The 72,089-nt window shown below is 39.8% G+C and overlaps 1 long non-coding RNA gene across 1 annotated transcript; it reads left to right on the top strand.

The window, feature by feature from the left end:
* Positions 1-18,669: 18,669 nt before the first annotated feature.
* Positions 18,670-44,191, top strand: LOC104106891 (uncharacterized). The gene is made up of 3 exons (XR_011410258.1): positions 18,670-18,962; positions 40,999-41,059; positions 43,912-44,191. It is a non-coding gene; the product is annotated as an uncharacterized lncRNA (long non-coding RNA).
* The last annotated feature ends 27,898 nt before the right edge of the window (positions 44,192-72,089 follow it).

The following is a 72,089-nucleotide window of genomic DNA, read 5'->3' as shown; positions in this document are numbered from 1 at the left end:
TTAAGGTGCGTTAGGGCACCTATTATGCAGATAACTCTATTTGACTAGTCAACGCCACCAAAGATCGGGTAAGGGCTCAAGTTACCTCAAAGAGGAGGTTCTAGGCACTCCTCGAGGTCCACAACTGTGGGTCCTGACCGAGCTTAAGATTATGTGGATTACGATTAAAATAGGTGATCAAGTAAACAAAGGGAATTCAGAACTCAAAGAACTTTATTACAATATGATTAATACAGATCTTAGTGCGAATATAGGGATACGACTATTTAGATCTAATAACAACATATAAAGAGGAGTGGGGTCCTATGTTTTTTAGCCTAAAGGATCACCCTATGCAACATAAATAATACTTCGTAACTCCCTCAAGATGGGGTGTTACTCATATTATTCAGCGGGCACAGACTATCATCTCATGCTACCCGATTGCTATGTTAAAGTTGTTACCTAAATGCGTTCTAATTCAATTATAGGTCGTACCCTATGCGTGCACTACCCGTCTCATACCTATGGTCCAGGGGGTATTGGACCATTACTTTGGATGGTTCTAGACCTCACTTAGGCTGCTTAGAAATGTCAAAACTAGGAGACATACAAAACACATTGGACTTCACATATAGGCAGTCAAGGCTCAAGTTTGCCTCCACATTTAAGCAACAAATGCACGCAAGACAAATTGTATGTTAAGCAGTTCAGAATTAAGAACTTAGATCCCTATAGACATGATTTCTATGTGACAAGGCATTAAGGCATGCAAGCAGTTTTAGAAACCAAGTGTCGCCTATAAACATGATTGTACAGTTGTCGCATATTGATTGTTGAAATTGCAGATTTCCAGTTATTAACCTTGTTGTGTCTAGGTGACTTATGCAGTAAAGATTAATGAAAACCATTGGGAGGAGCCCAGAATTACTCACGCTTTTGATAGTGGTCTAAGTGAACAATAAACAATATTGAGAGGGGCATTATTAACAGTTATTAAGGCGAATTATGGTATCCTATAGGTAGGATCTTTAATGATTAACACTTGAGAACCTGATTTTATTGTTAAACCTTATAGGCAAGTTTCCTAGGTGAATCATGCGATGCAATGACAAATGAGGTGATCAAAGTCCTATAGGCATGATCTCTAGTGGATATGCTGCAGCAATGCAAATTAACGAAAAATTCAACGATATTTATCTCCTATGGGCAGGTTTTCTAACAACATATAGCAACAAAGATATTGAGGCATTTGAGCTCATGCTTTGCTAATAATCAAGTAATGCAAGTGTGTGCTTTTTTCTAATAGCATGATTTCTACAGTGTGCATAGAGAATGAACAACATAAAGCAAAAGCATCATTCAATCCTATAGGCATGTTATCCACCCATCGCATATTAACATTAGGATTTACCCCATCCCCTTTTACTAAGAAGCCCAATCGTTTATATAAAGGATATTATTACAGGCCCAATAATGAATAAAGTAACAATACCACATAAAAGTAGAGAGGCCTATAGTAGACCCAAATAAAATAACTAGATACCCAGCCTTACTGGGACTTCATTACTTCTGGCATAACATACTTTAGGCCTTAAATAAAGAACCATACGATCATAGATCTATAGGGGAGTTCAGACCTCTTTCAATGAGCCACAGTACCAAGTGTTGCACCACTTGGAACAACCAATATAGAACACAATACATGGTAGGGAAGTAGAGTATTAGGGATAGTTTTGGAGGTTAAAGGAATTACTAGGACCAAGCCCTATAGTGTCAGAGTTCACAAGGGCCTCAATTGGACCCCGAGCAGCACTCACACTAGGGATGCCAACAATAGAACCTATGTAGCCTTGGCTTTCAGCCGACTAAGTATAGGAATTTAGAATATCAGAGTAACAAGTAAGGAGAGTGGACATAAATCACCAGACTGAGCATACAACACAACTGGTCAAGTAGCCCAGTAAATTTAGCCAGCTTCACATAGCCAAAGTATCACATAGAAAACCATCATAGGAATTAGGAAAAGAAACAGGTTTTCAGACATACATAGGTTGGATGAAGTTGAATTGGTTGAAACCTAAGGGTCTAAATTAAGTTAAGTCTAACCTAATGCCATATTAATCAATACTTAGCCATGACGGAGGGATACACACATTGATAATCACAGAAAGGATAGAATAGCAAATGAACCAAGACATACTGGAAAAGTATTAGCGTGGGAGTAAAGTCCTAGTCAATAGAAAATAGAGTGTTTGTCTTTTAGAAAATCAGGATAGCATGAAATAAGTTTAGAGCATATTTTAGGGCAGCATTTTGTAGAGTTAGGGCTAATACACAAAGAGCATTCCAATATACACAGAACTCAGTACCAAAAGGCTCATTCAAGTAAAGGGTGATTTCCATAGAGTTAGGGTAATATCTAAACACAATATGCAGAAATTGGTAACTTAACAGCATACAATCACAATAGTCAAGCTCATGTTGAAGTGGACTGGTATTGAAGTCCAAAACTAAACATGTTAAGATGCTACATGGTACATAACCCATCTCAGAAGACAAGAGATCACAGAGTGCAAATCATAGAGAAGCATAACACAAACAGTAGGTTATCTCATGCGTTTAATTAACACAGACTGACATTAAAATATTGAACATTATCATAGTTGAATCATGCTCATGCAAGTCCAAATACATATTGCAAAGGAAGGAGGTAAATTGAATATTGCAAGAGTTTAGACACTAACCAGTAGCAGAATAAAAGAATGAAGAGTGTAATTCAACCCCAAATCCCCAATGCTTCAGAGTTCACAAGAGCCTCGAGAATGGGCTCCGAGTAGTGCTTGCACCGGAGGAGGTTGTTCAATAATTTAGAGAGTGTTCGAGTGTAATAATGAGTGTGTGAGTGAGAGAAGAGAGTAGTGAAAACAGTAGCAGGGATCAGGATATTCAAAAGGTCTGTTCAAGGGGTTTTAGGGGAGGGGTTTATGTAGTAGAAACTTTAACACATAAAATAGGGAAACACGGTAAATTGAACACAGAATAAGGAAAATATGGCATGCCATAATCAATTAGAGTCAATTTAGGGCAAATAATACATCGAATAGGAAGTTCAGTAAATTAAACGGAGAATAAGGAAAAAGAACATGCAAATAACACTTAAAATAAGAGAATACAATAGATTGAACAAAGAATAAGGAAAATAGCATATGAAAATCAATTAAAGTCAGTCCTAGGGCAAATAAAAGTAAAAATAGGGAAATACGGTGGGTTAAAGGGAAATAAGGAAAATATCGGTCAAACACGAAAAAGGGAAGAGTATCAATCGAAAATCAGTAAAGAATAAAGGAAAATCTCGAACCCTAGTTCAAAAGGAAAGCACAGATGGTCGAAAATCTCACTGAATCGGACCATATAGCCTGATAGTGAGTGCATATAGACGAAATATCGTCTAAATCTCAAAGGTTGGAGGCTGTGGAATTCGATTTGAGGTCTTGTACTTGCCCAAATTGGGGCAAGGACTATGTAACACCATAGTCTTGCAAATAATACTAAGGTAACACATAAAAGGCAAGAGAATCATGGAAGGAATCCATGATTGAGATGGATTCCGAGAAGATTGAAAGGGCGGCTAGGGTTTCGATGGGAGAGAGGGGAGAGGATTTTAGGGCGGCGGTTCAAGAGAGAATTGAGTTTAGGGTTGGGGGTTAAGATAATAAAAAGGGGGGATTGATTGTGCGCCATTGATCTTAGAGATCAACGGCCAGGATTTTAAAAGAGCTGGGTCGGGTTAATGGATGGGTATAGGGTATTGGGTCTCTAGTGTTGAGCTTGGGGTAATTGGGGTGTTGGGCTAATGGTTTGGGCCAAAATTCGGTCCGTTAATTTTCCTGTTTTGGACCAGCTCTTGAAACCCTTGAAAATTAATTAAAAATAAATTATTAAAACTTCTAATAAATGGTAAAAATTCTATTTATTCTGTAAAACTATTTTAAAAATAATAACTCAACCTCATAAAAATATAAAATGATACTTTGGTATAAATAATATAATAAACACAATTATTTGTAGAATATAGGCCATTATTATAAAATTAGATAAATAGCTTAAAAAATGCTAATGTAGTTATATGGAATGAAATAAAATATTTGAAACATATATTATAGGTTCAAAACAATTATTTTAGGCAACTAAGTCATCACAAAAATAATTTAAAGGATTTTATCTATAATTAGAATATAAGAAAAAAAATTAATTTAAAGCTCTAAAAATTATGAAAAAATTATAGAAAATGCTTGTATAGGTTTATAAATTAAATAATGATGCAAATATGCTATTTTGAAAATATATATGTATTTGAAAACTATGAGGGTAAAATTGGGTGTCAACATAGCCGTTGCTTGGATGCTGGGTGCGGTTCCCCATCTCGAGAACTGGGTGAGGAGCCTGGTTTCGACGTCAACATACGCCGAGCGTGCATGGCACGATTTGTCAATGGGTCGGTGGGAGGCTCGTACTCATGGTAGGCCTTCTTCTTGGATTACCGATTTTCCTATCGTGCGAGCATTTTCTCAAGCATGAATTTACTTACTTTCTCCTTTTGTAGTTCTCGGAAAGGATGCGGCTATGAGACCCCCGTCCAATGATGAAGAAGCTTTATCGCCTATCTCAAAATCGGCGAAGGTGATTAAATGAAAAAGGGCCTCGAACACCGATGGTCAAAAATTCAAGAAAAGAGCAGCCCGTAAACCCAATGGGAACACAATCCCACTAACTATGGAGTCAGTCTAAAGACTAAGGGATGAAGAAAAAGAAGAAGAAGAAGAAGGTGATTCAGGGCTGGTGGCCCGTGCACGAGCTAGCACCGATATTCAGAAGACTTTGGAACCAGTGGGATTCGATACTGCTCCGTCTAGGCTCGACGAGGTCGAAGAGGAGTCTCCGGCCCAAGTTCCCGAGCTGAGGGGAACCGAAGATACTTTACCTCGGGGTGAAGAGACCATTGAATAGGTGGTGGATACTGATGCAGAAACCAGACTTGAAGCTCGTCGAGAGGGAGGCGGTGCCTTAATAAAGCTACTTGGGGTAATACAGATCGGGGATTCCCCCTCGTTTCCTTAATTTTCCCAGTCGATGATACGTGACGCTCAAGCCGTGGAGACTTGTCACGGGGAGGGGGACCACAAAGAGGAAGATCCTTTCCGCGGTTATTTTGTCGGGGTAGAAGATGTCACCGGTCGGAGTGATTTGGAGGCTCCGAAGAAGAGCTCGGGCGAGGCGGGAGTTTCTTGTCTTTTCAACGAAGCTCAACAGGCCCTGAATCGAGTAAGTTTATTTTCTCTTTGTCAATTTTCATATTTGTATTTTTCTTTCCTTGTATAATTCCTTCTTTCTATTTTTGTAGGCCTCTATGCTTCATCACGAGGTATTTCTCCGATCCCGAGGGGAACTGAGCCGGTACGAAGCCAAATTTCGAGGGCTTACTGAGGAGAGAGATGCCTTTAAGCTTCTCAGTGAGCAGAGAGAAGGAGAATAAGAAGGACTTCGGGCTGAGCTAGAAGCAACTCGGAAAGAACAAGTCGATTTGTCCGAGCGGGTAAAAAGAATTTTTTAAGTTAACGACACTGAATCGGGCGTGATGGCTAACAGTTCGATCCCACAGGTCCAGTAAAAGCTCAATGTGATCAGGCAGCTTCGTGTTGAAGTGGACGTAGTGAAAGCGGAGGCCGAGGAGTGGAAAAAGAACATGGACCGCCTTGCCTCAGAAAAGGAGGCTGCCCAGCCTCAACTAGCCTCGGCTGAGACCCAACTCCGAGTCTTGAAAGAGAAAGCCTTGGTGCAAGCCAAAACAATCGAGGAGATCCAATCTCGGTTGGGCTCAGCAACTTCTGATCGAGAGAGACTGGCCACAGAACTTGCAAAGGCCAAATCGGAGGTCGAAATAGCCACGGCTAATGCTGATGCAATAATGGCTGTCTACTGGTCTGATTCTAAAGCTAGAGGTTGCCGAGGCTATTCAAGCTCGAGCAAACTGGGTTGCTGAGCATGCTAAATGCCAGCCTCAGAGGGAGACTCTCAAGGAGATCCATGCTCGTGGCTTCGATCTTACAGCCGAGATCGAGAATGCTAAGGAGCTTGAAGCCGAAGTCAGAGTGTTGGCCTTTTCTAATGATGATGATACCGGGAGTATGAGTGGATCCGAAGGCAAAGGAGGCCTCGAAGGCGAAGATGCTGCTCCCGAAGAGGACTAAGTCCTTTAGTATTTTTTGTGTTTCTTTTAAGATCATTTCGGTCTTTTGTAGAAAAACTTGATCGGGCCATGCTGCCCTTGTAAATGATTTTTGACACATATATAAAACACTTTCTTCCTTTCCGCCTTATAAAATTATGAAGTTGTATTCTAAGATCCGAGATTCAAACAATTTGATGGGAACTGAATTAGTATAGCCCTTAGACTTTATGGTCGAGTGAGTGCTTGCTCAAACTTGAAGTAAGGTAACCCTTAGGTTTTTTATCTGAGTGAGGAAGGTATCTCGAACTCGAGACAAAAGACAACCCTTAGGCTTTTGTAAAAAGATTGTTTAAGGCTTTGTCCCCTTTTCGGCTTGAAAGAGTTTCTTTTCATTTGTATTTGCGAAACTTGTAATGCCTTGGCATGAAATAAGGAATTGTTCGAGAGTTCGAACAATTTTGTACTCATTAGAGTTTTTGAGGCTTCGGTATTTATTGAAGCCTTTTATGATTTTGTCGGGGGTAGCCTTTTTAACCGGTTCATGAAAGATTTCGAAGGCCTGTTTTGTTACGAAATTTGAACGTCTCCGATCCGTGTTAATTCTGTCGTAGCATCTTTAATTCGGGATTTGCCTCTTAGGCTTATTTTCCCATTTTACTTCGGGCTTGTCCGAAGTGACAGTCCTCGAGTGGGGTGGCCATGGCCTATAAAATCGAGGGTTGCCTAAGAGGTCTTATGATCTTCGGAGTTTATATAATTCGATCTTGTTGATTTTTCGGACGGCAGTCCCCGAGCGTGGGGGTAATTATCTGAACCCTGATTATAGTTGGCCCTTAAGCCTGTTTACATAATAGGTCGAGAGTATGGGACTGTAAAGGAAAATACTTCTCTTTATAAATGATTACACATGTGTATATGTTTTGTGCCAGGGCTCGAGCAAACTATACGGGCACAGTTCGTTTGACCGTTTGGCCCTTACAATTTTTTCCTATCGAGACCCTTATGCCGTGAAGTAACTTTCCTCATATCAAAGTTGACATTCGAGGGCAATGCCCCCCAGTGTTCGAGGTTGATTGTAAAGAAACCTCATATGCTATTGAATTATTCTATGTTAGCACGATCAATGGTTGCCTTATTAAAAACCTCGTCAGAAAACCCATTTGGGACAAAATCGGTCTAAGGGAAAAAGAGTGCAACACGTGCTTTCAGACCTAAAGGCTTCGTGTCGAAGAATCCCTTACTGTTCCTGGTCGAACACCTGCAAGGAATAGTTTTAAAATATAAATGAAAACGAAAAGGTCCGTACCTTAGCAGTAGTATCGTTTTAGGTGCGATACGTTCCAATTGTTTGGCAGTTGTTCACCATTTATCGTGCCGAGCTTGTAGGATCCTTTTCCGACAATTTCGAGAACTTGGTACGGTCCTTCCCAGCTCGGACCCAGTTTTCCTTCATCCGAATTTCGGGTGTTGAGGATGACTTTTCTTAGCACCAAGTCCCCGATGTTAAAATGTCGAAGATTAGCTCTTCGATTGTAGTATCTTTCGATCCGCTGTTTTTGGGCGGCCAATCGGACGAGAGCGGCTTCGCGTCTTCTGTCCAACAGTTCTAAGCTCGTATGCATGGCTTCGTTATTTGACTCCTCTGTTGCATATCGAAACCTGATGCTAGGTTCTCTGACCTCGACCGAGATCAGAGCTTCGGCGCCGTAAACTAACGAGAATGATGTTGCTCCGGTACTGGATTTCGATGTTGTGCGGTATGCCCATAGAACCTCGAGTAGTATTTCTCTCCATTTTCCTTTGCCGTTGGTCAATCTCTTCTTAAGATTTTGGATGATGGTTTTGTTGGTCGATTCGGTTTGTCTGTTCCCGCTGGGATGATAAGGTGTTGATAGGATCCTTTTGATCTTGTGATCCTCGAGAAATTTAGTTACTTTGCTGCCGATGAATTGTTTTCCATTATCACATACAATCTCGGAGGGCATCCCGAATCAACATATGATGTGGTCCCAAATGAAGTCTATGACTTATTCTTCTCTGACTTTCTCAAAAGCCTGTGCTTCAACCCATTTAGAGAAATAATCAGTCATAAATAAAATAAACTGAACTTTACCTGGGGCCGACGGGAGAGGGCCAACGATGTCCATTCCCTATTTCATGAAGGGCCATAGGGAGAGGACCAAGTGGAGTAGTTCCCAGGTTGATGAATCATGGGCGCATGCCTTTGGCATTTGTCGCATTTCCGAAAGAACTCCCTTGCATCCTTCTCCATATCGATCCAATAGTACCCTGCTCTGATTACTTTGTGGACCAGTGATTCAGCATCGAAATGATTTCCATAAGTGCCCTCGTGAATTTCTCGTAGGATGTAGTCAGTATCTCTTGGTCCTAAACATATTGCCAACGGTCCATCGAACGTCCTTCTAAACAACATTCCGTCTTCGGACAAAGTGAACCGTGCTGCCGTTGTGTGCAGAGTTCTCGATTCTTTTGGATCCGATGGAAGTTTCCCATTCTTTAAGTACTCTATGTACTTGTTTCTCCAATCCCAGGTTAAACTCGTGGAGTTTATCTCGGCATGCCCTTCTTCGATTACCAATCTCATGAGTTGTACGACTATTCCCGAGTTGAGTTCGTTGTCCTCGATCGACGAACCTAAGTTTGCAAGAGTGTCAGCCTCGCTGTTCTACTCTCGAGGTACATGTTGCAAGGTCCATTCCTTAAATTGATGTAGAGTCACCTGTAGTTTATCTAGGTACCTCTGCATTCGGTCTTCTCGGACTTCAAAAGTCCCGTTAACTTGGTTTACCACAAGGAGGGAATCACACTTAGCTTTTATAACCTCTGCTCCCAAGCTTTTAGCTAGTTTGAGACCTGCAATCATGGCCTCATACTCGGCCTCATTGTTAGTCAATTTTGTAGTTTTGATAGACTGTCTTACTACATTACCTATGGGTGATTTTAGCACGATGCCTAGTCCGGACCCCTTCGTGTTTGAAGCACCGTCCGTAAAGAGGGTCCACACTCCCGAAGATGTACCCGATTTTATCAGTAGTTCTTTTTCAACCTCGGGTACAAGGGCGGTGTAAAGTCAGCCACAAAGTCTGCTAAGATTTGAGACTTGATGGTGATTCGGGGTCGATACTCAATATCATACCTGCTGATTTCTACGACCCATTGGGCCAATCGACCGAAAAGCTCGGGTTTATGCAAAACATTTCGAAGAGGATAAGTTGTTATAATACATATTGGATGACATTGGAAATACAGTTTTAGTTTCCTAGAGGCGCTTATTAAAGCAAGCGCTAATTTTTCTAAGTGTGGATATCTAGTTTCGGCCTCACCCAAGGTTCGACTAACATAATAGACAGGGAATTGCATACCTTATTCTTCTTGGACCAATACTCCACTTACTGCTATCTCTGAGACTGCCAAGTACAGGTAAAGTTGTTCGTCCACTTTCGGGGTGTGAAGCAGCGGCGGGCTCGATAAATACCGCTTTAGTTCCTCTAAGGCCTACTGGCATTCTGGAGTCCATGCAAAATTGCTCTTCTTCTTAAGTAGCGAGAATAATCGGTGGCTCCTATATAAGGATCTTGAAATGAATCGTCCTAGGGCGGCTTTCTGCCCCGTCAGCCTCTGCACAACCTTTATATTATCCACTATCGTGTTATCATCGATAACTTTGATTTTATCGAGGTTGATCTCGATTCCCTAGCTGAACACCATGAAACCAAGAAACTTGACTGAGCCAACTGCGAATGCACAATTTTTGGGGTTGAGCTTCATATTGTACTTCCTTAATAGATCAAAAGTTTCTTGCAAATGCCTTAAATGGTCATCTGCTCGCACGGACTTAATTAACATGTCATCAATATAAACTTCCATTGATTTTCCTATTTGTTCATCGAACATTTGGTTTACTAGGCGTTGATAAGTTGCACCAACATTTTTTAGACCGAATGTCATTACATTATAACAGTAGGTACCGTAATTAGTGGTAAACGAGGTCTTTTCCTGATCCTCCGGGTTCATCTGTATCTGGTTGTACCCGGAGTAGGCATCGAAAAAACTGAGAGTCTCGTGGCCGGCCGTGGCATCGATCATACGATCGATATTTGACAAAGGAAAAGAATCCTTGGAGCATGCTTTATTCAGGTCTTTATAATCTATACACATTCTAAGTTTGTTTCCCTTCTTAGGGACTATCACTACGTTTGCTAACCATTCGGGATACTTTACTTCCCGAATGGATCCTATTTTGAGAAGTTTTGTTACCTCGTCCTTGATGAAGGCACGTTTGACCTCGGACTAGGGCCTTTTTTTTTGCTTTACCGAGCAGAAATTAGGGTCCAGGCTTAGTTTGTGAGTGGTAATTTTTGGTGGAATCCCTATCATATCGAGATGGGACCAAGCAAAGTAATCCATGTTAGCTTTAAGGAAATGAATAAGTTTTTTCCTGAGCTCGGGGGTTAGCCCCTTGCCCAGGTATACCTTTCGTTCGAGTTGTTGCTTGGCCAATGCAATTTGTTCCAGCTCTTCGACCGTTGACTTGGTGACGTCGGAGTTATCGGGAACTACGAAGGATCGATGGATCCAGTAGTCATCATCTTCGCCGATCCCTTGCTCCTGCAATTGGGTTGAGGCCGGTATCTGTGGTTGCTATTTGGCCTCATATTTTCCCTTCGATCCTTTCGTTGATGAGAGTGCCGATACTGGTATCACTTCATCGACTGAAAACATTTCCTTGGCGGCGGGTTGCTCCACGTACACTGTTTTGATTCCCTCCGACGTTGGGAACTTCAGAACTTAGTGAAGGGTCGAGGGCATTACCTTCATGTTATGGATCCAAGGCCTTCCGAGCAGGGCGTTGTACCTCATGTCACGATCGATCACATGGAACTTTGTTTCTTGGATGGTCTCGGCCACGTTCATTGGCAAAAGTAATTTCATCCTTGGTGGTTTTGCTTGCCATGTTGAAGCCGTTAAGTACTCGGGCTGCAGTCACAATTTGATCTTGTACGCCGAGCTGTTCTATGACCCTCGACCGAATAATATTGGCCGATCTACCTGGATCAATCAAAACATGTTTAACTTGAATTTTATTCATAAGGACAGATATTACCAGTGCGTCGTTGTGGGGTTTTAATATCCCCTTTGCATCCTCGTCAATGAAATATAAGGTCCCCTCCGATACGTAATCTCGAGTCCGCTTTTCCCTCGTGATCGATACCTTGGTGCGTTTGAATACGGGCCCCTGAGGAATATCAGCCCCTCCAACTATCATGTGGATCATGTTCTACATCTCTTCTTGCTCATTCTGTCTGTTTGAATATCTGTTCTTGAAATGGTTTTTAGCCCAATCACTTAAGAATTCTCGAAGATGCCCTTCGTTGAACAAAAGGGCTACCTCCTCCCTCAGCTGTCTGCAATCTTGTGTTCTATGACCATGGGTTCCATGATATTTGCACATTTGATTAGGATTTCTCTGGTCCGGATTTGTCTGTAGAAGTCAGGGCCACCTGGTGTCTTTGATGCGCCCAATGGTCGATACAATAGCTGATGCATTAATGTTGAAGTTGTATTCCGATAGTCGTGGGTGCTTCTTTGGGTTCGAAATTTCTATCGAAATCTCTTTTACTCATGAGCCCTCGAGAGCTCTGTCCTCGACCATTTATTCTATCAGTTCGACAGGGGTTGTGTCCAGGGCCGCTATTTCTCTGATCTCCACCGTAAGGCTGATATCTATCTCTGTTTGACCATGGTTCCCGATCAATATCCATTTTAACTATGTGGATGATCCTGTTTGGATAAACAGACCTGGAAGGAGTCCCCAACTGGTCATCCTCGACCCTAATCTTTGACTGGTACTGATTATGCACGTCGGCCCAGGTTACGATTCGATATTCGATCAAGTTCTACTTTAACTGTTGTGAGGCTACCGAACTTCATATGTTTAGGCCTTGAGTGAAAGCCTGAACGGACCAATCATCGGCGACTGGGGGCAGATCCATGCACTCCATTTGGAACTGAGATACAAAATCTCTGAGCATCTTGTTGTCTTACTGTTTTACTTTGAATAGGTCATTCTTTCTACTCTCGACCTTTATCGCTCCGGCGTGCACTTTGACGAAGGAATCTACGAGCATGGCAAAAGAATCAATGGAGTTAGGCGGTAAATTATGGTACCATATCATCGTCCCCTTTGATAAAGTTTCTCCGAATTTCTTCAGCAGTATAGACTCAATCTCATCGTCCTCTAGGTCGTTCCCCTTTATTACGCATGTGTAAGAAGTGGCATGCTCGTTGGGGTTGGTAGTTCCATTATACTTGGGAATTTCTAGCATGCAAATTTTTTTCGGAATAGGCTTAGGAGCTGCGCTCGGGGGGAATGGATTTTGTACGATCTTCTTTGAATTCAAACCCTTCAAAATCAGTGGTGCTCCTGGAATTTGATCAAATCGGGAGTTATATGTTTCCACTTTTTTGTCATTCGCTTCAATCTTCTTCTCCACCGATTCGATTCGCTTTGTCAGCTTCTCGAACATTTTCAAGATAGCGGGGTCGGTTCTTGACTCATTCCTATTTGACCTCCCCAGTGCTGGTTCGACCCTGTGAACAATTTCCTGTGATGGCTCGGGTTCGACCCTACTCGGCGCGTGGTTTTGATTTTGAAGTTGTGTCTATAGCAGCTTGTTGAGCCTGAAGCTTTTCGAATATTATTCGAAGGCTGATTCTGCCTTCTTCGTCGCCCTGTGAGTTCTGACCGGCTGATCGAACGCTTCTACGGACGCTGTTTTCGGGGTCGATGTCTAGATTTGCATTCAGGGCAACATGGGAACAGACGTCGATGGGGTATGCAATTGGTACTCCCTCGGAGTCAATTGGAAGCACTTCATTTCCTGGGGAGGCTACGTTGTCGTTTTCGCCATGAACACCAAGGCCGTTGTCGATGTGTGTGGGTACTGCTTGAGAGTTTGACATGCTGATCATGAAATCAAAAATGCTTACAAGAATAATTGTAAAGTAGTGTGTGTTAAGAAAATTAGCACTAGACAATCACTATTGTCCTTAGCCCCACGGTGGGCGCCAGATTGTTTACCCTAAAAGCAGATAACAATTGAATTTATATGTGATTTTAAGGACACATGATTTTACTTAGCATAAACTGAGAAAATATGCAAACTGATATTGAAATTGACTGTAAAAAAAAAAAAGCAAACCAAATGAGATATGTAGCTTGGGCCCTCGAATCAAATGAAACAACAAAGGAAATATAAGCGAAGTAACAGAGTATTGAGAACCTTGAGAAAAGTATATTATATTGCTTTTTTACTGTCTGAGGTCCCTTTTACAAATGATCAGACCCCCTTTATATAGTAGGAGAGTCCTACTCTTGATACAATTCTAAATATAGTAAGGACTCTCATGATGGGCTAATTAATCGGTCTCTTCTTGATACGTGCCGTGATTTTCGCCGAGATTCTCTCCCTAATTGCGACTGTAACGGCTTTTTGTTTCTTGGCTCGATCTTGATCCTGGCCGATCTTGATCTTGGCCGATCTCGATCTTGATCGGTCTCTGAGTCTTCGAGCTCAATCTTGACCGACCTCGATCTTGTTCGGTCTCTGGGTCTCGAGCTCAACAACATATTCTTCGTACCATGGCTCGATATTACAATGATGAACCTTGAACCATCATGTTCCAATCTCAATTAATCATACGAAGGGCAAAACTCGGTTTTGACCGTATACAAGCTCCAAAGTTGAAAATGAAATGCCACTCCTGCCAAGAGCTTTAGCTAATTTATCATTGTTATTAAATAGAGTAACAAAATATTTTATGTAAATTATCTTATTAATAATTTTAAATGATTTTCAAATATCTATTGATCGTCTGAAGATAGACTCCAACATAAGAGTATCTTTTAATAATAAAACTAAAATTGCACTCCAACATTTAGCGGAGAACAAACAAATATACATATTGATACGGATTATTCATATATTTAATTTTGATTTACAAAAAAAATAAAATAGAATAGTCGACTGTTGTAAGTAGCTCCTAAAGGCATTAGTCTATACTACATATAAAATCAACATGTTGAATTTAAATACAGAAATGTGACATTTAAAGTAACGTCAACAACAACACTAAATAGTTGTTGGGCCCGGACACAGCTCGGGCATGCCTTCACTAGTATAAAATAAATTGCACTAAACACCCGTAACTCTTAATGACTAGGCGCAAAGATGCCTCCTTGTTGCAAAGACACTTTAGTCTCCTATGTTTATGAAAATCCGACACATATTAATATATAATATTTTTCATTATACAAAGTACTAATTTTTTATAGCTTGTTTAAAAGTTTCATTCACACAATTTTATTGAAAAGGAGATTAACATATTTTGAAGTGGTTCTGCCTATGAGTCAACAGAGTCGTCTAACCCCTTGAAACCAACGAGTTAACTTAAGCAGCGCATTTACCAACAAAAATAAAATAAAAATTAAGCAATGCTAAAAAGTTATGATTTTAAATCTATATCTATTTAAATTTATATTTATAAATATTTATATCTATATAATATTAAAAATACGAAGAATCTTAGTGAAATACAGAGGCGGAGCCAGAATTTGAAGCTTATGGGTTCGAGATTCTAGTTCTTTTAAGTTACTGGGTTCTATAATAATAATTTATACATATTCCATGAATTTTTCAAGACAAATACAGAGTCTGCACAAAAACTACTGAGTTCGGCTGAACCCATAAGCAGGAGGCTAGCTCCGCCCCGGTGAAATGCCATTTGTTTTTTTATCCCTTTAAATTTGAGGATATACTCGTACCAAAAATATAAAATAAATTGCACTAAACACCCGTAACTCTTAACGAATAGGTGCAACGATGCCTCCTTATTGCAAAGACACTTTAGTCCCCTGTGTTTATGAAAATCCGACACGTATTAATTTGTGTAATATTTTTCATTATACAAAGTACTGATTTTTTATAGCTTATTTAAAAGTTTCATTTATACAATTTTATTGAAAAGGAGAATAAACATATGTTGAAGTGGTTCTGCCTATCAGTCAACAGAGTCATCTAACCCTTGAAACCAACGAGTTAACTTAAGCAACGCATTTACCAACCAAAAAAATAAATAAATAAAAAATTAGGCAATACTAAAAAATTATGATTTTAAATCTATATCTATTTATATTATATCTATATCTATCAATATCTATATCTATACAATATTAAAAATACGAAGGATCATAGTGAAATGTAGAGGCGGAGCCAGAATTTAAAGCTTATGGGTTCAAGATTCTAGTTCTTTTAAGTTACTGGGTTCTATAATAATAATTTATACATATTCCATGAATTTTTTAAGACAAATACAGAGTTTGCACAAAAGCTACTAAGTTCGACCGAACCCGTAAGCAGAAGGCTAGCTTCACCCCGGTGAAATGCCATTTGTTTTTTTACCCCTTTAAATTTGAGGATATACTTGTACCAAAAATATAAAATAAATTGCACTAAACACCCGTAACTCTAACGAATAGGTGCAACGATGCCTCCTTATCGCAAAGACAGTTTAGTCCCATGTGTTTATGAAAATCCGACACATATTAATTTGTGTAATATTTTTCATTATACAAAGTACTAAGTTTTAAAAAAATAGCGTATTTAAAAGTTTCATTTACACAATTTTATTGAAAAGGAGATTAAACATATTTTGAAGTGGTTCTGCCTATGAGTCAACATAGTCGTCTAACCCCTTGAAACCAACGAGTTAACTTAAGCAACACATTTACCAACCTAAAAATAAATAAAAATAAAATTAGGCAATGCTAAAAAATTATGATTTTAAATCTATATCTATCAATATCTTTATCTATATAACATTAAAAACACGAATGACCTTAGTGAAATACCGTTTATTTTTTACCCCTTTAAAATAAAATTTATATTGACACAATAGTTATTTTATTATTTTTTTAATATTTATAACTTTAAACCAATTAAAACTTTTCTTATTGAAATTATCCTTATCTGAATTACTACAAAGGAGAATTTTAATATTTATGATATCAAAATCAATGAAAATTTACCTTATACAGACCAAATAATTTGTTTATAATTTGTATTTTTATTTTTTGTATGTACATACACATTAGGAATGTGCATATTATAATTTTATAAAGCATTTCAAAATTTCATTCAACATACACTTTTATCTCAAATTTAATATTTAAACTATTTTATATAAATAATTTATATAATTATTTTCTTGAAAAATATACTTATGTCATCAAAGTGTAATCCATTTTTACTATAATTTCTTTCATGTCAATTTTGCTAATAGTTAGAGATTTAAAATCAACTAAAATTTATTTATTGATTTTTTATATAATATTAATAACTACACTCAATGATTATTTCAACCAGCAAATATCATATACTAGACAAATAATAATATATGTGAGATTATACTGGGGATATTGTTATTGTTGTTGATGAGTAGAACTTACTCAATAATTGTGAAATATCATACACTTAATAATTATGTTTTATTAACGTTTGCAATCTCGAAGCAATAAGGATGAAACAGTAGAAGTTACAATATATTTTAAATGAATTATGATTAATTAGTTTTTTTTCTTTTTAAAAACATTCCAATAAATGATAGCTCTCCAAATTTTTCTATATATTAAGTTATTTGTTGTAAATTATTAACTCGATAATAGTTATTTTTAAAGTTTATATTAATTATCATTTATCAATTTTAGGAGCTATACGCCAAGCATTCCTAAATCTAAGACCAAAAGATTCAGATTTTTAATTTGTAGTATTTGACAAATCATCGTGATTAAAATATTTTACTTGTTTCGCTATTTGACGATAGTTTTTATAAGATATTCTTATAAAACTCCGAGGACTTTCATCAGAAATAATTTCATCATTTATTTAACTAGCTAAATGAGATTTGTTTTAGAGTTCAAACATATTGTTCAACACTTAAATATTCTTTTAAAAAACTATTTATTCATTGATATGGGGAACACGCACATACCCTAAAACTAGTAATTATTTAAAAGAACAAACTGAGGTGATACTACTAATTAACTCCTCTTTTTTATTTTTTGTTTCTTATTCGGTGTCCGATGATCACTTTGAGACTCGATCAATTTGGATTATTATCGAAAAGTCCCATTTTAAGGATAAAACGTTCTCATACCAGTAATGACTAAATAACTAGAGTTTGAACCTGAGGCATTTAATTAAGATTGAATGAGTATTTGCCATGCCATTACAAACTCTGCCGGTTACTAAATTAACTACTGAAAAGTATATGCATGGACAGAATAACAAATGCCGATGTATGTATTCATAGCTTAAAAGTAGATGATGATGCATGGAATCGTCGAACACTTTTTTTTTTGGGGACTCTAGATTTTGTAGTTTGTATGCCTGCTGAGGAAAGAATAGTTAAGAGTGAAAAAGGTAGTTAAATGACTATCTGGGAAAACTTGGAATGAAGTAGAGACCATATCAATTACACTTCAATTGATTTCGACCTTTAGATCTAACGAAATAATCATATAAAAAAGTCAAATAAGTGGATATTACCTATTCCTCCTGTTTTAATTTTTTTTGGTTTTAAAAATTCAATTTATTTTTAAATACTCTACTATATTTTAGAAAAATAAAAATTATTTATTTTCTTTGTCTCATTTTCTATTGCAATATTTATTTCATGTTTAGTCTATCTAAAAAACAATGTTACACTTTTATATCTTGAAACTTTTTAACCTTAAACTTTAGATTTATCCTTAGTGACATGCCCTTCTAGTTATAGAAATATTTCAGTTTGCATAATCTAATGATAATTTTGGAGTATACCAAAAACAAACCTTGTTATTAAAGAATGTGCTCAGTCAAACTACACCATATAAAATGAAACAAATACTTTTATTTTTTTAAAAACCATTACTCTTACTGCTCTAATTAGTAGAGTATTATTTACGTGAAATATTTAATAGAGAGATAAATATATAATTTAGATAAATCTTTTCTAATAAAAGGTATTATTTTTCAGTGTCAATTTATACGATGCACTTTTTTTTGTTATGTCGTAAAAATGATACTTAATTATATTTAAAAATCATCAAATTTATTTATTTAATCTTATTTCAATAATTTATAATTACATAAATATTTATAATTAATTTTAAAAAAAATTCTTTCTTAAATTATGTATCCAATCAAACACCCACATAAATTGGCATGAAAGGAGACTTTTAAAGAACATATAAAGATCTTTAAATTAAAAACACATAGTAATAGGATCCTAAAGGAATGTAGTTATTAAATTCATGGACACGTGACTCCAGACTTTGTAAGTATATAGTGTGTGGGGAAGTTATACTTTAAATGGATAAGAACGAGAGACGTGAAGCTACCCAATAAGTAACAAAAGACAACTTGTCAGTTCCAAGAGCTATCCTTTTTTTTCCAAAAAAGAAAAATACACAAAGCAACAAAATACAGCCTTAAATTCTTATAGGTATGGCGACAGGAAAATTTTACAGCGGTGATCATCGAACTTGTTGCTTATCGCCGAACTTGTTGCTTCTGCTATGGCGACTGGAGAATCAGACGATTCATCACTGTTAGTCAGTCTATTCTATTCATTTGGTGATGAGGATATGGACTAGGGTCCTTAAAGGTTACGCAACTCCATATATTTTATGGTAATCTTCCAAGTTTCTAATTTTTAATTTTTTTCATTGCCCTTATCTTTTGGCCTGGTGCTTGTTGTATGTGCCGAGTATACATGTTTGATGATTGTGTTCATATGTGCCTATTATGTATTTATAGGATAATGTTGGAAGAATGTGCCTTTTTGTACTGAATATTGTTTGGAAATTGTAAAAGTAGTTCAGACTGATTGTACCAACATAAAATAGATACTAGAATCGTAGTTGTGATCATTGACGAATCCATAACTTAAATTTGTTGGGTTAAATCTTTATGTTCCGCCGTTAAACCCATTGCACTTTAAAGTTATGTGATCAATTTTTTAATATTTAGTGCAATTTTGATGATTTTTTAGATATGTATATCTGAGAACTGTATTAAAATTATTGGGTTCAATTGAACCTATAGCTTGTCACGCATCCAAGGGTGTGGCCTGCTGGTCAATTGAATGCGTTAGAACCATGAGATTTCAGGTTTACTTCCGAATTGAGACAAAAATACTAGATGATTACTTCCCATTTATTTAAGTCTTGATGGATAGAGTTACCTCGTATATATTGTTGCCGGGAGATAGCAGTTATCCCGTGGAATTAATCGATATGCGTGCAAGCTGGACTGGACTTCACGATTATCAAAAAAAAGATTGCACTCAATCCTGGTTGCGGTCAAGACACCACATTTGAGACTAAAAGAGTATAGGAAGGAAATTAGAGAGTGATCTAAAATCGTGATCATGAGACCAATGGACCAAAATCCTAATCATCAGTTAACGGTCCTATTAGTTGGGTTCTAGGTTACACTCACGCCCTTAAACAATGACCCTCGAATATGCTATCACAATGACAAGAAGTGGCACATTATCCCTTGGCATTGGTGTTGGTGGACTTAAAAAGCAATGTGCAAAGTGTGACAATGCAAATGTTTTCTATCTCAAGTGTGTCGGTGTCATGACCCAAAATCCCAACCTGTCGTGATGACGCCTATCTCGATACTAGGCAAGCCGATAAACTCAATAAACCAAAACTTCTCTTTAAGGTTGAAATTATTAGATTTAAATACAATACAAACGCTCCCCAAAACCTGGTGTCACTGAGTACATGAGCATCTAATATGAATACAAGTCTGAAAAATATAGTCTATAATAGTCTGAGACCAAATACAGTAAACAAAGAGATAGAGAAGGAGAGACAAGGTTTGCGAAACACGACAGCTACCTCAAAATCTCCTGAAAATTAACCGTGCGAAAGGATCAACACCCGCTATGTCCGGGAACACCTGGATCTGCACACGAAGTGCAGGGTGTAATTCGAGCTACACAGTTATGGTTCATTTTTAGTAATTCCAGCAAAGAATAGACATGCTATCAAATCTGACAGTTTAATGTCAAATCAATTTTTATACAGTTCCTGTTCATGTAATCTGTATATCAACAATCTTTCAGAGATTTCACAACAATGACAGATAGCAACTAAGTGCAACAACAAATGGAAATCAAGTACAACCTCTGAGGACAACAATCACTCACTGGGCTCCCACCCCTCATCACTCACTGGGCTCTCACCCCTCATCACTCACTCTCAATGGGTACCCGCGCTCAGTGAGGGTGTACAGACTCCGAAGGGGCTCCTACAGCCCAAGCTCTATAATCTGCACGGACAACTCACGTGCCATAATATAACTATCTGGATCCGCACGGCCAACTCACGTGCTGCACGGCCAACTCATGTGCTATAGTATAATATAAGGATTCGCACGGCCAACTCACGTGTTGCACGACTAACTCACGTGCTATAGTATAATATAAGAATCTGCACGGTCAACTCACGTGCTATAGTATCAATGCCTCACAATCAGGCCCTCGGCCTCACTCAGTCATAAATCCCTCCAGTCTCTCGGGCTCTTAATAATCATGAAATCAGCCCAAACAACAATGATATGATGTATCAATAATAACAACAGAGACTGAGATAAAATGTGCAAGTAAAAGTTGAGGTTGAGTAGCACCCAAGGGTGTGGCCTAGTGGTCAATGAAGTGGGTGAGAACCTTGAGGTCTCAAGTTCAAATTCCACCGGAGGCAAATACTAGGTGATTTCTTCCGTTCTATCCAAGCCTTGGTGGATAGAGTTACCTGGTACCTGTTGCTGGTGGGAGGTGGCAGATATCCCGTCGAATTAGTCGAGGTGCGCTCAAGCTGGCCCAGACACAACTGTTATCCAAAAACAAAGGTGAGGCTCAGTACATATATCATTTAGCAGGCAATTCAGCATGTACGCGACCTCTGTGGGTCCCAACAGTACTATCACATAGCCTAAGCATGATTTCTAACATGATTTACAGTCAAATTTTATCAACACATAGAGAGCATATAACTAACAACAAATTATTTCAACTTTATAGTTTTTCGAGACAGACCAAGTCACAATCCCCTCGGTGCATGCCCACACTCCCGTCACCTAGCATGTGCGTCACCTCCAAAATAATCACATGATACCAAAATCCGGGGTTTAATACCCTCAGGACCAGATTTAAAACTGTTACTTACCTCAGAGCGTGAAATTCTTTACTCTGCTATGCCTTTGCCTCGCAAATCGGCCTCCGAATGCCTCGAATCTAGTCACAAATAATTCGTTTCAGTCAATAAAGTTTATTGGAATTAATTCTATAAGAAAATGCTAATTTTCCTTAAAAATCTGAATTTTAGCTCAAAAATCGCTCGTGGGGCCCACGTCTCGGAACTCGACGAAAGTTATAAAATTCGAAATTCCATTCCACCACGAGTCTACCCATACCAATTTTACCAAATTCTGACCTCAACTCGACCCTCAAATCTACAAATCTTTTTTCCAAATTTCTAAGTTCCAATCTCCGATTTACACCTCAAAATCATGTAATCTAGTTGGATTATTCAATGCTAATTCAATATTATGGAGTAGAAATGATCACAAGGGACTTACCTCAAGTTTTCCTTGAAAATATATCAAAAATCTCCTCTCCTCAAGCTCCAATTTGTCAAAAATGGCGAATGGGACGAAGTCCCTATTTTTATAATTCTGCCCAGACAACCTCGGTTTTGCCTCGATGTTGGCCTTCGATCGAGGTCCTCGATCCTAGGCCTCGATCTTGGGCCTCGATCCTGGCCCTCGATCCTGGTCCTCGATCCTAGGCCTCGATCCGGGCTCTCAATCCTGGGCCTCGATCCTAGCCCTCGATCCTGGTCCTCGATCGTGGCTTCGACCCTGCCTTCGACCGTGGCCCTCGACCTTGGGCTCGATCATGGCTTCGATCGTGGCCCTCGACCTTGGGCTCGATTTGGGCTCGATTCTGGCAGGTTCTGGGCTCGATTCTAAGAGATTTCTGGGCTCGAATCTCGCAGAAGCAATTTCCAACAGAAGGAAATTGTAGCAACTGTTGTATTTCAAGTTTTTGATCCGTTAACCATCCGAAACTCACCCAAGGCCCTCGGGACCTCAACCAAATATACCAACAAGTCCTAAAACATCATACGAACTTAGTCGAATCCTCAAATCACCTCAAACAATGCTAAAACAATGAATTACACCCCAATTCAAGCTATTGAACTTTGAAATTTCTAATTTTTACAAATAACGCCGAAACCTATCAAATCACGTCCGATTGACCTCAAATTTTTCACACAAGTCATAAATGACATAACATACCTATTAAAATTTTCAGAATCAGATTTCGACCCCGATATCAAAAAGTCAACCCCTCGGTCAAACTTCCCAAAAATTCAACTTTCGGCATTTCAAGTCTAATTCCTCTATGAACCTCCAAAAATTCTTTCGGACACGCTCCTAAGTCCAAAATCACCATACGGAGCTACTGGAATTATCAGAATTCGAATCCGAGGTCGTTTACACATAGGTCCATATCCGGTTCATTTTTCTAACTTAATTTTTCAATTATGAGACTAAGTGTCTCATTTCACTCCGAATTCCTTCCGGACCCGAACCAACTAACACGGTAAGTCTTAAAACGATTGTGAAGAATAAATTGAGCAGTAAATGGGGGAACGGGGCTGTAATACTCAAAACGACTAGTCGGGTCGTTACATTCTCCCTCACTTAAACATACGTTCGTCCTCGAACGTGCCAAGGGTTATTCTTAACCTTCAAATCTCTATTCCAACTTACCACGCACATACCCGGGGGTTATCTCACGTCCCCTATTCTATATAGGCCTGACCACACAACATAACTGAAAACCATTAATTAACCTTAGCCCAAAAACCATGGAGCCAAATTTCTAACATCCAGAATTCTTTTCAAGACCCGAACCTCACATCTACTCACTGTATAAGACTGAAGAAGCTGTATCCAGCCATAACCATAATTCTCTCTTAAGCCGACTTTCAATATTATCCTCCCGAATATACCATAATCAAGCCTGATAGTACCCATTCTAGGTCCAATGACCTTATGTTATTAAACACAACTATCCCACAGACATGCCACATCAATATAACTCAAGCCACAACTGTGCAATCTGTGTACCCAAATATGGGAGATATCTCAAGGAAGAGAACCGTATTGCAAGTTCAACAAGCACCACCACAACCGCAATGTTACAACCAACTCCTCAAATTTCGCAAAGAGGATAACCGTAGGTACATGTGCACAATTGTAGAGGAAGGAAATTAATAGATCAGATAAATTATTATAGAAATAGAATTCCCACACATGACACAGACAACTCACGTGCCAATAATATGTATCGCCCGGCATGCTCATAGGCCTCTAGTCCCAGCATATCATACAAGAGCAATTAAACAAGTACACTTGTATATGATAATGAAATAAGATTCTCATGCTCCTGGATTGGTAGAAATAGCACGACATAGTGTAAGCATGTGCAAAGTCTGCTATCACATTTCAAATCGGATTTGTTTTTAACGCAGAATTAGTAACTATCCCGTTTATTTAGAGAATCATCTTCTTTGTAACCTCAAGTATATCCCAGATGGTTCTCAACAAAGGTATGAATACATGAAATGTTATAATTGTACGCTTAACAGTCAACTCTAGGCATATAATAGCCTCCGCATTCTTTCAAGTATGAATACTTGCTCTATTGACCGCACATGGGCTCAAACCTCACATATATGCGCACTCATAGCTATCAAAAATAATTAATGCAACTAGTGCCTCCACCGAGTTTTAAATAAAATAGTCACCTCAAATAGGGTCGCAACCCCGAAACAATATACTTCTGAGAATTCCCAGTCTCCAAATTCATCGAACACATGAATCACCGTAATTGATCCAAACTCCAGCACTAAAATGACTAACACATCTTCCATTCACGATAATCCCATGAGGAATACTTTCATAATTCTTCTGTGCCACATAGCAATAATTTGAATATCAACAGTCTATCAACTAGGTGAGTACTGCAATACCGATGAACATCCATAAGTCAAAACACAACGCGCCTTCTGAAATGCGCACTCTTATCAGGAATTACCGAGCAGTTATAACATTCATCGAAATATTTGAAACTGACCATGTTGTCCAACATTCGTTACCTTCTCTTCAAGACTGAACTGTCACCTTGTATATGTAAATCCTAATCCCGCACAACACACCACATCTATTATGCCATCATGTGACAAGCACAAGAATCCCATTATCAACTCTGAGTCACCAGCAAATTACATACCTGGTTAATTAGAAACCTTCCTCTTACTTCCGTCCAGGAGGAAATCACAATGCACAACACGTTTCCCACACCAGTAGAAAATATCCGCTTCAAACCATGGTAGAAACCATCAAGAACACTTTGAAATCCATTTGCGCAAAGCCAAGCTATTAGAACTAAATTCCTCTAACTTGACCAAACCGCCTAGGTCACCAAACCCAAGAATATTGCCACCAAAACATCTGTAGAGTCTCACCACATCATAATTACCCCTATAAATACCACAACCGAAACACCCACTCTGAAAATACCTTATGGGAATTTAAAAATTGTTCCTTTTTCCTTTCTTATACTGAAATGTAGAATCCATAGTCAAACAGAATTACCGCACGTCCCAATACCATCCAATGTAAGTAACTGATTCTAGTGATATACAAATTCGTAAAATTTTCAATTTCCACATATACATTTTGAATCCATTAGAACCCTCTCGATAGTTATCCATTCTGCTCAAATCTAATTTACTCCGCCCCAAACGGGCCGAAAGACATGTGCTCCTTTAACATAGTCAACACTCAAATATGTAACTCTGCCTTAACACGACCAACCAGATTCATACTTCGTATGCACTAGATCCTTCAAAATAGCAACTTAATCATTCCAAACTTTTCATATTCCTATAAAGTGCCTTATAACCCATATTCAGGAATTTCCTTACTCGAGTCATCCTCGATCTCCATCTCTACGACTCATAACTGATCCACAAGTATGCCTCCGACGAAAACAAAAATTTAATACATAACCATGAAATCAAATTGTCAATAGCAGGCTCCCCCACTTAGGCTTAAGCTGCAATTATATAAAATTAGAACCCGCAAGGATTTGTCCTTCTCAATTACCAAGATCTCGCACCGTTAACCCGCCAAACTTGTCGAAGTCTTTTGTTAAGCTTTTCATGAACATTCTGAATCACCAGCTACAGTCACACACTCGACCTCTTACCAGGTAGCAAGTAATATTCCTCGCAGAAGTTTCATCAACATCACGCCACCGCTAACCACTCACGGGAGATAACCCACCTGTGGAATTCCTTACCGACATCTTCCAACGATGCTGCACTGGGTGCAACAACTACGTAATCAGCAAATTCTCCTGGGCTAATGCTCACCCACCATTTGTATAAGTCTGCACTTTCCTTTTTGACATCAACTGAAAGTTCAATAATACCTTCCGAACTCAAGTCATATTGCGCCTGAAATGATAATCAGATCTTCACATCCCTCTTTATTTCAAACAAAATCCTTTCTGCCATATTCAATCATTCTTCGTACAGTAACTCTCACTCCAAATAAAGTCCATAGGCCAAATCACATTCTATCACGATTCCAAATCGTTCTACTCTTTCTCAAGGCACGCAACTACCCTACCACATAATTCATATGTTAATCTGCCACTCTTACTTCGGTTAAACCATCTCCTTTAAGCAACTTCTCAACCTCTACTTCTCCTACTTGACCTGCTAGTACTTCAACCACCGTGAAACACTTCCCGTCATGTCTTCCCTCACACTTTGCTGCCCAACTGTTGCATCAAATCAAAATGCGTCTCTGTCGCACTTGAACCAATAAATTGTTACCGACTCTAAGCCTCTACGAAGATCATCTTTATCGAGCCATCAATATTAGAAATACCCATTCGATTCTGAACCTCTGCACACAACTATCTCTAGCAACCGCCCCGCATGCACCATTTCATAACACCCTGCCTCGAAGGCAAAATCCAAGAAGACCGTAACACCGGAGGACTATAATGCGTTCAAACAAGGACGTCGATACAACATCACATAGTCAAACAGAATTACCGCACGTCCCGATACCATCCAATGTAAGTAACTGATTCTAGTGATATACAAATTCGTAAAATTTTCAATTTCCACATATACATTTTGAATCCATTAGAACCCTCTCGATAGTCATCCATTCTGCTCAAATCTAATTTACTCCGCCCCAAACGGGCCGAAAGACATGTGCTCCTTTAACATAGTCAACACTCAAATATGTAACTCTGCCTTAACACGACCAACCAGATTCATACTTCGTATGCACTAGATCCTTCAAAATAGCAACTTAATCATTCCAAACTTTTCATATTCCTATAAAGTGCATTATAACCCATATTCAGGAATTTCCTTACTCGAGTCATCCTCGATCTCCATCTCTACGACTCATAACTGATCCACAAGTATGCCTCCGACGAAAACAAAAATTTAATACATAACCATGAAATCAAATTGTCAATAGAAGGCTCCCCCACTTAGGCTTAAGCTGCAATTATATAAAATTAGAACCCGCAAGGATTTCTCCTTCTCAATTACCAAGATCTCGCACCGTTAACCCGCCAAACTTGTCGAAGTCTTTTGTTAAGCTTTTCATGAACATTCTGAATCACCAGTTACAGTCACACACTCGACCTCTTACCAGGTAGCAAGTAATATTCCTCGCAGAAGTTTCATCAACATCACGCCACCGCTAACCACTCACGGGAGATAACCCACCTGTGGAATTCCTTACCGACATCTTCCAACGATGCTGCACTGGGTGCAACAACTACGTAATCAGCAAATTCTCCTGGGCTAATGCTCACCCACCATTTGCATAAGTCTGCACTTTCCTTTTTGACATCAACTGAAAGTTCAATAATACCTTCCGAACTCAAGTCATATTGCGCCTGAAATGATAATCAGATCTTCACATCCCTCTTTATTTCAAACAAAATCCTTTCTGCCATATTCAATCATTCTTCGTACAGTAACTCTCACTCCAAATAAAGTCCATAGGCCAAATCACATTCTATCACGATTCCAAATCGTTCTACTCTTTCTCAAGGCACGCAACTACCCTACCACATAATTCATATGTTAATCTGCCACTCTTACTTCGGTTAAACCATCTCCTTTAAGCAACTTCTCAACCTCTACTTCTCCTACTTGACCTGCTAGTACTTCAACCACCGTGAAACACTTCCCGTCATGTCTTCCCTCACACTTTGCTGCCCAACTGTTGCATCAAATCAAAATGCATCTCTGTCGCACCTGAACCAATAAATTGTTACCGACTCTAAGCCTCTACGAAGATCATCTTTATCGAGCCATCAATATTAGAAATACCCATTCGATTCTGAACCTCTGCACACAACTATCTCTAGCAACCGCCCCGCATGCACCATTTCATAACACCCTGCCTCGAAGGCAAAATCCAAGAAGACCGTAACACCGGAGGACTATAATGCGTTCAAACAAGGACGTCGATACAACATCACAATGAAAATTCGACCATGCTCGCAAATACCAAGTCTTATAACTTTAACAACCAACTTGGACATCTATAGTCCGACTGCCTTTCCTCAGCTTGAATTAATTGTTGAACCCCTTAATCATGTACTGATAAATCCTCTCTTCGAGCCATTCACCGCCTCAACACATAACGAGCGCCTTACCATTACACCAATATTGTGCGATAACAACGCATAGCCATCGTAGCAACCCGTGCACAGTCTCGAAATCATATACTGAGCTGGAATAAAAGAACATTCAAATCGTCTTAACACATCCCGTAGTTACATCATACTCATCACAAAGCCATTCCACCGCTCATCGAGCCACAAATTCCACTCGTAGGGACATTACCGGACATATGAGTCCAAATGTACAGGTTACAACTGAAGCTACCGAGCCTAAGATGCAGTCTAAACCTGGCCTCAAGTCCTCCAGACTGGCCCATCACCAAAACATGGAATATACATCTCAAACATCGTTCGTAGAATCACACCCTGGCGATGCACAGCTGATACCAAGCGCTCATGTGCGCATACAAAATGCGTGAAAGGAATTCAAAGAGTTATGTTTCTAGCTTAATCGATTCCGCACGATAGAATACAAGAAGGGAAATTTTCCTAAGTGTTCTACAACCTCTCGAAGATAACTACACACGTCTCCGTACCGATCCGGGAGACTCTACTAAACCTGCTCATGACTCGTGAGACCTATGTAACCTAGGCTCTGATACCAACTTGTCACGACCCAATCTTTCAGAGATTTCACAACAATGATAGATAGCAACTAAGTGCAACAATAAATGGAAATCAAGTACAACATCTGAAGAAAACAATCACTTACTGGGCTCCCAGCCCTCATCACTCACTAAGCTCCCAGCCCTCATCACTCACTCTCAATGGGTACCCGCGCTCACTGGGGGTGTACAGACTCCGGAGGGGCTCCTACAGCCCAAGCGCTATAATCTGCACGGACAACTCAAGTGCCATAATATAACTATCTGGATCCGCACGGCCAACTCACGTGCTATAGTATAATATAAGGATCCGCACGGCCAACTCACGTGTTGCACGGCCAACTCATGTGCTGCACGACCAATTAACGTGCAATAGTATAATATAAGAATCTGCACGGACAACTCACATGCTATAGTATCAATATCTCACAATCAGGCCCTCGGCCTCACTCAGTCATAAATCCCTCCAGTCTCTCGGGCTCTTAATAATCATGAAATCAGCCCAAACAACAATGATATGATGTATCAATAATAACAACAGAGACTGAGATAAAATGTGCAAGTAAAAGCTGAGGCTGAGTACATATAGCATTTAGCAGGCAATTCAACAAGTACGCGACCTCTGTGGGTCCCAACAGTACTATCACATAGCATAAGCATGATTTCTAACATGATTTACAGTCAAATTTTATCTAACACATAAAGAGCATATAACTAACTACAAATTATTTCAACTTTACAGTTTCCCGGGACGGACCAAGTCACAATCCCCTCGGTGCACGCCCACACGCCCGTCACCTAACATGTGCGTCACCTCCAAAATAATCACATGATACCAAAATCTAGGGTTTAATACCCTCAGGACCAGGTTTAAAACTGTTACTTACCTCAGAGCGTGAAATTCTTTACTCTACTATGCCTTTGCCTCCCAAATTGGCCTCCGAATGCCTCGAATCTAGTCACAAATAATTCGTTTCGGTCAATAAAGTTTATTGGAATTAATTCCAATAGAAAATGCTAATTTTCTATAAAAATCCGAATTTTAGCTCAAAAATCGCCCGTGGGGCCCACGTCTCGGAACTCGACAAAAGTTATAAAATCTGAAAGTCTATTCAACCACGAGTCTACCCATACCAATTTTACCAAATTCTGACCTCAACTCGACCCTCAAATCTACAAATCTTATTTCCAAATTTCTAAGTTTCAATCTCCGATTTACACCTCAAAATCATGTAATCTAGTTGGATTATTCAATGATAATTCAATATTATGGAGTAGAAATGATCACAAGGGACTTACCTCAAGTTTTCCTTGAAAATATATCTAAAATCTCCTCTCCTCAAGCTCCAATTTTGTCAAAAATGGCGAATGTTGGCCTTTGATCGAGGTCTAGACAACCTCGGTCCTGCCTCGATGTTGGCCTTCGATCGAGGTCCTCGATCCTAGGCCTCGATCCAGGTCCTCGATCCTAGGACTCGATCCAGGTCCTCGATCCTAGGACTCGATCCAGGTCCTCGATCCTAGGACTCGATCCTGGCCCTCGATCCTGGGCCTCGTTCGTGGCTTCGACCTTGCCTTCGACCGTGGCCCTCGACCCCGGGCTCGATCTGGGCTCGATTTTGGCAGGTTCTGGGCTCGATTCTGAGAGATTTCTTGGCTCGAATCTGGCAGAAGAAATTTCCAACAGAAGGAATTTGCAGCAGCTGTTGTAGTTCAATTTTTTGACCCGTTAACCATCTGAAACTCACCCGAGGCCCTCGGGACCTCTACCAAATATACCAACAAGTCCTAAAACATCATACGAACTTAATCGAATCCTCAAATCACCTCAAACAACGCTAAAACCATGAATTACGCCCTAATTCAAGCCTATTGAACTTTGAAATTTCTAATTTCTACAAATAACGTTGAAACCTATCAAATCACGTCCGATTGATCTCAAATTTTGCACACAAGTCATAAATGACATAACATACCTATTGAAATTTTCAGAATCGGATTTCGACCCCGATATCAAAAAGTCAACCCATCGGTCAAACTTCCCAAAAATTCAACTTTCGGCATTTCAAGTCTAATTCCTCTATGGACCTCCAAAAATTCTTCCGGACACGCTTCTAAGTCCAAAATCACCATACGGAGCTATTGGAATTATCAGAATTCGAATCTGAGGTCATTTACACATAGGTCCATATCCGATCCACTTTTCTAACTTAAATTTTCAATTATGACACTAAATGTCTCATTTCACTCCGAATTCCTTTCGGACCCTAACCAACTAACCCGGTAAGTCTTAAAACGACTGTGAAGTATAAATTGAGCAGTAAATGAGGGAACGAGGCTGTAATACTCAAAATGACTGGTCGAGTCGTTACAGTCGGCTGACAACTTGGATATTGCAGTTAAGACAAACATCTTATTAAGGTTGGCAAGCAAGCAGGCAAAGGCATGTGCCAAGGCAAGTGTGAATTGTGGGTTGTGGCATGTGCGTACAACATATGCGTGCATTGGTGTTCAGCATGTGCAGGGCATGCGCGTGGCATTATTTGAGGCAGACATGTGGCAAAGCGTTGTTGCCACTCTAGGTGTTCTCCCATGCATTGGTGTTCAGCATGTGCAGGGCATGCGCGTGGCATTATTTGAGGCAGACATGTGGCAAAGCGTTGTTGCCACTCTAGGTGTTCTCCCACAATCTAAGGAGACCCTAAAATGTGGCCAAGTAATTGGCGATGTGAGTTGCATGTGATTCTTCTAACGGTTGAATATCGTGTGTCCCTTGCCCTGAATGCATGTTATTTCTTTATATTGTTGCATGTTAGCAAAGCTGACCCGGATACCAAAGTTATCAAAAAACTACAGCCGGTCCTAATTACGGTCAATGCACCATGTTCGAGACTAAAAGAGTAAAGGAAGGAAAATAGAGAGTGCACTAAAATCGTGATCGTGAGACCAATGGACTACAATGTTGATCCTCAGTTAAATGGTCATATTAGTAGGGTTCTAGGCTACCGTCACACCCTTAAACAATGACCCTCGGACATGCTATATACAATGGCAAGGAGTGGAACGTTGTCCCTTGGTTTTGGTGTTGGTGGACTTTAAAAACAATGTGCAAAGTGTAGGCAATGCAAGTATTGTCTATATCAGAGTGTGTCAGCTGAAAACTTAGGTGTTGCGGCTACGAGAAGCATCTTTTCAAGGTTAGCAAGCAAGCAGGCAAAGACATGTGCCAAGGCAAGTGTGAGTTATGGGTCGTGTAATATGTGTGCAGCGTATGCGTGCATTGGTGTTCAGCATGTCCATGGTGTGCACGTGGCATTGTCTGAGTCTGAAATGCGGCAAAGAGTTTCTGCAACTCAAGGTGTTCTACGACGATATAAGGAGGCCCTAAAATATGGCCAAGCAGTTGGCAATGTCAACTGTATGTGATTTTTCTAATGATTGAATATCGTGTGTCCCTTGACCCTGTTGACATGTTGTTTCTTTATATTGTTACCTGCTAGCTAAGTTGGCTCAGACTCCATAGTTATAAAAAACAAATTACACGTGGTCCTGGTTGCGATCAAGTCACCACGTTCGAGACTAAAGGAGTAAAGGAAGGAAACTAGAGAGTGAACTAAAATAGCGATCATAAGACCAATGGACCACAATCCTAATCCTCAGTTAAACAGTCCTTTTAGTAAGGTTCTATCTACCGACACACCCTTAAACAATAACCGTAGGATATTCATATGCAATGACAAGCAATGTGCAAAGTGTCGACAATACAAGTGTTGTCTATCTTATATGTGTCGGCTGACAACTTGGTTATTGCAGCTAAGACAAGCATCTTATCAAGGTTGGCAAGCATGTAGGCAAAGACATGTGCCAAGGCAAGTGTGAGTTGTGGGTTGTGGCATTTGTGTGCAGCATACACGTGGCATTGGTGTTCAGTATGTGCAGGGCATGTGCGACGTACATGTCAAGGCTTTGTTCGATGCGCCATGATCGATTGGATGCCAAGGCTAGCAAGTGGAATAGGCATGCCTCACACACGAGACAATAATGCAGTTATAAATCAAATGGTTATTGGCATTGTTTGAGGCCGACATTTGGCAAAGAGTTGCTGCTAGTCAAGGTGTTCTCCCACGATATAAGGAGATCCTAAAACGTGGTCAAGAAATTGGCGATGTCAACTACATGTGAATTTTTTGAAGACAGAATATCGTATGTCCCTTGCCCATACTGGCATGTTATTTCATTATATTTGTTAAATAGTTTTATGTAAATAATCCTAGTCCCATATGAAGTAGGAGTAGAACATGCATTATATATATGACTCATTGTATCATTGTTAATAAGTCAATAATATAATTTTTCCGTGTATTATTTCTCACATGGTATCAGAGCGGCAATGAGAAAACATCCGAGAAAGAAATCCAGCCAAAACAATCGTTGTGCTTCAATTCCGGCGATCTTTTTAGGGCTGGTTTTCGTCAAAAACTTTCTGGTGGTGTTGTGCGAAAGACAACACAACCACAAGGTCCCCCACCCCTCGGCAACCAAACCCTAAAAAGAATCTCCGGCAATAGAGTCTTCACGCGCTCATTAGAGGTTTTTGTTTCCCTCCCACACGGCGTGTGGGACCTCTTCCAGCCATATTTTGGCCGACCTTCTTTGAGACAGCTTGTTCGCAAGGCTTTATCAACTCTACCCATTCAAGTTTCATCACATTCCGACAACTTTTTTATTTTCCGGCGACTATTTGCAAATTTCGGCGATAGATTCCAGTTCTAGGCGGCTGCAGTGTATTTTTTGTGCTGCTGCTTAACTGTTTCTATGACCTAACATAATTTTGGACCAACTTTGCCACCAATTTTGTGACTTCGTACATATTTGATCCAACCATGTCTCTCGGACTTGATGCTTTTGGTTCCAAAAATAGTGGAGTTGGAAATTCAGCCTTTATGATTACTTTTGAACCCCTACTTGGAAGTTCAAATTATTTATCTCGGGCTTTGTCTGTGGAGTTGTGGTGTAAAGGTCAAGGTGTTCAAGATCACTTAACCAAAAAGGGTAGTGAGGGAGATGAAAAGGCCAAAGCACAGTGGGAAAAAATCGATGCTCATTTATGTAATATTTTGTGGCGATCTATTAATTTCAAGTTGATACCTTTGTTTCGTCCATTCCAGGCATGTCATTTAGTTTGGGAAAAGGCTCGTGCTTTATACACTAAAGATATATCTCGTTTCTATGTTGTGATATCGCGGATGACAAATTTGAAGAAATAGGAATTGGAATGTCGACTTACTTGGGACAAGTACAGGCAGTCATGGAGGAATTTGAGAAGTTGATGTCAGTTTCTGCTAGTGTTGAAAAGCAACAAGAGCAACAACAAAAAATGTTTCTAGTTCTTACACTCGCTGGACTTCCTAATGATCTTGATTCAGTGCGTGACCAGTCACGATTACTTTGCTTTGCTGCAACGCCCAGTCACATAGTGATCTTATCACAGACAGCTGGCTCCTCTGTTCTCGCATCCCAGACTATGGAGAATAGACGAGGTGGAGGTCGTTTTGGAAGGTCTCGGCCTAAGTGTTCCTATTGTAATAGGCTTCGACACGCCCGTGAGTTACTCTTTGCATGGTCGACCACCTAAAAATGCTCATGTTGCTCAAACAGAGACTGCATTGCTTGAAAACATGGCATACGTTTTTGCTGGGAACCAAGTTTTGTGTGCGGGCCAATAATGTGGGTGAAGTTTTCTTTAGCACACAAAGAAAGTTGTCCCAAAATCAAGCTAGATAGAAATTATTCCTGATGCAATATGGCTTTGTGTGAGCACAAGTATAGCAAGTACAATCAAGTGGCGAACGCTCTTAGTCAATAAAGGTATTTGCTACTATCTACCCTATCGCTATAGTAGAATCTAATATGTTGGGTAACATAAAACTATTACAACCAATGATCCTAAGCATGGGAAATTCATGGAATTAGTGAACAATGGCATTGTTAGACAGTATTGAATCGAGGATGATCTACTGTATTTCAAGGGATGGAGAAGAATTTTCTTCACTCAAATGGGTGGTCTGCAGCGTGACTTACTGAAAGAAACGCATGATACTCCATGGCCTAGGCATCCTGGTGTGGAAAATATGTTGGCATTGTTTTCTTGTTCCTAGGCCAAAAATGGAAGATGACATAGAGTCGTATGTCAAACTTGTTTTGTATGCCAACATGACAATATTAAAAGGAGAAAGGAAACTAGTTTGTGACAACCTCTACCTACGTTGGAACAGGCATGGGTGTATGTTTCCATGGACTTCATTGGTGGACTTTGCCGAAAGTTAATGGAATAGCTTCAATCTTGGTTTTAGTAAATTCTCAAAGTATGTTATATCCATCCCGAACCTTGGTATGTTGTTGCTAATTTGCACCGAAATATGTTGAAGTATTTCGGTGTGCCTCATGACATTGTGAGTGATATAGATGCTCAATTCATTTGGTCGATTTTGGATGTCCGTTTTTAACATCATGGGCACATACTTAGAGTTTTTAACTGGCAATTACCTACAGACTAATAGGCAGATCGAGAGAACAAACCACTTGTTGGAAGAATGCCTTTGGCATTATGTGACAGCAAATCAAAAGAATTGGGGAGTTATTACACACTGCCCAATTTTACTATAATCTGAACGGGTAGTCAGCAATTGAGATGAGTCTCTTAGAGATTGTGTTGGTCAACAACCTACTATCATATTGAATTTGTCAAGGATAAGACTGGTGGAAAGTTTCCCACAACATATAAGTATGCAAGACACAACCAAGAGATGCTTAAGGAGGCTCGAGACGGCTTGAGGAAAGCTTCAAATGCATAGAAAAGTATGTTGACTGAAAGCTTAGAGTTCGATGTCAGTGACAAGGTGTTGCTAAAATTGACTCCAGATTTAAAAGAAAATCAGAAGCAAAGCATTGCATAGGGGATTGATTCCTAAGTATGACAGACCTTTTAACTTCACCAAAAAAAAAGTATGACGGACCTTTTGAAGTTACTCTTGATTACGCTCACACCTATAGATACACTAAACGTTCCGGGGCCACTAAGATGTACTATGACATGAAGTGATTGTTATTTGTGAGAGGGGATGAAGAAAGATGTTATTAAACTTTGTTTCTAGTTGTTTAACTTGTGAGTAGGTTAAGGCCGAGCTTCAACGATTTGCAAGACTATTACAAATGGGAAAGTATTACCATGTGTGTTGCACTATGCTACATTGGGACCTTAAAGGTTATTATGTAAGTAGTTGTGAATTGGCTAACAAAGTCAGCATATTTCTTACCTGTTGAAACTATGTACACTAGATCGAGATATACACGGATATACATGAACAAAATTTTCGACTCCACAGAGGATACAATGCCCATCATCTTTCACAAAGGTCACAATTCACTTAACGCTTTTGGAAATCTTTCCAAGAAACTTTGGGTACATGAGCAGACCTCAGTACCACATTTCATCCACTGATGAATGACAATCTGAGTGTACTACACAGATCTTGGAGAAAATGTTAATAGCTTGTATCCTTGATTTTAGAGGTAGTCCGGACGAATACTTATTTGTAACTGAATTCGCTTACTATAATAGTGTTGGGGCAAGTATTTAAGATGGCTTCATACGAGTTCTTGTATGGTTGGATTCCTCGTTCCCTATCAAATGGTTTGGAGCCTGAGAGGCTAAGGTGTAGGGATTAAACCTAGCATGGGAAGCTATTGATAAGGTTCAGTTGATCAAGCAAAGATTGTTCAATATACAAAGGAAACAAAAGTCTCGTGCACATAGGTGGAGAAAGGGACATAGTGTTCCTTATCAGAGATTGAGTATTTTTACGGGTTTCACTTATGAAGGGCATGATGCGAATTAGAAAAGAAGGAAGTTAAGTTTGAGATTTAAAGGGCCATATGAGATAGTTTCTCGAGTGGGAGTCATGCCTTATCATTTATCATTTTCACCCGAGTTGATTCTCATTCATCCAATATTTCATATGTTTATATTATGGAAATATACAATGTACCCTCTTATTTGGTTTTGGCTATCCAACTTGATTTATTTGTCTCATGAGGAAATGCTTGTGGCTATTACTGATAGGTATACTACAAGAAATAAGGTTTTTTTAATGACGACGTTCTGTGACAACCTTTATAGGATAGGGGTAAGACTGCGTACACACTACCCTCCCCAGATCCCACATATGGGATTAAGCTGGGTTTGTTGTTGTCGTTGTCCTGTGACAACCTCTTTAGTCACCACAAAAAGTAAGTGTCGAGTTACCACAATAAGTGATGGTTTCAGCGGCAAACTCTACGTCATTGTTTTTAGTAGCGACCTACCTTAAATTTATTTTGTGGGGCATTTGTTTACTTTTTGTACCAAACTTAGTCGCCACAAAGCTAATAATAAAACAACTTAGATTTTGTAGCGGCGAAGCTCGCCAAAAAAGTAAATAAATGCGCCACAAAATAGATTTAAGGTAGATTGCTACTCAAAACGGTGACATATAGATCACCCCTGAAATTGTGGTGACTAGGCACTTACTTTTGGTGGCGACTTAAGAGGTCACCATAGAACGTCGTCACTCAAAATCTTATTTCTTGTAGTGGTAGTAAGGAAGTGTCATCAAAAGACATTGCATCAATTAAAGTCATATGGAAGAACCACATCTATGAAGAGGCTACATGGAAAGATGAAGAGGAAATGCGAGCCAAGTATCATTATATTTTGGTCCACGAGTAGGCACTTGTTCTTAAGTTAGATTTTCATAAAGGAGGTTTGTAATACCAGATTAATAAGGGCATTTACGCCATTAGCTAAAAAACCAAAGTGTGGGGGGCGGGGGGGAAGGAACCTAGCATGCATATCAAAATGGGCTTGCTGGAAATAAAACTGGGAAAGAAGAACATCTAGAAAAGCTTTGGTTAACGAAGAGATTTCCATTTTGATATGTGTTTTAGGTCAAACATGAAACTGAAAGGGTCGGTATAGTGAATTTGTTCTGTTTGAGTCTATATAGGGATACAATGATAATATTCCTAAACATTTTGACACTAAATCAATATCATGTGTTATAGATTGGTTAAAGAAAGTGCTTTGGATTGCTCCTGGATGATATACTTGAGCTATACATGATTCTAATGTGAGTGATGAACCTTGCTGACGAGCGTAAATTCATTGTACAAAAGATAAAGTTTGTGCTTGTCAAAAATAGTATAACTCATTGTCAATTCATGAGGATTGGGTTTCTAATTAACTAATGGATGTTTTCTAAACACGACTTGAGAAATTAGATAGGATTGTGATGGATTCTAAAATAAAATTTAACAACTACAACAATATTCCCAGTGTAATCTCACAAGTGGGGTCTGGGAGGGTAGTGAGTATGCAGCCTTACCCCTATCTATTGCAGGTAGAGATTGTTTCTAATAGACCCCCGACTCAAAGCAAACATGCATTATCACAACAGTATAGAAAAAGAAATGCATTAGTGAAAAAGTCAAAGAAGCAATAACAACAACAAGATAATAGAAAACCAAAACAAAAGCAATATCATGTAGTAATAGGAATCTAAGAATAATGGATTACGAGAATAATGTTACTGCTACTAGAATGAAAGAAAAGACGCTCAACTGCCCACTAACCTTCTACCCTAATTCTCGACCTCCACACTCTCCTATCAAGGGCCCTATCCTCGGTAAACTAAAAATGCGTCATGTCCTACCTAATCACCTCTCCCCAATACTTCTTAGGCCTACCTTTACCTCTCCTTAGACCCATCATTGTCAATCCCTCGAACCTTCTCACTGGGGCATCCGGACGTCTCATCTTTCACATGCCTGATCCATCTCAGCTTCATACCCCGCATCTTGTCCACCACGGAGGCTACGCTTACATTATCCCGAATATCTTCATTCCTGACCCTATATCTATTGGTATGCCCACACATCCATCTCAACATCCTCATCTCCGCTATTTTCATCTTTTGAACATGAGAGTTCTTGAGTGATCGACATTCCGCCCAATACAACATGGTCGGTCTAATCATTATTTTGTATAACTTACCTTTAAATCTTCGTGGCACGTTCTTGTCACACAAGACGCTAGGTGCTAGCCTCCATTTCGTCCACCCCGCTCCAATATGATGTGTGCCATCATCGTCGATCTTCCAATTGCCTTGGATTACTGACATAAGGTACTTGAAACTTCCTATCTTAGAGATGACTTGTGAATCCAGCCTCATTTCCACGTCAGCCTCCTGAGTTACGTCACTTAACTTGCACTCCAAGTATTCTGTTTTAGACCTGCGCAACCTGAAATCTTTAGACTTCGGGGTTTGTCTCCAAACCTCTAGCCTAGGGTTAATTTCGCCCCGCGTCTCGTCAATCAGTACTATGTCATTCGCAAATAACATGCATCATGACGCATCCCCTTGAATGTATGCGTCAATACATTCATTTCCAAGGCAAATAATCTAAAATTAAATTTAACTGGAAAAAAATTAAAGTAGTTAGTTAATTTAACAAGCTCGATATTGATATCACCTATGATTAACATATGGTCTCCATTCCTCCTTCATCTAATTACTTTCTAAGTTATGAGCGCCTCTCTTGATTACACCAAATTATTGTACCATATTCACTAAGTGTAACTCTCTCGATTATACAAATAGTAAAGGTATTACGCTCTATGTGTTGTAGATGGTTGACTAACTAACTCTAGGTCTGACGATTAGATATGGACCCTTTCGAGGTATATATGATCACAAGTAAGGGCATGACTAGTCTCTACTACCATTTAAGACGAACAAATAAATTATGATCAATCAAGAAGTAAAGGATTCAGACACTTCTTTCACTTACAAGTTTGAAATTGCTCTAAGAAACGTCAATCAAATCAACAATAGATGCAATGAAGAAATTAATCTATATAGTTAAATCATAAGATTCATCTAAATCCTACGACAAGAAAGCCACTCTATAGCAATGGTTCAATTCAAATAAAAAGTACGAAAGCCACAAAAGTTCGTGGGTGCAAAGAGAAAGCAAAATGTGAGAAGAAAGTCCTCTTAGATCTTGAACTCCATCTTTGTAACCTTGACTTTTGTGATGGATCCTTGAATCCTAGCTTTAGCCTACCAATGTGTGTCAAAAGTTCCTCAAAAAATTCAAACTTCTATACCTCTTAAAACTACCATACCTTGGGGTTCGACTCTACTGTGATAAAAATTGGCACTGCAACACCATTTGTTGTCACTGGAATATTTTTTGAAGTTTGGCCACCACCATGATGGTGAAAATTGGTGTTAATGCTATTAATATTACGGTGCAAAATAGGACCTTCATAGTTTGTTGTTTTTCTCTTTTTCAAATTATTTTGGTATTCATTTCCATAGTATCCAAGCAACAAGATGGATAAAATCTATAGATTCATAACTTGCCAAAATTTGTATTCTACAATTTACACTCATATTGTATTGGTTTGGATTTTAGAGACGAAATATCTTATCGTATAACTTAAAATATTGAGACCAAGTCTTTTAAATTATATGAAACTATTTTGTAACTATGTTGATGTTTGAAACAGGTCTGAACTATGTTGATGTTCTATACTAGAATGTTTTTTGAGATGCTTTACCGTTATTTTAAATGCTTTTGTCGTCAATGGAGATGTTTTTCCGTTGCTGAAGATGTAACTACAATTACTGAAATGAATTTACCAATATTTGAAATTTATTTATCGTGGCAAGTATTTTTGCTAAAATTTGTTATTTAGCTTGATATGATATGACCTAATAACTGAGTTGTATCAATTTGAATATTTTTGATATGGATACTTTGTATTTTACAGTTATAACACTCGTTAGTAGAAAGTAGAACTTGTATACCACTGTCGATATTCCTTGAGTGAGGACCACTCCCATGATTTGACTCCCCTGCCAAGACGCTCCGCAACTTGTTTTGGTTATCCCTCGATGTATGAAGCATGTCCTTTACTTGGTTCGCTCTAGTAAACCTCTCAATGTACGTAGTTGATTATGACACTGTATTGTTACCTTGTACATGATTTATTCATGATACAATATATGCACATTTATCGTTATTAGGGAAACACATTTCTATTATGTTTTATGAATATACACTCTAAAAAAAACTATGGTTTATGAATACTATGTACTGGCATGTTTCCTGGCTTGTCTTCATATAAAATGGTTGTTGGTAAGCGCTATCAACTCAATAAGCTAGCTAAATCACTTTATAATTATTATTGTTTTACAGAGACATCTACTGACATAGACGAGGACTTCCCAATCTAGAACTCGTGGAGTTGATTGTACTGGTGAGCCTCGTATTGTTTTGCACTATGGAAATTTATAGTTTATTGTCGTCCTTTCATTTAAAATCTTAGAAATGCTCATTTGGTTAGTATTATGAGTACTTTGGTTATCGTAAGACTTTTTGTTGAAGTGTGCAACTATCTCATCTAAAAGGTTAAGCTGTTAGAGAAAGCACACTTTATTTACTTAATTGTCTCTTCAACACACCCCTCACGTGTATGCTTCATTCATTTTTTTCATTGGCCAAGCGCGTAGAGATTCTTTTTTTATAATGGTGGTGGTGAGACTCGAACCTATGACGTATGCCTACTCTAACAGCTATTTCACTGATTTAAGGCATGCATGTGTGTTTATTGGATGAAGATCAGTTTAAATTATTGATTTCGCTGATTTAGCCGTTGATTTTACTGATTTCTGCCGTTGATTTCACTGGTTTACCCGGTGATTTCACTGATTTAAGACGTGCATATGTGTATCTGGGTGTGGATTAATTTAAATCACTGATTTTAGCCGTTGATTTTATTGGTTTAACCGTTGAATTCACTGATTTTAGCCTTCGAATCCACTGGTTTAGCCGTCAATTTCATTAGTTTAGGCGTTGATTTCACTGATTTTAACGGTGAATTTTACTGATTTAGCTGCCGATTTTACTGGTTTAGTTGTTGATTTCTCTCTTTTGTTTGCTAGGGTTCATACATGCTTGGTAGTATAGTAATTTTCCCCCAATTTCCGTTTTAATGGTTTTATTTCTCCTTTCTTTTAGTTTTGGATCTAGTTTTTGTTAATTTTCCGTTTAATTGGTTTGATATTTAGATTGTACTCATATTGTATGTACTTAATTTGATATTTTTAGTTGTTCTTCATTCTAATATTAACCTAAATATTATATATGGGCTTGATAGGTAGGCGAGGGATCAATTTTATATGGGCTTGATTTAGAGGACATCAATTTTGGTCTTTGCTATCTTTCTTTTTCATTCCTTCGTTATGTGAGCACATCAACTTTTGATGAATTTTCTCTCCAAATTCAGTCATATTCAGAGGAAATCGTGTTGTTAGCCTTTAGTATATGACTTGAGACTGGCCCTCAAGAGTGTGGCCTAGTGGTTGATGAAGTGGGAGAAGAACCACGAGGTCAAAGTTTCAAAATTCTAATCTAGGCAAAAAACCACTAGGTGATATCTTCTCATTTGCTTAAGTAGAGTTACATGGTACTTGTGCTTGTAGAGTAACCTGGTACTTGTGCTTGTGGGAAGTAGCATATACCTGGTGGAATTAATCAAGGCGTACGCAAGTTGGGGCGTACACCACCATCATAAAACAATAACTTGAGACCAAATAACTTAATTATTTTGGTTAAAGAAAAATTTACTTCTTGAGCAGAGGGTCTTTCGGAAACCACCTCTCTATTCCCTCGGGGTAGGGATAAGGTCTACGTACACACTGCCCTCCTCAGACCTCACTAGTGGGATTTTACCGGGTCGTTGTTGTTGTAGTATTAACAGTGGCTAGTTGTTGGTATGGGACAGCAGGACATAGGTAGATGTTGTTATGGAATTTAAAGTGCATGTCATGTTTGGTACAAAAATATTAACCAGAACTTTCTACTCCAAAAAAAAAAAATGAATGTCTTGTAATTAATGGTTTAGAATATAAACCATACAAAACTTGTCACACTGGAAAATAGAGGCTATCTTAGTTGAACATCTGGATAAATGTTTAGGAGATGGAAATATCTAGCGGAAAGCAAAAAACTTGTCACCCTGGAAAATAGAGGCTATCTTAGTTGAATATCTTCTGTACATTTGGATGTTTTCTGCTGAATATTGGATAGTTGAAAATGCAAGAGTTTCTGGTAACAATGCTTGTTTGAATCCAATTTTGCATCAGAACTTATTCTACTGTACTTTCCCTCTGCAGAATATTTGCCTAGAATTGACACGTACTGAGTACCATCAGCCCTAGTAGGAGTTTGTGCTTGATTGGCTGTGTTGTGACAGTGTTTAAAAAATTGCATAGGCTGCCATCTTTTTGTGGTTCCTTTAAAAATAGGTTTTGTGCACTTGCTACCTATACTTCCAGCCTGTATTCATTGTTATTGATTAGCAGCTAGCTGAATTTCCTGTTTTCTTCATAAAACTTTTTGGTAATAGCTATCAGAGAGGAGGAGTTCTGAAAGGACCATCAGTTTACTAGTTTTATGTGTTTTCCTCTTGATTGCTGGCAGTAGTACTTTAGGTTCTGCTTTTCTCTCTCAAGTAACACACATATCTGATCGTTGAACTAATCGAAAAAATGTAGCCCTCAAGTAAGATGTGGAATCTCTTTCCTCGTGCTGTTACTAATGTGATCAATTATCATACTCCTTTCTTCTGCTTTCTTTACTTTTAATGTCACTGTTTTACACATCTTCCTGTTTTATGAGTGAACCCAATGCCTTTACTTTGCGGAGCACATCATATTTACTTTTGATAATGAAGATTGTGGCTTTTCAACTTTGCTTGACATTTTAAGTTTTTGTCATTAAATTCACTGGGTATTTAATTTGAGTACTCTGCTGATGGCATAATGAACAGACTGTTACATCTTAAGAGTTATTGTGCCAGCATATAGAATTTGTATACTTTTTGCTCTCTGTTTTAGTACCCTTCAGCCTTCAATTCAAATAGGGCAAGGGTTCTTATATCACGCACATTTTGCATATAAGTTGTTTATCCGTGCATTTTCCACTTCTTGACAATTGAAGTTGGCTAATAGATTACATTGAAGCACGCATGATCTTAGGATATTATTAAATCATTTTTGTGTTGATAGCTAATCTTTTTTTTTTTTTTTTCTTTCTGCTGCACAATAGGAAAAGGTGGAGATGAACCAACATTGATTACAGATATTTTCAGCCATTAATTTTATATTGTAAGGATGAGCATCTGCCAGGAGCCCGCCCTTAATTTGTATCAATTGTACTGGTTGGTATTAGTTATGTACTTTATTGTGTACATGCAGTGGCTTGTGACCACTACATGTGTAAAATTTTACTACAACTTTACATCAGTACTTTTGCAATCTTATACTAGTACTTGGTTTTAATCACACTGTTGTATTAGATGTACATGAAAGATTGCCATTTTCTTTGATACCATTAGCTAGGGTTGGCTATTTGAATGCTCTATATTATCATTAGAAGATTTATCATAGTTATACACCGTGATACTCGCATAAAAGGTTTGTTGTTCTAAACGAAAATGAAATTAGTATAATTAAGCAGCTAAAATGTGGAAGAGTCATTACTACCGGTGTTTTAAAAGGCGTGGGTGTAAGGCGAGACGTTTTACGTATGCGAGACACGGGGCGTAAGCCCCATAGGTATTTAATTTTTAATATTTTAGAAAATAATATAATTACAGTAAATATTTATAAACAGGTAAAATTGCATAAAAAATGAAGAAAACTATAAATGTGTGGGATAATATATATATATATATATATATATATATATATGTCTGTGTGTGTGTTTCATCCCTACAAAAAATTAGTCAAAACAATCTATTATACGCTACTTAGAAGCTCTAGTAACTTGAGTTGAAAAGAATAAAGTTTTATACACGGAGGAACAAAAAGGATGACTAATATGCTATTTGAACTTTGAACGTGTTGTTATGAAGGAGAATGAAGTTCTCTTTGTATTTGTTAAAAAAATTGAATATTCGTTGCTTTTGAGAGATATTAGCAGATTAGCGGACAAGATAAAGAATTGGGAAAGGCCATGAATTGGGGCTTCAATCAATAAATAAGGTCTTGACTTTTAAATTTAATACATTTCAGTTCCTTTTTAAAACTTTTGAGTAATTATTAAGCTGAATTTTGAGAATTTAGATATTATATGAAGGACTTATTCAACAAATTTTGCTTTAATTTAAAAAAATCTAAAACAATGCGCCTCAAACGCCCCGAACGCCCAGGCGTACGCCCCGAATTGCTGGGCGTATGTCTCTTGAGACTTTCGCCCCACACCATTGCCCCAGAGCGTTTTTGGTGCGCCTCACCCCAGGGCTCATCCCGGGGCTCGCCCCGAAAACGCCTTGATTACTACCCGTGCTTTCAGAAATTTACTACTCGTTTCAAGTATTACACATTATGACATCGGGGGATATGGCAATTATATGACGTGAACAATCTGACGTGAGCATTTCAAATTCCCTCCACTCACTGCCTTAAACTTAGTAGTACGAGGAAAAGAAAAGCGTTGATGGGAACATGTTGACGTGTGGGTGGAAGGTAGGAGGAAGCTTCAAGACGAGATCACCTAAATGTTTATTTAGATATTAGAAAAATGTAAAAGAAGAAACTTTAAGAAAATGATTTAACTATCTAAGTACAATAATATATGTAGCAATGAGATATTGTAAGTCACCGAATTTCCTAAATTATAATCAAATAATTAAAAGAAAATTTAAAATAGAATATTTTTGTACATTCTAGGCAGACTAATCAAGGTGTAAACACGAATGAGACATTGTTGGGGTTGAAGGACAACGTAAAATATACATAGGGCTCATGTTTCACTTGCCGAATCGTTAATTCTCTTAGATTTAACTTGCCTTAGGGCATTTAAATGCTGACTCAGCCCCGAGGCAAGTTCGAACGTGTCTCAATTTTGCCTTTAAAACATTGCTGAGAACTATATATGCGCAATCTAGCCTCCATGGGACTCTACTACTGTTATTGTGTGTGTATCCATAACCTGCATTCTCTCCTCCTCCTTTGCTGCTTCATGCCACTTCTTTGATTTAAGTTATATACATAAAAACATATACTAACTTTTTACTATCATCAAGGTAATCTAATTTGTTATATTTATTTCGTTTCAATTTATGTGAACATATTTGACTGGAAACGGGATTTAAGAAAAAAAAGAAGATTTTTGAACTTGTGGTACAAAATAAGACACATATATTTTGTATGGCTATAAAGAAATATTGAGTTATTCATTTTGGCACGAACCAAAAGGAAAATAGATTCACATAAATTAAAACGAACGGAATAATAGCTAAGTTACTTATCAATCAATGCTCTTACCTTAAAAGTATCATAATTGTGCAAATTTTTCTTTTCATCGACAGGTATTGCATTTAAACTCACCTTTTTAATGATAGACCTGATTGTCAGCTAGTAGCTAGTCTTTAGTCCTATGATACTATTCATTGGATCTGTTGAATATTCAAATGTATTAAATGATTATTCATTGAAGATTCTTGCAGTTAATTAATAAAGTATGTAGTATGATGGTGTATAAGCTGCAAAGAAAACATGGATTTCTCCGATTCATTTTAAGTGATTTTTTTGGCTCTTTTCATACATATTAAAAAATTTAACTTTTAGCATTAATTAACAATAAAATTGATCATATTAACTTTAATTTGCTCATTGGAAATATAACAAACTACTCCTGGGCTCTTTACTTCAAGGACAATTTTGGAAAGAAAAAATTAATTTTTTCTTGATATCTGAAAAAATCAAATATTGTAGACAACAAAAAAAGGCCAAAAAATTACTTAAATTGGAGCAGAGGGAGTATTCTTGAAGAGTAAATACCTGATGCCTTTGAAGCAATTGTTAATTATGTAGCTAAACTTTACCAAAAAGAAATGAGTAAGAATTGTTGATATAGAGTACTTTTTGGCTTATTTTGATATTTCGTCAAACTCAATAGGTGCTTTTAAGTTAAAATAACTCAAGAAAATCTGAAAGTTATAAGTTGGTATATCTCAACTTATTACTACATCTGTTTCAATTTAGATGAGATAATATGATTCGGTACGGACTTTAAGAAAAAAAAGAAGACTTTTGAAACTTGTGGTCTTAATATAACGACCCGACCGGCCGTTTTGAGCATTTACTCTTCGCTCTGTGGTTTGAGGGCATGATCAGCTCCGTTCAATGTATTATGACGTTTGTGTATCGTCGGTTCTGGTTTTCAGGTGTTTCGGAATTAGTATGGAAGAATGAATTTCATGATTGAAGCTTTAAATTAGAAGAGTTGACCAAGTTTGACTTTTTAGTATTTGATTTCGGATCAGAGTTTTGATTCAGTTAGGTCCAGATGGTGATTTTAGACTTGGGCGTACGCCCAGATTTGCATTTGGATATTTCTAGAAGGTTTCGGCACTTATTTGCGAAAGTTAGAATTTTAAGGTTTGGAATGTTCATGAGTTGACTGGAATTTGACTTTGATGATACAGGGTTCGAATTGTGGTTCCGAGAATTGGAATGGCTTTGTTATGTCATTTGGGACTTGTGTGCAAAATTTGAGTCCATTCCAAGTTGATTTGATAAGATTCGACACGAGTTTTGAAAGTTGAAAGATCCAAAGTTTATTAAGTTCGATTTGAGGCGCGATTAGTGGTTTTGATATTATTATATGTGATTTGAGGCCTCAATTAGGTCTGTATTATGTTATGAGACTTGTTGGAATGTTCGGACGGGGTCCCGAGGGGCTCGAGAGTGATTCGTATTGATTTTGGACAATTTTTCTTTATTTTGGCATTGTAGGTTTTTGCTGGTGTCCGGTACACCAAACATTCTTCGCGATCACGAAGTAAGAGGTGCGATCGCGTAGGGAAATATCTGGAGATGAGTATTTCTTCTTCGCGTTAGCGAATATTCATCCGCGTTCGTGTAGGTTATTGGAGATTAAGCATCGCGTTCGCGCAAGTGTGTACGTGTTCGCAGTGTAGAGGTGAGATGGACAAGTCTTCATGACTTCTTCATTGCGTTCGCGAGCCTGGGGCTGCGTTCGTGTAGAGACTTTTCGAGGCTGAGCATTTTGTGCTTCGCGATCACGAAGCTTGTTCCGCGATCGCGTAGAGTATTTCTAGGGTAGTGCATTTTTATTCTTCACGATCGCGATGGTATTTTTGCGATCGCGATTCATTAATTCGTCAGGTTTTTATAAGTACTCTATTTTCGGGGGTTTCGGCCATTTTAGCATATTTGGAGCTATGGAGCTCGGATTGAGACGACTTTTGAAGTAATTTTCACCATATGGATTGGGGTAAGTGTTCTCTACCCAGTTTTGATTATATTTTATGAATCTATCCTCGTTTTTGGTATTTGGTTGATGATTGCAAAAGAGAAATTGGGGATTTTTGTCTAAAACTTCATAAAGTGAATTTTCGAGATTTGAGCATTGATTCGGAGTTGGATTTGAGTGAAAATAGTATGGTTGGACTCATAATTGAATGAGTTATCGTATTTTGTGAGTTTCATCGAATTCTAAAGTGCGAACTCGAGTTTGATTTTTTGGTTGACTTTGGGCTTTTGATTAAACATTCGACCTTTATCGATTGGGTTTGTTTCCTTAGGCATTATTTGATGTATTTGAGCTGCTTTTGGCTAGTTTCAAGCCGTTTGGATGTTGATACATGTGGGATGGAATTTCTAGAGTATTGTTTGGCTTGCTCGATATTGGATTCGGCTTGTTTGAGGTAAGTAACACTTCTAAACTTGGTGCTGAGGGCATGAATCCCTGAATATACGTGTTATGGGTTTGGTGTTGAGGTGACATAGATGACGAGCATGTAGGCGTGCACTGTGTGAATTGTGACTCGGTTGATTCTGTGGTACTGTGTAGCTATCTAATCTTGTTTTTATCCATGAAATTTCTACGTGTTAGAGTAATTGAGTTATGATCCATGTTAGAAACCATATTTAGGCTATATGCTTATTCTGTTGGGACTCATTGAGGTCATTTCTGTTGATGAGTTATTTGCTTAAATTTCAATCACATACTCAGTCATATTCATTCATTTGCATATCATATCTCAGTTTCTATTATCATTTGTTTCCACATCATGTTATCATTATTTGGGTTGATTGGCATGAGATTTATGAGCCTGAGAGACTGGAGAGATTGATGACTGAGTGAGGCCGAGGGCCTGTTTGTGAGTGATATTGATGGGATCAGGCTGCACGCCGCAGCGGGTACTGTTGACTTATGATGGAATCGGGATGCACGCCGCATCAGGTATTATTCATTCATGATGGGATCGGGCTATGCGTCGCAGTAGGTTTTATTAGCGCTTAGGCAGGATCCGCCCCTCCGGAGTCCGACATACCAGCAACGAGGCACATGTTTTATTGATTCATGATGGGATCGGGCTGCACGCCGCTGCAGGTACTGTACAGTGCTGAGTGACTGAGTGTGCCGAGGGATTGAGCATGATTAGTAGGAGTGCAAGACAGTGAGATTGAGTACTCTGAGAGTATGAGTACATGAGTTTATCATGGTGATGCATTGCATTGATATGTATATTTGACATACAGGCCTAGAGATGCACTTCCTCATGCTATGCAGTATTGTGATATTCATGACTTCACATGCACATTTACGTGTAGGTATAGAGATGCACTTTCCTCATGCTATTTGAGATTGGAATATCTTATATGTTGTTGAAAGTTTATGAGAAAAATTATAGATTTCTGACTTACTCATATTTTTTGGTGATTTCGGTGAAAGATTTGGGTTTTTTACTGTTATACTTGAAAAACATGCCTATTTTTCTGTAATTGTGAACGAGCTGAGCATCATATTTTTGAGTTGTTTCTTATACTACTTTTATTATATTGTTATGAGTTATTATTGGCTATTGGTGTTGGACTCTGACCGTTGTCCAAGCTCGTCACTTCTTTCAACCTACGGTTAAGTTTGTTACTTATTGAGTACATGGGGTCGGTTGTACTCATACTATACTTCTGCACCTTGCGTGTAGATTTTGGATGTTGATGTTGTTGTTTTGACGGGAGTTGGCATTGAAGACATACCTGCATTTTGGACATAGCTGCCTCTTGTTCTTGGTAGCTTTAGAATTATTAATCTGCTTATGTATATTTCAAACAGATGATGTATTTATTTCATAACTAGCTTTGTAAACTCTAAATCTTAGCAGCTAATGATTTGTACTACCAGTCCTTGGGAAGTGTATAAAAGTTCAGTTATTTCATCATTTATTTTCTTAGTAAATCTCATTTGAATTGGATTGGATTGTTGCTAATTGGCTTACCTAGCGGGTTGGGTTAGGTGTCATCACGACTAGTTGGATTTGGGACCATGACAAGTTGGTATCAGAGCTCTAGGTTCATAGGTTCTACGAGTCATGAGCAAGTGTCTAGTAGAGTCTTGCGGATCGGCATGATGACGTCCATACGTATCTTCGAGAAGGTACAACGCATTTAGGATAAACTTCCAATCTTTCTTTCCTTATCGTACAACATTGATTCAGCTTGGAGCATATCTCTTTGAATTTCCTTCCACTCTCTCGTATGCATATATGAGCGCTCGGTATCAGTTGTGCATCGACAACTTGTGATTCTATGATTGACAACTTGGAGACTGGGAGTTCTCCGAAGCAGATTGTTTCGCGGTTGCGGACTATGAAGATGTGGCCAAAGTTAACTAGATGATGGTACGTGTTATAGTTAGATCATTGTGAACTTTTGGAGGGCTATTTATCCATTTGGGGATGACCGCAATTGATTTGGGGGCCCATTGGTAGGCCCGAAGAGGATGTGTATTCCACACCGGGTCAGATTGTTTGACTCAGAACTATTAGTGTTGAGGGGTGTGTCATTCGATTAGAGTTGAGCTTGTTCGTGTTCTGATATGTTCTACGTGTTACTCTTCTATGCCACGAGGGGTTGTGATTTGTTGGTTATATGCACACATGGTGCGGTTCTGTTTGGGTCTTGTAGCAAAATTCGAGCGAGATGGTGATTGGAGTGTGGAATGGTTGATTGCGCCTCGGTTATGGTCTTTTCGGGTTATGGTATATTGTATTTGGGGGTTCTATTAGATGTTCACAGTTGTACTAAATATTGTTACTACTTCATTCTATGTCTTATTAGTACTCTGTGATTTGGTAAGAAAGGACTTTCTGTTTCTACGATATCTAGATTCATTTCCATTTATTTAATGAAATTCTGATTTTTAAAAGTTAAAAATGAATAATTAAGTTAGAGGCATACTGTTGGCTTGCCTATCAACACCGTTGGGCGTTATCATAGTCTATGGCGGGAATTGGGTCGTGACAACCATTTTGTATATTAGAGCTATTTATTCCTATTTGATACTTTCTGATTGTTATACTGTGACTTGCGGGGATGATTGATTTAGTTTTCGGAAGGTTTGAAAGTGAATTGAAGCAATTGTTTTATTTTAGAGATCTTAAGTTGTACGAGTAGACCGATGTTTAAATTTTGAGTAAATGACCTCAGATTGGTTATCTAATAGTTCCAATAGGTTGTATGGTGATTTTGGACTTAGGCGTATGTTCAAATTTGAATTTGGAGGTTCCTAGAAGGTTTTGGCCTTACTTGCCGAAAGTTGGCAATTTAAAGAATTAGAGAGTTTGTAGGTTTGACTGATAGTTACTTTGTCTCATGACCCAAAATCCCACCTTAGGCCATGATGCCGGCTAACCATACTTGCTAAGCAAGACGACTCACAATCAACAGAATATAGTCCAGATTCCTTTAATTAACAGTCATATCATAGTTAAAGACAAGAATAATCTCAAAATAACAAAATATCTGAAACAATCATAACATGGTTCGAACATGACTAAAACAGTACAACCCCCAAGGACTAGGTGGCATAAGTACACAAGCAACTACTGAATAAGTACAAGTTTGAATACATGACCAACACTGTTTGAGATAATTAAAATAGATAGGAGATAATAAAAGACAGGGATTAGGGAACTGCAAAAAAATGGCATTTAAGATGTCATGCTTCAATCAATGAAGCCGAGGCTCCCAACTAGCATATATAACAGACATGCAATAATTAGCATTTAAGTGAATGCTTCTAAATGATTCAAGGATGTCTAAGCATGCTCAAGACTCTATCACTCACCATAACTGGTACACAATCCATGTACCACGATACACAATCCATGTTACTGAAACCTGATATACAATCCATGTATCACTAAAATTCGATACACAATCCATGTATCAGTGAATCTTGATATGCAATCCACGTATCTACATGATACATAATCCATGTATCGACCATGCTCAATGGACCCAAAGTAATATAGGTTATCACCTGACTCTAGAGGGACGGATCCTTATCCAAGCGCAACAAGAAGCTTGATAGCTCACTTATAATCAAATATCCGCTAATTATGTCCTATGTGCCATAACAATATTTCAACTGCATGGCATTATCTTTCTTGTCACAATATCAGTCCAAATCAAGTATCCATATATAAAATATATGCTATCACGATCGAAAATCCCACCAAAGGTCGTAATGGCGCATAACCCACTCACTAGGCAAGCAAACACAATAACATTCACAATTCTGAAGTACATTTATCAGATCTTTAATAAATTTCTCATTATAATAAGATACAATAATAATCCCAAACTGATAACATAGATAAAATAGTTTAGACAGGGTGTACACAATCACAATTGTCTATATAGCCCAAAACCTGGATGTCACAACCATCACAAGTATCTAACAAGAGTATGTAAGACAACGAAATCGTATTATTTTTCTGAAAAAGATAGAAAGACATGATAGATAGATAGATAGATAGATAGATAGATAGGGATGGGGACTCCATGTGTTGTGAATCGAGCAAGTAGAGCAGCTCACCACAAACTCTACTTTAAGGCACCTATTGCGCACGATGAATGCCACTAACACCGGCCTCAGAACCTGCACAATAATTTGCAAAAAGTAGCATGAGTACGAAACACGGTACTCAGTAAGTATCAAGTCTAGTGTCACGACCCAAAATCTAACTATTCGTGATGACACCTAACCCAACCTACTAGGTAAGCCAATTAACAATAAACCAATTCAAATTAGATTCATTAAGAGAAGTAATGATAATACAACTGAACGTTTATACAAAGAATTCCCAAGGACTGGTAATACAAGTCATGAGCCACTAAGACTTAGATTTTTACAAAAACAAAACTGAATTGAAATAATTACAAAATCTGTTTGGAATGTTAATGAACAGAATCCGAATCTAATGCTACCAAGGACAAGTGATAGCCGTAACTGGAATGCAGGTACATCTTCAATGTCAGCCCTCACCGTACATAACAACATCAACACAAGGATCTGCACGCAAGGTGCAGAAGTATAGTATGAGTACAACCGACCTCATGTACTCAATAAGTATCCTAACTAACCTCGGCGAGATAAAAGAAGCAAAAACTATAGATGATACTCACTAACACATGTGTAGTTCAAAATTCCAACAAGTATAGAGCACGTATATGATCAAATCAGAAAAATCTCAAGTAAAACCATTGTTTTCTTTTGATGCTCAAAATTCTTGGTTTTAAAGTATTCTGCTCAAACAACAATCTAGCATATAAGGAAGATATGCAAATAAATCAGGTAATCAGTCAAGGGATTTGCAAGTAAAGATGAAATGCAATTACAAAATATCAGCCCGTTGCGGCATGCAACCCGATCCGATAACGGTAACTAGCTCTCCCAGAGCTCACGTCAATATCAACTGCACGGACAACTCACGTGCTGCACGGACAACTCACGTGCTATAGTATCAATATCGGGATCTGCATGGACAACTCACATGTTGTACGGACAACTCACGTGCTATAGTATCAATATTTAGATCCGCACGGAAAACTCACGTGCTGCACAGACAACTCATGTTCTATAGTCTCAATATCTGGATCCGCACAGACAACTCACGTACTACACGAACAACTCACGTGCTATAGTATCAATATCTGGATCCGCACAGCATGGTCACAAGCATATCAACACAATTCGCCTGGCATGGTCACATGCATCCAATCCAAATCGTATCACACTGAAACAAGTATACAAGAACACATGTATATGATGGATAAATATCATATTTCATGCTCCTGGACTGGTATAATAACATGCTAAAGTGTAGGCATGTGCAATGTGTGCTATCATAGCTCAATCGGTAATTTATCATAGAAATAGTAATTACCAAGTTTATTCAGGGAATTAGCCTCTTCGTAACCTCTAGTATGGCTCAAATATTCCACAACAACGGTACAAATATGAGAAATATTATAGCTTAAAGCTTAACAGTCAACTTTAGGCATATCATAGCCTAAGCACTACCCCGAGCATAGATAATTACCCCGGTGTTCGCACATAGGTTTCACCCCCACACATATGCGCACCCATAGCATGTAGCTATCACAAATAATTCAGGCAACTAGTTTATCAACCAAGTTTATATAGAATTCTTACCTCAAACAAGCCAAGAAAAATACCGAGCAAGCCAAACGACACTCTAGAAATTCCATCCCGCGCGTATCTACCTCTGAACAGCTCAAAACTAGCCAAAAACAACTCAAAAACATAAACTATTGCCAAAGGAAACAAACCCTATCGATAAAGGTCGAATCTTTAATCAAAAGTCACAAGTCAACCAAAAGGTCAAACCTGGGATCGGACCTCGGAACCCAACGAAACTCACAAAATCTGACAACCCATTCAATTACGAGTCCAACAATACTAGTTTCACTCAAATCTGACTCCGAATCAATGTTTAAAACTCGAAATGTTATTTAATGAATTTATAGACAATTCCTCCAATTTCTCTTTCAAAATCAATAACCAAACGCCAAAAACGAAGATTAATTCATGAAATATAATCATAAGCGAGTCAAGAATGCTTACACCAATCCATGTGGTGAAATTCTTCTCCAAAACCGAAACCGAGCTCCAAAATCCAAAAATGTGAATATACGACCAACCCCTCGAATTATAGCTTCTGCCCAGCACTATTCGCATATGCGATCAAATGAGCTGCTTCTGCGATGTGGCGTCCGCTTCTGTGGAATCTGTAGGATAAATGTCCCTCGCACCTGTGGAAAAATATCCGCTCTTGCGACATCGCAGGTGTGACACTTAAACGCGTATTTGCGCAAACGTTCGCTCCTGCGCTCATGATCTCGCTTCTGCGCTCACGCAGGTGTGCTACAAATTTCACTTCTGCGGAGGTAGCCCAACGCATCCTTTGTCATAGGTGCGACCATATTTCCGCTTCTGCGACGATCCGAATAATGTCCGACACTCTCCCGAGCCTCTCGGGATCCCGCATGAATATACCAACAAGTCCCATATCATAACACGGACTTACTCGAGGCCTCAAATCACACATAACAAAATCGAAACGATGAATCGCACCTCGAATCAAACTTAATGAACTTTGAATCTTTCAACTTCCAAAACTCGTGTCGAACCTTATCAAATCAACTCGGAATACCCTCAAATTTTGCACACATGTCCCAAATGACATAACGAAGCTATTCAAATTCCCAGAACTACACTCCGAACCCGATATCATCAAAGTCAACTCCCGGTCAAACTTATAAACTTTCCAATCCTTCAAATTTCCAACTTTCGCCAATTAGTGCCGAAACCTTCTAGAAATTTCCAAATGCAAATTCGGGCATACGCCCGAGTCTAAAATCACCATCCGGACCTAACGAAACCATCAAAACTCCGAACCGAGGTCAAATACTAAAATTCAAACTTTGTCAACTCTTCCAACTTAAAGCTTCAATCATGAAATTCATTCTTCCAAATCAATTCCGAATAACCTGAAAATCAAAACCGATGATTCACACAAGTCATAATACATCATACGATGCTGCTCAAGATTTTAAATAGATGAACGGAATGCAAATACTCAAAATGACCGACTGGGTCATTACGTTCTCCCCCACTTAAATATACGTTCGTCCTCGAACGTGCCAAGAGTCGTTCCAAAGCCATCAAATCGCCGTGTAACCTTACCATTCACATACCCAGGGGTGATCTCACGTCACCCTAATCCATATAAGCCCGATGACACAACATAACTGAAGATCCTTAATTCAACCTTAGCCCATAAACCTTGGAACCCAATTTCCAATATCCGAAATTCCTTACAAGACCGGAATCTCGCATCCCACAGACTCATAAGGGGCTTCTACAGCCCAAGCGCTAATCCGCACGGACAACTCACGTACTACACGGACAACTCAACTACTATAATATCATATCTGGATCCGCACGGACAACTCACGTGCCATAGTATAAACATAAGGATCCGCACGGATAACTCACGTTCCATATAACAATACCTCACAACCAGGCTCTCGGCCTTACTCAGTCATGAACCTCTCTAGTCTCAAAGCTCTCAATAAAGAAAGGGAAAATAGCCCAAATCAAAGCTTTACAGTATATTATCAGGGAAAACATATAACAGAGCTTGAGGTAAACATGTACAGGAATCACTATGACTGAGTATAACTACCATGAGCAGGAATATAGCCTAAGCATGATTTCTAACAGGAAAACAATCAAGTTCTAGTAGAGAGGAATGCATATAAACACAATTAAAGGCTATTAGACTTCACAGTCTCCCGGGACGGACCAAGTCTCTGTCCCTCACAGCGTACACCTACACGCCCGTCACCTGGCATGGGTGCCACCTCCAAACAGTCACATTATACCAAACTCTGGGTTTCATACCCTCAAGACCAGATTTAAAACTGTTACTTACCTCAACAACGTAGAACTCCTACTCCGAAATTTCCTTTCCTCTCGAACTGGCCTCCAAACGACCCGAATCTAGCCACAAGCAATACAATACAATCAATAAAGGCTAAAGGGTTCAATTCCACAAGAAAACTACTAAATTAGAGCCAAAATCCGAAATCGACTCAAACCCGCCCCCGAGGCCCACATCTCGAAATCTGACAAAAGTCATAAAACCTGAAAGCCCATTCACTCACGAGTCTAACCGTATCAAATTTATCCAAATCCGACCTCATTTGGTTCCTCAAATCCCCAAATTACTCTCTCCAAACTCCAAACATCCTACTAATTAGGTGAGAAATTAAAGGGAAAACACCATAGCTAATGATAATAGAGCTCAAGCAACTTACCTCAGTGAATACCCTTGAATCCCCTTCAAACATCTCTCCAAAAGCTCCCAGCTCCGACTTGAAAATGGTGGAAATGAACAAAAAGTCGCGAAGTCTTCTATCTATATTCTGCCCAAGCTTTTCGCACATGCGGCTGTATTTCCGCATCTACGGACTAAGCTCCACTTCTACGGAGAATCAATTAAACGCAGTCCCCGCTCCTGCGACCAAGAAACCGCATCTGCGATCATCGCAGGTGCAGAAATATCATCGCACCTGCGGACACGACACGCACCTGCGCTCAATCCCATGCGTCTGCGGCCATCGCAGGTGCGGCAAATCCTTCGCACCTGCGCACTCTACCCAACCTTCTCTCTTTCGCTTCCGCGCCCAATTACCCGCTTCTGTGGGATCGCACCTACGGTTCCCATTCCGCAGGAGCGGAAATACCAGTAGCAGCAGCTTCAGCTGCATTTTTCCAACTTCAAACAATCCGTTAACAATCCGGAATCACCCCGCGCCCCTAGGGACCTCAACCAAACATACCAACAAGTCATATATCCATATACGAACTTAGTCGAGCCTTCAAATTACTCAAAACAACATCAAAACACCAAATTACCCTCGGATTCAAGCCTAAGAATTTTTAAACTTCCAAATTCCGCAAAGGACGCTGAAACCTACCAAACCACATCCGAATGACCTCAAAATTTACATACACGTCACAAATGACACCAAAAACCTACTCCAACTTCCAGAAATCCATTTCGACCCCGATATCAAATTTTTCGCTGCCGACCGAAATCGCCAATTTTTCAACTTTAGCCAATTCAAGCCTAATTCCACTACGGACCTCCAAATCAAATTCCGAATGCGCTCCTAAGTCCAAAATCACCTAACAAAGCTAATGGAACCGTCAAAATTCAAATCCGAGATCGTTTACACATAAGTGAACATTCAGTTGACTTTTCCAACTTAAGCTTCTAATAAAGAGACTAAGTGTCTCAATTCACTCCGAAACCACTCCGGACCCGAACCAACTAACCCGACATATCATAATATAGCTGAAGAACACAAAAAAAAAAGCAGAAATAGGGGAAACGAGGCTATAACTCTCGAAATGACCGGCCGAGTCGTTACATCCTCCCTCTCTTAAACAAACGATCGTCCTCGAACGAGTCTAGAAACATACCTGGAGCCTCAAATAGGTGTGGATATCTGCTCCGCATCTCCCGCTCAGTTTCCCAGGTGGCCTCCTCCATAGGCTGGCCTCTCCACTACACCTTCACCGAAGCTATGTCCTTTGACCTCAACTTCCGAACCTGCCGATCCAAAATGGCCACCGGGTCCACATCATACGTCATATCACCCTCCAACTGAACCGTGCTGAATTCCAAAACATGGGACCGATCGCTAACATACTTCCGGAGCATGGAAACATGAAACACTGGATGCACACTCGATAAGCTGGGTGGCAAGGCAAGCTTATAAGCCACCTCCCCTATTCTCTAAAGCACCTCAAAAGGCCCAATGAATCGGGGGCTCAACTTGCCCCTCTTCCCAAACCTCATAACACCCTTCATGGGTGATACCTTCAGCAAAACCTTCTCCCCAACCATAAATGACACATCATGGACCTTCCTGTCCGCGTAGCTCTTCTACCTAGACTGCGCCGTGTGAAGCCACTCCTGAATGAATTTTGCCTTGTCTAATGCATCCTGGACCAAGTCTGTATTCAAGAGCCTAGCCTCACCCAACTCAAACCATCCTATCGGGGATCTACACCTCCTCCCATATAAAGCCTCGTACAGAACCATCTGAATACTCAATTATAACTGTTGTTATGTGCAAACTCCGCGAGCGGCAAAAACTGGTCCCATGAACCCCCAAAGTCAATGACACAAGCGCGCAACTTGTCCTCCAATATTTGAATAGTGCGCTCGGACTGTTCGTCCGTCTGAGGGTGAAAAGCTATGCTCAACTCCACCCGAGTACCTAACTCTCGCTGCACGACCCTCCAAAACTGCGATGTAAACTGAGTGCCCCTATCTGAAATGATGAAAACTGGGACACCATATAGGCGAACAATCTCTCGGATGTAAATCTCTGCCAACCGCTCTGAAGAGTAAGTAGTACCAACTAGAATGAAGTGCGCGGACTTGGTCAGCCGATCCATAATCACCCAAATAGCATCAAACTTCCTCGAAGTCTGTGGGAGCCCAACTACGAAGTCCATGGTGATTCGCTCCCACTTCCGCTCTAGGATCTCTAACCTCTGAAGCAAGCCACCCAGTCTCTGATGTTCATACTTAACCTGCTGACAGTTGAGACACTAAGCCACAAACCCAACTATATCCTTCTTCATACGCCTCCACCAATAGTGCTGCCTCAAATCCTGGTACATCTTTGCGGCACCCGGATAGATGGAATACTGCGAGTTGTGGGCCTCTTCAAGAATCAACTCCCTGAGCCCATCCATATTAGGCACACATATCCGGCCCTGTATCCTCAACACACCATCATCACCAATGGTCACATCCATAGCATCACCTCGCTGAACTCTGTCCTGAAGAACGAGCAGGTGGCGGTCATCGTACTGATGCTCCCTGATACGGTCATAAAGAGAAGACCTGGAGACCACACAAGCCAATACCCGACTTGGCTCCAAAATATCCAATCTGACAAGCTGGCCCGCTAAGGCCTGAGCATCCAATGCCAAGGGTCTCTCTACTACTAGGAGATATGCTAAACTTCTCAAACTCTCCGCCCGGTGACTCAAAGCATCGGCCACCACATTCGGCTTCCCTGGATGGTACAAAATAGTGATATCATAGTCCTTGAGAAGCTCTAAGCATCTCCGCTGACACAAATTAAGATCCTTCTGCTTCAACAAATACTGCAAACTTCGGTGATCAGTATAGATCTCATAATGAACCCCATACAAATAATGACGCCAAATCTTCAAGGCGTGAACAATGGCTGCTAACTCAAGATCATGGACAAGATATTTATTCTTATGGGTTTTCAACTGGCGCGAGGCATAGGCAATCACCCTAACCTCCTGCATCAGAACACATCCAATACCTACCCTCGAGGCATCACAATACACGGTGTAAGAACCAGAAGTTGATGGCAAAACTAACACTGGAGCTATGGTCAAAGCAGTCTTGAGCTTCTAAAAGCTCTCCTCACACTCATCCGACCACCTGAATTTAGCACCCTTTTGGGTTAATTGGGTCAAGGGCGATGCAATAGACGAGAAACCCTGAACGAACGGTAATAACCAGCCAAACCAAGAAAGCTCCAAATCTATGTAGCTGAGGATGGTCTGGGCCAACTCTAAACCGCCTTTATCTTCTTCGAATCCACCCGAATACCCTCACTGGACACCATGTACCCCAAGAATGCTACAGAACCGAGCCAGAACTCACACTTGGAGAACTTTGCATAAAGCTTCTCCTCCCTCAATCTCTGTAATACAATCCTCAAGTGCTCGGCATGCTCCTCCTGGCTACGAGAGTACACCAGGATATCATCAATGAATACAATAACGAACGAGTCCAGATAAGGCTGAAACACACTATTCATCAAATGCATGAACGATGCTTGGGTGTTAGTCAGCCCAAAAGACATCACAAGGAACTCATAATGGACATATCGGGTCTTGAAAGCTCTCTTAAGATCCGAATTCCGAATCTTCAACTGGTGATACCCTGACCTCAAATCAATCTTGGAGAACACCCTAGCCCCCTGAAGCTGGTCAAATAGATCATCAATACGTGGCAAAGGAAACTTGTTCTTGACTGTGACCTTGTTCAACTGCCTGTATTCAATGCACATCCTCATAGAACCATCTTTCTTCTTTACAAATAAAACCGGCGCACCCCAAGGTGACACGCTAGGTCGAAAAAACCCCTTATCAAGGAGTTCCTGAAGTTGTTCCTTCAACTCCTTCAACTCTGCCGGTGCCATGCAATACGGTGGAATAGAAATGGGCTGAGTGCCCAACACCAAATCAATACCGAAGTTAATATCCCTATCAGGCGGCATGCCCGATAGGTCTGCAGGAAACACATCCGGAAAATCCCGTACCACCGGAACAGAATCAATGGTAGGAGTTTTTGCACTAACATCCCTCACAAAATCCAAATAAGATAGGCAACCCTTCTCAACCATACGTCGAGCCTTCAAATATGAAATCACCCTACTAGGTACATAATCTATAGAACCGCTCCACTCAACCCTCGGAAATCCCAGCATCGCCAACGTCACGGTCTTAGCGTGACAATCCATAACAGTATGACATGGAGATAACCAATCCATACCCAATATCGCATCTAAGTCAACCATACTGAGCAGCAAAAGGTCCACCCGGGTCTCCAAACCCCCAATAGTCACCACACATGACCGATATACGCGGTCCACAATAATAGTATCGCCCACAAGAGTAGACATATGAACAGATGAAACTAAAGATTCACGGGGCATATCCAGAAAATGAGCAAAATAGGAGGAAACATATGAATAAGTGGAACTAGGGTCAAATAATACAGAGGCATCTCTGTGCAAACTAAGACAATACCTGTAATCACGGCATCTGAAGAAATAGCATCTGGTCTGGCAGGGAGGGCATAGAAACAGGCCTGGCCACCCCCTGATCTGCCTCCCCCTCTCGGGCGACCCTTAGCTGACTAGACTCCACCCCTAGCTGGCTGAGCTCCACCCTTGGCTAGCTGGGCGGGTGGTGAAGGAATTGGTGCTGGTGCCATCGGTCGAGTACTCCGCCATGGAGTCCCACCCAATAGCCTAGGGCAATCTCTCATAATGTGACCAAAATCTTTGCACTTGAAACAACCTCTCCTCTGACGAAACTGCTGCTCCTGATGCCCAAAAGAACTACCCGAGGATACCTGAGCAGGCGGGGCATGATGAGAACTCTGCGCCGGTAGTGCACTGAATGATGACTGGCCCTGCTGATGACTGTGAGAACCATGGCCAGATGATGCACCACGGGGAAATGGCCGAGCTGATTGAGCCTGTCTGAAATGACGACCTCTACCGTGCTAGAACTGACCTGCAGAAGGAGCAACGCTGAATCCACCCTGACCATGAGGCATCTTGGACTCCCTATCAACCTTCTCCTGACTGCGAACCACCTCAATCTACCGAGCAATGTCGACAACCTCATCAAAGGTAGCACCAAACACCCTCTCTTTGGTCATAAGAAACCATAGTTGAAAAGTGAGACCATCTATAAACCTCATGATCCTCTCCCTGTCTGTAGGAACCAACCAAATAGCATAACGGGCCAACTCCGAGAATCGCATCTCATACTGCGTCACATACATATCACCCTGGCAAAGCTGCTCAAACTATCTGCACAGCTCATCTCTATGGGACTGAGGCACGAACTTCTTCAAAAATACCATGAAGAATTGCTGCCAAGTAAAGGGGTGCTGCGCCAACAGGCCTACGCCTCTCGTAAGTCTCCCACCATCTGAGTGCAGCCCCGGAAAACTAAAAAGTAGTGAATGAGACCCCACAAGTCTCCAGAATACCAGCTGTACAGAGTATCCTCTAACACCTGTCCAAGAACTCCTGGGCATCCTCTCTCTCTATGCCACCGAAAGGTAGAGGCTGTAGTCTCTCCAACCTACGCTGATCATCCTCAGGCATAGCAGGAACCACATAATCATGAGCAGCTGCAACCGGCTGGGCTAGTGGTGCCTCCGGTGTCTGGAGTCCATGAATAACCTGCTCGGGTGTGCGAGCAGCGGGAGTTTGAGTGCCTCCCCCGCCTGAAAAGTGGTTGCGGATGTCAAGATAGAGACCGCCTGAGAAAGGCCGGTACACCCTGTCAGAATCTGAGATAGGGCCTCTCGGAGGCCTGGAATCACAATAGGCACAGGTGGTGCCTGAGCTGGTGCATCAACAACTGGAATCTGGTCCTAATATGGGCAACTGGTGGATTTGCAAGTACTGCCCCAGCTGCTGTGCGGGCGGCACCTCTGCCCCTACCACGGCCTCTACCGCGGCCTCAGTCTCTCGCGGCCCTGGCTGGTGGTACTGGTGGCTGGCCCTCCTGACTAGTAGCAGTCTTCACCATCTGTGAGAGAATGAAACAACAGGTGTTTAATTACCAGAACAAATAGATTCGCACGACAAGAATCCAAGAATGTGAAATTTTCCTAAGGGTTCTGCAGCCTCTCGAAGATAAGTACAGACATCTCCGTACCGATCCGCAAGACTCTACTAAACCCGCTCATGCCTCATGAGACCTATGTAACCTAGGGTCTGATACCAACTTGTCACGACCCAAAACCTAACCCGTCATGATGGCGCCTATCGTGGTACTAGGCAAGCCGAACTTTCCAAAACACTTTCAAAATTTAATAGAAGTGAATTGAGATATTGAAATTAACCGGAGTTTCTCATAAATACAGGGTAAAACCCAAATAAAACATAATTACGGAAAAATAGCCCGACATCGGGGTGCCACTAAGTCATGAGCATCTAGATAACCAAATTAATACAACCAGTGTCTAAGTATCAATACAAGACAGAAAGAAATATAGATGGAGAGACAAGGTCCTGCGGACGCCGGCAGCTACCTTGTAGTCTCCGGTATTCGATCGCATCAAACACACCTGGATCTGCACATGAAGTGTAGGGTGTAGCATGAGTACAACCAACTCAGCAAGTAACAAAAATAAATAAGGAACTGAGAAGCAGTGACGAGCTATACAGTACAGTTCATTTTAAAAGTTTTCAGTAAAGAGTGAACATGCTTTCGAATCCTGTGGTATAAGTCAAATCAGTTTGCGCTCATGTAAAACAGATATGAATCTTCCATAAATTTCATAACAACAACAGATAACAACTGAGTACAATAATAAATAAAAGCAAGTACAACCCTCTCAAGGCAGCAGTCACTCAACCCATCTCAACAACTCACACTCTCGGCTCTCAGCCCTAAACACACACGCTCAATAGGTACCTGCGCTCACTGGGGGTGTTCAGAGTCATGAGGGGCTCCTACAGCCCAAGCGCTAATCCGCACGGACAACTCACGTGCTATAATGTCATATCTGGATCCTCACGGACAACTCACGTGCTGCACAGACAACTTATATGCCACAGTATAAACATAAGGATCCACACGGACAACTCATGTGCCATATACCAATACCTCACAACCAGGCCCTCGGTCTTACTCAGTCATGAACCTCTCTAGTCTCACAGCTCTCAATAAAGAAAGGGAAAACATCCCAAATCAAAGTGTTATAGTATATCATCAGGGAAAACAAATAACAGAGACTGAGGTAAACATGTACATGAATAACTATGACTGAGTATAACTACCATGAGCAGGAATATAGCCTAAGCAACATGAAAACAGTCAAGTTCTAGTAGAGAGGAATGCATATAAACACAATTAAAGGCTATTAGACTTCACAGTCTCCCGGGACAGACCAAGTCTCTATCCCTCACGGCGTACACCCACACGCCCGTCACCTAGCATGGGTGCCACCTCCAAACAGTCACATTATACCAAACTCCGGATTTCATACCCTCAAGACCAGATTTAAAACTGTTACTTATCTCAACAGCTTAGAACTCCTACTCCGAAATGCCCTTTCCTCTTGAACTGGCCTCCAAATGACCCGAATCTAGCCATAAGCAATATAACACAATAAATAAAGGCTAAAGGGATCAATTCCACAAGAAAACTACTAAATTAGAGCCAAAATCCGAAATCGACTCAAACCCGGCCCTCCGGGCCCATGTCTAAAAATGTGACAAAAGTCACAAAATCCGAAAGCCCATTCACTCATGAGTATAACCATACCAAATTTATCCAAATCCGACCTCATTTGGTTCCTCAAATCCCCAACAAAAGTCCTACTAATTAGGTGAGAAATTAACGGGAAAACACCATAGCTAAAGATAATAGAGCTCAAGCAACTTACCTTAGTGAATACCCTTGAATCCCCTTCAAAAATCTCTCCAAAAGCTCCAAGGTCCGACTTGAAAATGGTGGAAATGAACAAAAATTCGCGAAGTCTTCTATCTATATTCTGCCCAGGCTTTTTGCACCTATGGCTGTATTTTCGCATCTGCGGAGCCGAATCTGCGGACCAAGCTCCACTTCTATGGAGAATCACTTAAACGCAGTCCTCGCTCCTGCGACCAAAGAACCGCATCTGCGATCATCGTATGTGCAGAAATATTATTGCACCGCGAACATAACACGCACCTGCGCTCAATCCCACGCGTCTGCGGCCATCGCAGGTGCGGCAAATCCTTCGCACATGCGCACTCTGCCCAACCTTTTCTCTTTCTCTTCTGCGCCCAAGTACCCTCTTCTGCAGGATCGCACCTGCGGTTTCCATTCCGCAGGTGAGGAAATACCAGTATTAGAAGCTTCAACTGCATTTTTCCAACTTCAAACAATCCGTTAATCATCCAGAATCACCCCGAGCCCCTAGGGACCTCAACCAAACATACCAAAAAGTCATATATCCACATACGAACTTAGTCGAGCCTTCGAATCACTCAAAACAATATCAAAACACCAAATAACCCTTAGATTCAAGCCTAAGAATTTTTAGACTTCCAAATTCCGCAAACGACGCCGAAACCTACCAAACTACGTCCGATTGACATCAAATTTTACACACACGTCACAAATGACATCACGAACCTACTTCAACTTCCGGAAATCCATTCCGACCTAGATATCAAATTTTTCAATGCCGACCGAAATCGCTAAATTTCCAACTTTAGCCAATTCAAGCCTAATTCCACTACGGACCTCCAAATCACATTCCGGACGCGCTCCTAAGTCCAAAATCACCTAACAAAGCTAACGGAACCGTCAAAATTCAAATCCGATATCGTTTACACATAAGTCAACATCCGGTTGACTTTTCTAACTTAAGCTTCTAATAAAGAGACTAAGTGCCTCAATTCACTCTGAAACCACTCCGGACCCAAACCAACTAACCCGACATATCATAATATAGCTGAAGAACACAAAAAAAGCAGAAATGGGGGAAACGGGGCTATAACTCTCAAAACAACCGGCCGGATCGTTATACATAACATGATATACAATATAACTCAGATGCTCACAACAATAATCGGACCACAATAGCTGCTAAAAACAAACCTAATACAGATAATAAACCTCATCTCAAATAAAACCTTGTTCAAAACCTTCGTACATTGCTGATGATGAAAGAAACACGCAGAAACTCATAACCACTCATCAGATCAACAAGTCATGGAGTCCTCTCGCCTAACCAGAACCATAGCCCAAAATTCTAAGCAATCACCTCAAGCCCAAAGACTTCATCTCAACAAATACAAGCTACTCTATTGATATGCCACACCAATACTACCCAGAGCCACAAACCATGCAATCTGTGCACCAATACGCAACAATTCAAATGCACTCAAAAATGAAAAATGACTTAAATAAGAGAACCGTTCCGCAAGCTCAACAAGTACCACCACAACGAAATACTAAGAACCCATCACACATAGTACAACCAAAACACACGAATCTATCACAAAGGGTCATATACTATCATAACCCAATTGCAATACGTGACCCATCCAAACACCAATCTATACGAAATACCTCATGCCCCCAATGCTTAAAATCAACAACCACTAGTAATTCGACATCAAGTACATAAGTTCATAACCATAACCAAGGCGCAATCAACCATTCAACACCCAAATAATTATCTCACTCAAATTCCGATACAAGGCCCGTACAGAACCACATCATGTGTGCATATAACCAACAAATCACAACCTCTCGTAGCATAGAAACATAACACATAGAACATATTAGAACATGAACAAGCTCACTCTAGCCGAATGACACACCTTTTTGCAATAGCGGTGCCGAGTCAATAAACTCGGTGTAGAATACGCATCCTCCTCGGGCCTACCATTGGCCCCCCAAATCAACTCCAATCATCCCTAAATGGATAAATAGCCCTCCAAAGGATGACAATGACCTAACAATAGTATGTACTACCATCTAGCTAACTTCGGCCACAGCTTCATAGTCCGCAACCCCAAACAATCTGCTTCTGAGAACTCCCAGTCTCCAAATCCATAGAACACATGAATCACCATAGTCGATCCCTACTCCACCACTCGAATGACTAAAACATCTCTCATACATAATTATCCCCACGAGAAATACTTCTACAATTTTTCCATGCCACATAGCAAAATCTGAATATCTGTAGTTGATCAACCAGGCGAGTACCACAATACCAATGAAGCATCCGTAAGTCAAAACTGAGTGCGCCTTCTGAATGTACACTCTCCTCACGCAATACCAAGTAGTAATATCATTCATCTAGTCATCTGAAACCGTCCATGTTGCCTAAGAATTCATGACCTTCCCTTAAAAACTGAACCATGACCTTGCACATGCAAATCTCAATCCCACACAACACACCGCGTCTATCATGCCATCATATGAAAAGTAGAAAAATCTCATAATCAACTCCGAGTCATCAACAGAATACATACCCGATCATTCAGAAACCTTCCATTTGATCCCATCCAGGAAAAAATCATAATACGTAACATGCCCTTCATACCTGTAGATAAATCCCTCTCAAGTTATGGCATATATCGTCGAGAACACTTTGAAACCCATTTGCACATAACCAAGCCATTAGAATTGAATCCCTCTAATTCAACCAAGCCACGTAGGTTGCCAAACTCAAGAGTATTGCCACAAAACACCTATAGAGACTCACAACATCATAAGTACCCCAAGAACCGATCATATCCATTACCGTGCTGATCCAACCTACCGCCAAGTTGTCCTATTTCTCCGAGTTCCTTTCGAATTACCCTCAAGTTGACACTTTCTCCTTGCCAGAACGTCACGATCCTTACCCAAAGCTCACCACAAGAGATCCTGTCATAAAATCGCACCGCCCTAAGGCCCATAAGCCGTTGTATTCCCTCTTAAGCACCCCAAAAGTACCACAACTAAGACACCCATTCTGAAGAGACCTTCTATGAATCTAAAGCCATTTCCTTCACCTTCCTGATACTGAAATGTAGAATCCATAATGATATAGAAATACTGCGAATCTAGACACCATCGAATGTAAATCTCATATTCTCGCCGTATACAACTCCATAAAATTCTCAATTGCTACATATAAATCTTGAAACCATTAGAACCTTGTCAAGAGTCATCCACTCCGCTCAAATCTCAATTGCACCGCCCAAACAGGCCGAACGACCTGTGACCCATTAGCATGACAACACCCAATAAAGTAACCCCGCCTTAACACAACTGAACAAATTCCTACTCTATGCGCACCACATCCTTCAGGAATAACAACTCAATCAATCCATAAATCCCATATACCCGTAAAGTGTAATGCACTATAAATCCAAAACTTTTCTTGCTTAAGTCATCCTCAAACCAGCCTCTACAAGTCATAACTGATCCACAAGTATGCCTCAGACCGAAACCAATACAACACGTAACTATGCAATCAAATCATCGATAGCAGACTCCCTCACTTGGCTCAAAGCCACAGATCAAAACACTCGATAACTCGCAATGCCCATACTCTATTACTGTCATAATACCGTAGTGAGATTCAACTAAATCCTTCATAAGCTCATGTAACATAAACCATATAATGCCTCAAATCACCTGCGAAGCTCGCATTCATCTTTGTCATAATCAGGTCAGCTTTCACCACTGATCAAAACTAAAACTGCAACATATATAACCCACTGGTAGAAAGAAACTCCCTACACAACATCATAAGGATTACACGTCTGTAGATCACCGCGCAAGTGATAATCCACCTGCTTAGCCCCAAACAGATATCTCTCTATGCCCTTTCACGGCTAAAACTATTGCACAATTACTTAATCTCCCTGAGACTGAACTCATCAACAAGACATGAGAATGTACTTCGCTCCACAAGTGAACAACATTAAAGTTTCCTCAATACGATCATAACGCTAGACAATACAACACATCAGGAAAAAAATCAAGAACCCAATAGTCCTTTTTACATCCCAATCAAACTCTTCTCGTTACATTCAAACCATCCAAACATATCCCGCAGTCACATCATACTAATCATATATCCATCCAAACTCTCATCGAGCCACAAATTCCACTCATAGGGACACTACTGGGCATATAAGTCCAAAAGCACGTGCTCACACAACCGAAATCCCCGTGCTCAAGCTACAGTCAAAACCCGGCCTCAAGTCCTCCAAACTGGCCCATCATCAGCACACAGAAAACATATCTCTCACTTCATCCAAATAATCACAAGTTGTTGATGCACAACTGATACCGAGTGCTCACTTACGCATACGAGTGAGTGGAAGGAATTCAAAGCGATACTCTTCAAGCTGAATCAATGTCGCACGATAAAGAAAGAAAGATGGAAAGTTTATCCTAAATGCCCTGTAGCCTCTCGAAGATAGGTATGGACATCATCTTACCGATCCGCAAGACTCTACTAGTCACTTGCTCATGACTCATAGAACTTATTAACCTAGAGCTCTAATACCAACTTATCATGACCCAAACTCCAACTAGTCGTGATGGCACCTAACCCAACTCGCTAGTTAAGCCAATTAACAAAAACTAATTCAAATGAGATTCATTAAGAGAAGTAATGATAATACAACTAAACTTTTATACAAAGAATTCCCAAGGACTGGTAGTACAAGTCATGAGCAACTAAGACTTAGATTTTTTCAAAAACAAAACTGAATCGAAATAATTACAACATCTATTTGAAATGTAAATGAACAGAATATGAATCTAATGCTACCAAGGACAAGTGATAGCCGTAACTGGAATGCAGGTACATCTTCAATGTCAGCCCTCGCCGTACACATCAACATCAACACAAGGATATGCACTCAAGGTGCAGAAGTATAGTATGAGTACAACCGACCCCATGTACTCAATAAGTATCCTAACTAATCTCGGCAAGATAAAAGAAGCAAAAACTATAGATGATACACACTAACACCTGTGCAGTTCAAAATTCCAACAAGTATAGAGCAGGTATATGGTCAAATCAGGAAAATCTCACGTAAAACCATTTTTTTCTTTTGATGCTCAAAATTCTTGGTTTTAAAGTGTTCTGCTCAGATAACAATCCAGCATATAATGAAGATATGCAAGTAAATCAGGTAATCAGACAAGGGATTTACAAGTAAAGATGAAATGCAGTAACCAAATATCTGCCCGTTGCGGTGTGCAACCCGATCCGATAACGGTAACCAGCTCTCCTTGAGCTCACGTTAATATCAACCACACGAACAACTCATATGCTGCATTGGCAACTCACGTGCGATAGTATCAATATCTGGATCCGCACGAACAACTCACGTGCTGCACGGACAACTCACGTGCTGCACGGATAACTCACGTGCTATAGTATCAATATCTGGATCCCCACAGATAACTCACGTGCTGCACGGATAACTCACGTGCTATAGTATCAATATCTGGATTCGCACAGATAACTCATGTGCTGCACAGACAACTCACATGCTATAGTATCAATATCTGGATCCGCACGGACAACTCATACGCTGAACAGACAACTCACGTGCTATAGTATTATTATCTTGATCCGCACGTACAACTCATATGCTATAGTATCAATATCTAGATCCGCACGACATGGTCATAGGCATATCGGCACAATTCGCCTGGCGTGGTCGCAGGCATCCAGTCCAAATTGTATCACACAAAAACAAGTATACAAGAGCACATGTATATGATGGAAAAATATCTGATTTTATGCTCCTGGACTGGTATAATAACATGCTAAAGTGTAGGCATATGCAATGTGTGCTATCATAGCTCAATCGGCAATTTATCAAAAAAATAGTAATTACCAAGTTTATTCAGGGAATTAGCTCTTCGTAACCTCTAGTATGGCTTAAATATTCCACAACAATGGTACAAATAAGAGAAACATTATAGCTTAAAGCTTAACAGTCAACTTTAGGCATATCATAGCCTAAGCACTACCCCCGAGCATAGATAATTACCCCGGTGCTCACACTTGGGTTTTAATCCCACACATATATGCACCCATAGCATGTAGCTATCACAAATAATTTAGGCAACTAGTGCCTCAACCAAGTTTAGATAGAATTCTTACCTCAAACAAGCCAAGACAAATACCAAGCAAGCCAAATGACACTCCTGCCCGTATCCACCTCTGAACGACTCGAAACTAGCCAAAAGCAACTCAAAACATCAAATAATGCTAAAGGAAACAAACCCTATCGATAAAGGTCGAATCTTTAATCAAAAGCCAAAAGTCAACCCAAAAGTCAAACCCGAGCCCGCACCTCGGCACCAGACGAAACTCACAAAATCTGACAACCCATTCAATGACGAGTACAACTATACTAGTTTCACTTAAATCCGACTCCGAATCGATGTTCAAAACTCGAAAATTCATTTTATGAAATTATAGACAATTCCTCCAATTTCTATTTCAAAATCAATAACCAAATGCCGAAAACGAATATTAATTCATGAAATATAATCACAAGCAAGTCAAGTATGCTTACCCCAATCCACTTGATGAAATTTTTCTCCAAAGTCGCCCAAATCGAGCTCCAAAATCCAAAAATATGAATAAACGATCAACCCCTCGAATTATAGCTTTTACCCAGCATTGTTCGCATCTGCGATCAAATGAGCCGCTTATGCGGCGTCGCTTCTGCGATGTGGCATCTGCTTCTACACTTAAACGCGCATCTGCGCAAACATCTGCTCATGCGCTCACAATGTCGCTTCTGCGCGCACGTAGGTGCGCTACGAATTCCGCTTCTGCGGAGGTAGCCCAACTCAGCCTTCGTCACAGGTGCAACCATAATTCTGCTTCTGCGACCAAAACACATGCGCAAAACCAGTCGCAACTGCGATTACATCCGATCCTGCTGTAAACCAGCCTTAACCAAAAATTTTAAAAATGATCTGAATCATGTCCAAAACTCTCCCAAGCCTCTGGTACCCTGTTT

This window comes from Nicotiana tomentosiformis, chromosome 8, assembly GCF_000390325.3.
Source record: "Nicotiana tomentosiformis chromosome 8, ASM39032v3, whole genome shotgun sequence".
In the NCBI taxonomy this organism is placed as follows: Eukaryota; Viridiplantae; Streptophyta; class Magnoliopsida; order Solanales; family Solanaceae; genus Nicotiana; species Nicotiana tomentosiformis.
This window is presented reverse-complemented; position numbering and strand designations above follow the sequence as displayed.